This window comes from Zingiber officinale, chromosome 3A, assembly GCF_018446385.1.
Source record: "Zingiber officinale cultivar Zhangliang chromosome 3A, Zo_v1.1, whole genome shotgun sequence".
Lineage (NCBI taxonomy): Eukaryota > Viridiplantae > Streptophyta > Magnoliopsida > Zingiberales > Zingiberaceae > Zingiber > Zingiber officinale.
Window position 1 is genome coordinate 162,304,920 of NC_055990.1, and position 70,453 is coordinate 162,375,372.

The following is a 70,453-nucleotide window of genomic DNA, read 5'->3' on the forward strand; positions in this document are numbered from 1 at the left end:
CCGGGCACTTTCATGTTCCAAGCTCGGCCCGGCTTAGTCTTCTTCAATAAACTACCATCTTCCAATAAACATTGGAAGGAATATTTTTTCTATATCCGTATGCCCGATCGGGCCAACTTCCCGACCCAGTGGCAGGTCAGCCTACCCCCCACTCCCGAGCTGAAGAAATTTAAGACCCGACCGGACTACCTCCATGCTGCAAATATGTTAGCCGGTCTGCGCCTTGACATCAATAAGCTTCTTCACGAAGGAGTGATGTATATCTTTGGCCTGAGTCTCATACTGGCTCCTCTTCCGACCGGCTTCGGTAAGAATTTTGCTTGGGCATTTGCTTTAATTGCTAACTGATTTCTTTTCTTTCCCTTGCAGCGGACATCATCATGGATTCGGTGATGGCCGGCGTTTTGAAGAGAAAGGCGGCAGCGCTAGAAGCCGCGGCGGCCAGAGAAATGGAAGCGTTGGGTATCCAGCCGGTCGGATCCCACGAAGGAGAGAGCGGGACTCAGGCTGAGTCGGCTGCTCAAGCTTCTCAACAAAACGTGGCCAGCGGAGCCACCCCCCCCCCCAGAGAACCATCTGCCCCCGAGGAAGGTTCCGCTCGGGAGGAGGAGTAGCCTCTACAAAAGAGGCGTCGAGTGGAGACTCCCCTGCGGTCGGCTACCTCCGCGGTCCAACCATCCGAGCTGGTCACTACGACTGCTCGGGGCAAGGCGCCAGAGGCCGAAACCATTTCGTCCGATCGGACGCCTTCTGAATAGGACGAGCCAACTGCTCCAATTGAGGCTACTCCGATCAGCACCCTTCCGCCCGCTCGTCACTCAGTCCAGCGCTCGACCATTCATTCCTAGTTTTCTGCGCCGGCTTCTGATCCCCTTCCGATCGCCGGTCGGACGACCCCCGGTCATGGCCGCACGATTCGGGTCACTCTTCATCTCCCGACTGAAGAGCTGCTGCCATAGGCCGACCGACCAACCGCGCCCGAGCACACCATTACCTTGAAGGGCCCCCTAGCTGAGATGTGGGCCGATGCTCGGGCGCGCACCGCCCTGATCCCCCTCCGAAACTTGGCCAATAGCCACATGCGGGAGGCCACGGGGGTAAGTTCGCTCTCTCCGAAGTTTTGTATGCATTCTTTCCGATCGGCCGCTAACAACTCTAATTTTCTTTTGCCAGAGATGGGTGGAGGAGATTGCAGTCTCCAACCGCCTAGCCATGGTGGATGAGGAGTTAAGGCAGCTGAAGACGGCGTGCGGTCCGTCCGGCTCTCAAGGCCCGTCGTACTCCGAGCTGCAGAAAGAGCTTAAGAAGGCTCAAGATATGCTGGCAGCCGAACAGAAGAAAACAGCTGACCAGGCTCATCATCTGGGCGAGCTCGAGCGGCAAGTCAAGTCGCTCGACCAAAAAGTTACCCTGGCCACCACTCGGAAGAGTCATTTCTGACTTGGAGAAAAAGAACGTGGAGGCCCGGGGTCTGGAGCTCAAGGTCAAGGAGTTGAGGGAGCAACTTGACCAAGAGAGAGCGAGCCGCTCGGCCGACGCAACCAAGCATAAGGACGAGCTGACCACTTTGCAAGAATCCCTCGCTGCAGCTCAATTGGCCTTCAAAGAGTACCAAGAGGCTGAGCCGAGTCGAGTTGCAGCTTTAAGACAGGGCTACATCCGCTCGCCCGAATTCTCGGAGAAAATCTGCGAGCGGATGTACACAGCCTTTGATTTGGCTATGACCGCCACCATGACATATCTGAAGTCTAAGGGCCTTCTTCCGGAGTCCACTAATATTCCGGCCGGTGATCAGGTGGCGCTTCTGGATAACATCCCCAAGACCCTCTACGATTATATCGAGTAACTTTTGTAATTCGGCCAATCGACTAGATATGATCCCTTTTGTACTTAGACCGCCCGACCTAAAGTTTTAATTTTAATGCAGTGTTTTCTTTTCGCATACTTTGTCCTTTTGGCGCCAATGAGTTAATTGATTGGTCTCAATTTTAAAAGTTTAAATTCAATTAAATCTAATATACTAATTGACTGCTATGGTATTATTAGCCAATTAATATAACTAATAAATACATAATGATAGACTACTATCCTTAAATCAGAGTTTAAAATTCTGAATATATGACTCATGCTCATCGCTTATGATCGACTGCTCAACCAACCATCCGTTAATGGATTTGTGTCTATTTGAAATTTTGATTATTTCAATTTTAATTTGACCGAATTTATGAATTTTGTATCAGTTCAGATTAGTTGGAGTTTGCGTCTTTTCTTTCTTATTGTTGGATATTCATTTGTATACATCTTTTCTTTATTTCTCGAGCCTATAGTGAATATGAACCGAAGCCTTTCTAATTAAAGAATTTCTTTCTAATTGTTTTGAAATAATTAGGAGATTTTTTTTTTTAGGAAATGTGAGTTTCTGTTTATGGTGTCAATATGCTATTAGTTCTTGACATATGTCTACGTTGACCGAAATGTTTAGAGATGATTCCGTACTACAATTTGGAGGAGGAATTTTAGAACATCATTGGGGAAATGCACCTAGTGCGGTAGCTAATAGGGTGATTTTAAAAGTGTGTATACAAGCTCGTAATGAGGGACATGATGTTACTCATGAAGATAATGAAATTATCTGTGAAACTTTCAAATGTAACCCTCAACTAGCTGATGTTTGTGAAATATAGAAAGAGATCAAATTCGAATCAGCTAGATAAAGAATTTAAAGTTAAGTGTGCATAATTCAGTAATTTCTATTTGTTCTCCTAATTAATTACAATTAAAGTCGGGCCAATCTTTTCAAGTCAATTTAGGTTGTAAAAAAAATATTTATTTAATTTCAGTTTAATTGATTTTGTTGCTTTAGTTATTAATCAATTGGTCAATTCTACCTTTAAAATTATAAATTTGTAAATACAGACTCGGAAACATATTGTTAGGATAAGTCTCCATTTGCATTTCTCTTATTTATCCTATTAGTGGATAAAAAATTTCTATAAATCTAAGTTGATCACCCAAGAATAATCAGCTCAAAGGTTTAATTAGATTATATATATAATAGTATTTTCTGTAATACAAAGTTAACTTCATAATCAAGACATTAAGAAATTTATCTCCTCAAGCGCACCTTGTTTTCTTTACTCGGGATTAGGTCGCAGTTAGACTTGAATGACCTAAGAATTAATTGGTCATTGTGAATGATACAGCGACCCTCCCTAATTACGCCCCTCCTCTCCAGTGTGAATGCTGACACAACCGTATGAGTCGCTCTGTTCTACTACGACCATCGACAGTAGCTGTAAGGTTTATCGTTGACGGACAATTGTATTAATGAGTTATGTCATTTGTCTATAAGATTAATTTTGGAAATTATTCTGTATTCATAGATGCTTTGAAGAAATCAACAATAAGGCCGTGTTATAATAATATTTACCAAAATCAACATTAAATGATGATGATTTAACTAAAGCAACTCTAAAATGAGGAAGCTTTAATCAAAATAGTATTACAATAATTTTTAATTTATATATATATAGTTATATTTTATTTAATTAGCTATTAAAAAATTCCTTTTTTATTGTTTAAGACTGAAACTCTAGTTAATTTTGGAATTAACTTGTATTTGGTAAAAATAAAACTATGATCAATCTTTTGAATGAAAATTGCTATATTTAATTGTTCTCTCGTGCTAAAGCTGCTAATAAATCCTATCTCTCTGGGTTTTATTACCACCGTTAAGGTACTGTATTGATGAGATCCGTTAATTCTTGGGAACCTAAGAATGTGTCTGTCTATACACCATTGTCCATAGGTCACTATAAAAAAAACAATTTTATCCATAGAAATATCCGTTCGTATATGTACATATCGACATACTTTTGACGAAATTTTTTCCGTCGATAAAATATCCGACGGCCCAAGATTTTTGATTAAAAACATAATTCCGTCGATAATATATACCGGCGGAATTAAAATTCCGTCGGTATTGTTGGGAAATAATAATTTACGGAATGCAGAAATTTCCCGACGAAATCTGCTGTTCTATCAGGAAATTGTGAATATACCTACGGAATCTACTATTCCGTTGGTGTTTTCCGACGGAACTATCGGTTCCGTGAATAGTTGATTCCGTCGGTGATTACTCACGGAACTAACTAGTTCCGTCGGTAACCTATCGAAAACTGTGATTTCGATAGGTTACCGACAGAACTCGTTCCGTCGGTATTCTGATAGGAAATAAAAAAAAAATCATAGATTCATTTCGTTTACACGTTGTTCCCATATACATTTTCCAAATATATAAACAAACCATCACAATCAATGGTATCATACAATCCACACAACAAATACAATCCACAACAAATATAATTTACATCAAATATAATCCACACATATATATATATATATATATATATATATATATATATATATATATATATATATATATATATATATATATATATATATATATATCATATGACAATCACACTAATAAAATCCACCAAACAAAACATTTTCCTTACAATTCATAGCTAACCAAATCTACAAAATATATATATCACACATATCCATATCTAAAGTCAAGTTTACATAATACATACCGAACTAAAATGTAATCCAAATAATACAAGAACGCGGAATCATAAAGAAAATCCTGTAGAAAGACAAATACAAAATGGTGTATAAATAAACAGTTTGCATATATATATAACGAATTTTATATGAAATGATAATACCTGAACAAAAAATGAGCAAATGTTGTAGTGAAGAGCCAATATGTAAATATGACTAAACATGACTCCTGAAACATATAGTAAGAAAAACCTTTAAAAATAAACATGTTATAATATTAAAACAGACTCACGTTCTATATAATAAATAAAAAACTAAAGTATAGTTGAACAAACCTCAAAAAAGCTAATAATCACCGTCTGATGGATCTTGAGTCTCCTGTGACTCAGAACCCTATGATGCATGGGTGAAAGAAGCCACGATCGCCCGCATTTGGGCCATGAGATTTTCATTACTCTTGTCATGTTCAACTCTCTTATTCTCCTCATCAGCTCTCCACTGATCCATATCAGTCATCCTCTGATCCATTGATTTCAGTTGAGAACGCAGTTTTTAATTTTCACGTCTTAAAGACTACATCTCACCAGAAGAAGAGGAACTAGCACGACCTACTGGATTCCTCAAACGATCAAATTCTACCTTGGTCTGAGAGTCAAGGCTGTAGAGGGTGGAGTTTTTTGTCTTTCCACCGACAACATCATAATAAATCTCATTTAGATCGTCGGTGGATAAAGAATGTGACTCTCCACCCTCTGCTGATGGTTGAGATGCCTGAGCCACCCTTTCTGTCATTTGTTGCTGGATAAAAAATAATATAATATCCAATTTGATCTGCATTACTAATTACTAATTAAGATAGAAATGAACAGATGTACTAAAGTTAATAATCTTACATGTAGAGTTTGAGATCGAGAATCAACAAATGACCCATCCTTTTTCTTATGGGTCTTGAGAAAAATCTCCATACATGTAGGTTGTCGGGCAAGCTAATGTTCCTACATTCAAAATTTTCGGAAAAAACTTAGTATGCTCAACAATACAAGGTTGGTAATAAAGGAGACATTTGTTACAAAGTATAATTTTAAATTATACTCACCAGATCCATGGTATGCTCAACAATCTAGATCTTGACGTATGCCGAGCGGTTCCGGTGCTCGGGCCACCTGGCTGTGTATTCCTATTTGCTTTTGCCTTTTCGGCATTAGCTTGCCACCTTTCTGCAGCCCAAGTTGCCATCCATGCACTCCATATCACCTCCGAAACATACGCAGGCCTAGTGCCCTTCTTTCTCATGTAATACATATGATCTCTATAGAGTTTGACACAGTAAGTATTCCATGTAGCTCTAAATTGGTCTCCTTGCCCGTCCACCCATGTATATCTTTTCTGTAATTATAAGTTAAACATTTAGTTTAAATGATAACTATATTATAAAATGTGAAATATATTAAATTTATTTACCACAAATTCATTATAATAAAATAACTCCATCTCTTGGTCTACATGTCTCCATGTAGTACCTGACGCACTAACTTGTTCCTTGAATTGTGCAGTAATATATGTAGTAACTCTGTGCCCATCTTGAGTGAACCTGTAGAAAATAATATAAAGTTATGAAAAATATATTATAACTAAAATTATATATAAACTTGAATTAATAGTACAAAATACTTACGAGTCCCCGACAACAGTAAGAACCTTGTAGCCATGGGGTGCCACAGGCTGTTGCTCTACCATAATGATATCTACAAAATAACATTGCAACACATCATAATAAGGTCTAAAAACCTGATAATATAAATACAAAACAATATGAAAATATTACTTACCGACGAAAATAATAATGTTAATATTTAATCATCATTAACATCTGACTAATCAACATTAACAGTTTCTATGTTCTCATTGCTAGATGAGCTTAGTTCAATTTCATCCTCTCTGTTGGACATCTTCCCATCATCTATCTCTTCGTAAATGTCATTAGCATCTACAAGTAATTGAGAAGTAGATTGGTGTTGTAAATCAACTGAATGTCTCTCCACATCATCATTTTGAAATGCATCATGGTTTTGAGCAGTGATTGTATTCGGCATCTCTATGGTTGAGCGAGGCTTGATTCGACAAACAGACAACCATTCACTAGATCTTCTTCTCTTCGTAGTGTATTCAAGATAGAAAACTTGACCCCGCTTATATTCCGAAAATAAAAGGCTTAAACTTGTTGAATCTCTTATTTGCATTAACCTCAACTAAATTATAATTTGGATGAATTCTAGTACCTATTCTTGGGGTCGGATCATACCATGAATATTTGAATAACACACACACACACCTCTTTATTGGTAATGCAAGATATTCAATCTCTATAATTTCGTCAAGTCTACCATAGTAATCAAACTCAGTGTTATTGTTATCCATAGATCCTTTGACGCAAACACCAGAATTATAAGTTAATCTCCGTGAATCTCGTGTGCCACGTGGAATTTAAGGCCATTAACATAGTAACCAGAATACACCTTTATTTTACGAAGAGGTCCTGATGTAATATTGATTATCCTATCATCTTGCACATTTGATATTCTACGATCTTTCACCTATAAAAATAAGTAACATATATCTTAGTACACTTCTTAATAAACATGAACTCAAAAATTTCATAAATTTTTTAACTTACATATATTTGAAACCACAATGCAAATTCAGTCTCTAACTTTGTAACTACCTCACTTGCACCAATTGATGAGTTTTGTAGATATAATTGTTGTTCGTACAAACTGAGAAAAAAACTAATTATATTAAAATTGGGATACCAAGCAAAATAATTAAACGGAGGATAAATGTTTGATTTAAGAAGTTTACATACTTTATGTATGGTTTGACCTCTTCACAATTTAAGAGTATATATGTTCTTGCAGCATGATATTCTTCCTCGGTTAACGATCTAGAAAACGATGCACCCATTAACTTACCAGGAAACTTAAAAATAGAAAGCATCGATGGATCTATCGACTGACAAACATCATCAAAATTTCTAGGACACTTGCGATGTCTTGTTTGCACAATATCAACAAAATAATAGGAGCAGAAAAAAGATGCTTCTTCAACTAGATAAGCATTGCATATTGACCCTTCAACTCTTGCTTTGTTATGAACATTAGTTTTTAATTTCCTCAAAAACCGTTCAAATAGATACATCCATATGTACTACACAGAACCTGTTATTTGTGCCTCGTATGGTAAATATACTGGTAGATGTTCCATAGAATCAAAAAAGTTTGGTGGAAATATGCGCTCCAGTTTACATAATATGAGAGGAATGTCTGTTTCTAGTCGAAGCATATCATCCATTGTAATACATTTTGCTGTCAAATCTCTAAAAAATAGACTCAATTCAGTAAGTGATTGCCAAACATTTTGAGTAAGTAAGTCATGGAAAACTACTGGAATAAGTCTTTGCATAAATACATGACAGCCATGACTTTTCATTCCAAACATCTTTAATTTATTATTATCCACACATCAAGCCATATTTGAGGCATAACCATCTGGAAATTTGATTTCTTTCAACCAATTACATAAAGCTTGTTTGTCATCTTTGTCCAATGTATAACAAGCATTTAGAAATCTATTAGTTATTTCATCTTGATGCAACTCTAGTCTATTGACTGGTTCTTTTAATTCCTCGCGTGATTTTGCAGTGTCTTTAGTTTTTCCAGGCACATTCATCACAATGTTAAAGATATTATCGAAGAAATTTTTCTCAATATGTATAACATCTAAATTATGTCAAATAAGCAGATATTTCCAATACGGTAATCCCAAAAAAATGCTTCTTTTCTTCTAACCACACTTGCACATCCTAACAATATATTTATTTATCTCATCAGAACCAGATTGAGATACTGGTAGAAATTCATAACATCAATTTACTCAATGATTTGTTCACCTGAAGCATGGAGTGGAGGGGTTTTCTGACTACAACATTTTTTTGGAAATTTTTCTTATTTCGCCTAAGAGAGTGATCAAGTGGTAAAAATTTACGATGATTATCAAACCAAGATACCTTCCCACTGTAAAATAATGAAAATGCATCAGAATCAGTCATGCAGTGTGGACATGCTAATTTGCCAGTCGTGCTCCAATCCGACAACATTAAGTATGCTGGAAAATCACTGATCGTCCATAATAATACATCATGCAATCTAAAATTAGTTTTACTTGCAACATCATAAATCCCTAATCCTATATTCCATAACTCATTTAACTCGGCAATCAGAGGTTGTAAAAAAACATCTATCTTCTCTTTGGGATTGGTTGGACCAGGAATAAGTACTGTAAGGAACATAAATTCATCTTTCATACACATCCAAGACGGTAAATTGTACGGTGTCAATATAACCGGCCAAAATGAATATTGTTACGCTGATTGTCCAAATGGCTGAAATTCATCTGCAGAAAGTCTCAATCTCACATTACGTGGTTTCATTGCAAAAGTATGAAATATAGCATCTAGATGTTTCCATGGAGGTGAATCAGAAGGATGACACATTATACCTCCATCGTGCTCATCCTCATGATGTCACGTCATATGGCAAGCTGTAGCAGCAGATGCATATAAATGTTGAAGTATAGCAGTTAACCGAAAATAATACATCACTTTCCAAGTAATTTTTTTCTTCTTCTGCCCTGGTATGCGAGTACCATGCTTATAACGAGGGTGTGTACAGATTTTGCATTCACACAAATCATTGTCTTCATTCCAAAATATCATGCAGTTATTTATACAACAATCAATTTTCTCCACAGGCAAACCTAAACCTCTGATCAATTTTTTTTGTACTATAAAAACTATCCGTCATTATGTTATCAGCAGGAAGCAATTCTGACATCAACTGACAAATGTTATCGTAATATCTTTTTAAAAAATGATGTTCTGCTTTCATATTTAATAACCTTGCAGTAGCTAATAATTGAGAATGACCAGAGGGAATGTCTTTCCACACTTCTCTTTCACTAGCCTTTAACATTTCATATAGTTGCTGATATTCAGGTGTTGGTGTTTCATCTACATTGGAATAATCAACTGCAGCATTCATCGCATCATGAATCATTAATTGCATTACAATATCAATATTAGTTGATATTTCAGGAGCGGTAACAGTTGTCCTAGATGACGAATCATCAGAAGATCCAATTGATTCATATAAATAAGGCTCTCCGTGACAGTACCAATTGTAGTAATTTGACACAAAATCATTTCTACATATATGCATTTTTACAGTATCCTCATCACGGAAAGCTCTATTTTGACATTTTTTATGATTGCATGGGCACTGTAACTCAGCACCATTCATACATTCAGGGTGACTTTTAGCAAAGTTCACAAACTGTTGAACTTCAGCAATAAAATCATCTCTGATAAATCCTTTTTCTAATCGATTGTACATCCAAGCTTTGTTCATAGACATTTTCACCTAAAACTAATATATTGAGAACTAGAAATTAATATACATTAACATACTAACACAAAACAAACAAACGGACTATATTATGTTATAAATTAACATACTAACATAACATATTTCTAAAGTTAACCATGTTAAATGACATACAGTATAATTTAGTAAATTTTATCTGAAGATGTGTAGGTCAATCGGAGAAGAGCAGCAAATGCTACCTGTTTGCAAAATATAAATAATTTAGCTAAAAAATTATGTCAAAAATAAATGACAACTTGCTCGCGGCAACAAGCACAACATGCCGGCGGGCACAGCCACCTGCAGCCAACTACCGGCCAGCATAGCCGCCGACAACCGGCGCAGCCGTTGGCGGCCGTAGGTAGGCACATGCAGACGACCACTGGCAGGCGCAGGTGGCCGAAGCTGGTTGCTGACAAGCCACCATCGATAATTGTAAATGTTATCGTTGACGATACTAACAATTACATTAACTAGCTCAGTCGTTGGTCTACATGGATGATTTAAAAATATATTGATTTCAATTTTAAAATTTAAGTTCAAATAAATTGATTAATTCAAATATATCAGTCGAATCGGAATTTAAATCGATTATGAATTTTACTATTTAAAATTTTGATTATTTTGATTTTCAATCAAATTAATTAATTTTTTTTTTATCGATTTGGTTGGTTCGATTTTCATTAAAAAGTTTGATTGATTAGATTTGTTAAAAAAATATAATTTAATTTATTCGGTATTGAATCTCAGTTGGGCCTAGCTGGCCCAATAATTAATTAGCATATTATACCGATTAATTCATAAAGCAGGAACAAAAAAACCTAAACTCCTCTCCTCTCCTCTCCCTTACGAATACTCTTCCCCGCCGCACTCCTTCTCCGCCGCACTCCTTCTCCGCCGCAGCTTTACGAGCCAGTACTACGACCGCAAATTCAACCAGCGAGCTCCGTCGCCTGTCTACATGGATGAATCTGCAACCCGTCTTTTCCGTATCCGACATACGGTTATGCAGATGTTGAACGATCGTGGGTATCTTGTAGCTGAAGCGGAGATTAACATGGCCAAGAAAGCTTTCCTTCACAAGTTTGGTGAGGGCGTGAAGCGCGAGGATCTCTTCATTAGCAAGTCCAAAAGGAACGACCCCGGCGAGCAGGTCTTAACCTAATCCTTGAATCTATCCCTTTTTTGATTTTTAATTAGCGTCTGACTTTTTTATTTCTTCATAGTTTGAATAAATTTCTGGATTTTTTTTATGGCTTTGTTGTATTCATAGATGTTGGTGTCTTTCACAAATCCAATGGCGTTAAAACGTGTATTTGTAGTTATTCATGTACTAAAAAGGTTATGTGTTATTAACCTCCATAAAAAAGTTCTATTTGTATGTCATCACAGCTTATTTTCAAGGGGAGAACCCTATAAGGACAGATATTTCTTGATCAATTTTCCAATATTATCATTTATAAGTGTGTTCTTGGACCATCTAGCTTAACTGTGCTTTGCTTTCTCTCGAACTACATGCAATAAAAGGAATTGAATATAAATGTAACTTAAATTATAACTTAATGAATAAAAGTCTATTGATAGCTATCATTTATTGAAAACTAAAGAATATATCTCCAATTTATTTATCATTTCACATTGTGAACTCTAGGAAATTTCATAGAAATAAGAATTTTCTTTAATGCCGGCTTATCTTTTGAACCAGATATATGTTTTCTTTCCCAACGATGAAAAGGTCGGCATGAAGCACATTAAGAAGTATGTTGAAGTGATGAAATCAGAGAATGTACCTAGAGCGATGCTAGTTCTTCAGCAAAATCTGACTCCATTTGCAAAATCGTATCTTCTGGAACTGTCATCAAAATTTCATTTGGAGGTTTTTCAGGTCAGCAACAAAACAATAGCTGGGATTTTTTGTTTTGTTTACTCTTTTTGCTGTCTTGATTAGTATTGCAAAGGCATTTTATCTTGTTTTCATGTGCCTTTTACTCCTCTAAATTAAATAGTAAAAAAAATAACTTTATGCACACTTATAAACCCTAGGAGGCTGAGTTGCTGGTGAATATAAAGGAACATGTACTAGTTCCAGAGCATCAAGTTCTTACTACTGAAGAGAAGAAGACTTTGTTAGAGCGGTACACTCTGAAGGAAACTCAGGTACAGCTTTACGAGTCATGGTCATTAATTAGCAATATTTTCAGTTTCAGCTTGCATGTAGAGTATAAAAAGTAGGTTGTCATGGAAAAACAGAACCACTAGAATATTTTGCAATTATCAGCTTCAATTGTTTACCTTTGGTGAATAGTATAGTACTTATTTCGCCAAAAATCTGTCTATTTTACCATCTCATATACCTCACACTAGAATATTGGTTGGGAGTGATACTTTCTTTGCTTTCAACTTTCCTCAAATGTTATCGTTTTTATGCGTTCTAGGAATTTTGCAGTCAACCTAGTCATTGTTACATCCCTTTTCAGCTTTTCTACAATTAGTGTATTGTGTTTGCTAGCTACATATTGGTTCTTAACTAAAAGTAGGAGATGTACATTCATCATTTTTATTGCTGATTGAATTCTTTTTAAGAATTCCATATACATCATAAAAGCCTCAAATTCAAGCTATTTGTTTGGGTTTATTTGTTATGTGCATACAGTTTATCGAGTGTCCTCGTATAGAAAATCAATTAGATGGAGGTTTGTTTTGATACCATGGATAGACTGGCTTATTCTTAGGTATGAATTTTGTTTCAGAAATCAATCCAATGTTACCACTCAAGTTCTTACCTTTTAACGTTTTCAACTTTCAGATCATGATGGCTAGTTTATGCTATTATAGTTGTGTACAAAATCAACTTGCTTGCTGTTTGATTTCACATTAGTTCAAGTAGCTTTTTCTACAAATAGTTTTCCCCACATCTGTGGATGATGTTCCTTGCTCGACTTTCTTCATCCCAGCTTCCTCGAATTCAAATAACTGATCCAATTGCAAGATACTACGGTCTCAAGCGAGGACAAGTGGTTAAAATCATTCGGTCCAGTGAGACGGCCGGGCGATATGTGACCTACAGGTATGTTGTCTAGCTACGAGGAGTTGCTCCAGTTGATTCGCTGTGCCTCTTGGAGACTGCAGGGAGCTGAACATATGATCTTTGTATGGAGACGATATAATTGTTTCATAGTCGTTAACTTATTCAGCTGTGTATTAGTACGATATTTTGCTTGGTCCAGTGCTGAGTTAATCCTATAAAATGAGTAGACTTTAGTTTGCTTGTGGGTTATTATTGCGTATTTCTCAGTAAAGAAATTGTTCGATTGAGCATCAAGCAATTCAAACTCAATGAATGGCATCTCGTTCGATCTCAATGTTTTTTCTTCTACACCAATCAACAACTTTTTTAATATTAAAATAGTACATGTTTATGTGAATGATTATGTGGAATTACTGCTGCTTTAATCCCTAAGCTGTTGTTTGTTGATCAGCTAAATTTTTGTTAATGGAATTAAAATGCACATGTTAATTTGTGTATCAACTTGTTTGTAAACTTATCGAGTGATGCTTCAATATTTGATTTTTAACTGTTTGTGATTAAGGCTGTGGAAGAAAGTTTAACATCATCAGCTATCTTAAAAACATAGTGATAAAAAGTGAGCACCATGCTTTAGTGTAAGAAATGCTTGTTTAAGTTGTATCTGTTTTTCCTTTTTAAGTTCGAGTTTGATTAGTTTAGATGGTATTGATTTCGAAATATAATTTTTTTTAATTATTTAAAATATTTATATTTTAAATATGTTTAGTTGGTTATTTATGGATGAACATGAATAATATTATTTATAAATATTAGCAAGTTAAATGTATACATATATATTTTGTTTAATTTAATTAATTATTGAAGCTTATTTACTGAACGAATATAAATGAGTTCAAATTAAAAATTGAATTTATTCATGAACCATTCGATTCATTTACCGCCAAACTTTTGTCATCTCACATTCACTCAAATAAATGTTTTCGAAATTTTATATCCTACCCCTGAAATTTTTTAAAAAATAAAATTTATAAAATGATTAATTTGTCTAGAAAAGTAAATTTAGCAGTTGCTTTTAAACGCCCACCTGGGGGAGATCTCTTGGTCTCGGAGAAGATCAGATCAGGGATGAATCATATATCATTATGATCGGATTATGATAGCGATCCGGTTATAAATAATTACAATTTCTCTTTGAGTTTATCGTCCCTTCATGTTATAGTTTGAGTCAGGATAGATAGTCGGAGGTCGTCTGAAGACCACCTCCAGTTGGGGACCAGTAACCTGGTTACTTGCCCACCACCAGCGGTCTTCGGGTGACCTCCAGTCATCCGTCCCAATTCAAACTATAACTTAGGGGGACGGTGAATCCGAAAATCAATTCGTGTACGTAGCAGAAATAAGAAAAATAAGGACAATGCTAACACAATCAATTTTATTTGGTTCGGAATTTTCGTCGACTCCTACTTTAAAGTCCGCACTCGTTGAGTGCTTTCGTTGGACAATCACTAATAATTCACAAAAATGATTACAATAATTAGAAAAAAAATACCGATAACAGAAATAGAAGATTAAATTATAAGTTGTTGGAGAAGACTCGTGGCATCGCAGGAGCAGTGCGCAACAAGACAGTCATAGTAGAAGTTGTTGTGTTTTGCTCCGGGTGGTGGCCTCCTTATATAGGAATGCTCTGGGTGCCCGGATTCCTTCCGGGCTCCTGGACTTTGATGTAGGCCCAGTCAACCAGCGCGCTCCACGTTTGCGTCGAGATAGAATTTTGCATTTCAGGCGCTCGGATCCCTTTCGGGCGCCCGAACCACCATTTTCCAACAAATCTTTTTCCTACAAGAAAATGTTAGTTCAAGACAAATACAAATTATACTACCCTACAAAACAAAGTATTAGCACAATTATAGTCAATTAGAGTAATAATTATAATTTGTCTTCTCGAGACTAGAATCTAGTCAAGATCTCAACTTAGATTTTTGAAATGGATCTAAGTTGGATCGACGCCTACTGTTCCTTTGAACAGGGAACGTGTCCTCACAAAGTCACTCCCCTCCAGTGACTTACCTTAACTTACCTGCCAGACATCCGGTCAGCCCGTCGACCTGTCTGAATTTCGTACCAGCTATCCGGTCAGCTCGTCGACCTAGCTGGACTTCGTGCCAGCTATCGGTCGGCCTGTCGACCTAGTTGAGCTTTGTGTCATATATCCGGCCAGTCCGTCGACCTATCTGAACTTCGTACCAGCTATCTGGTCGGTCCGTTGACCTAGCTGAATTTCTCCTGCACACTCAGTTAAAGTGTTAAATCACAACAAATCTAATTTAACCTACTTTGTTATTCATCAAAACCTAAGTTAGATCGTTAGTTCTAACTACACCAACAACATTTACCTCAGCATTATCGAGATTCGAACCTCATACCTCATGGTGGCAACACCTTATGTGCTAGCCACTAGATCGTCCCAAGGGGACTACCCATTAATCTTATATGGTGGTACAAGACGAATACGCTCGAGCCCAGTGCCCCCGTCAACCCTTCCTAGGGCTAACACAGAGGATGTAACCCATTAACCTTGCATGGTGGTAAAGATGAATACGCTCGCCCCTAACGCCCCCGCCAACCCATCCCAGGGTCAATATAGAGGAGGTAAATCACGGACGACTACTAGCCTTTGGAATAGTGACTAGCACATAAGAGAGACATTTATCTCAGCTTTACCGAGATTTGAACTCCAGACCTTATGATGGCAACATCTCATGTGTTAGTCACTAGACCGTCCCAAGGGGACCACCCATTAACCTTACATGATGGCAAAAGGCGAATAAGTTCGCCCCCAGCGCCCCCGCCAACCCGTCCTAAGGCCAACACGGAGGAGGTAAATCACGGGTAGTTATTAGCCTTTAGAATAGTAACTAGCACATAAGGAAGACATTTATCTCGACTTTACCAAGATTCAAATCTAAGATCTCATGATAACAATATTAATGTCTCCCGACTTTACCAAGATTCAAATCTAAGATCTCATGATAATAATATTTCATGTGCTAATCACTAGATCGTCATGAGGGGACGACCCATTAACCTTAAATGCAGACATCACTGTATTTTATAATTAGATCACACAAATTTATAAGATCCATTACCTAATCCAATAAATGTTTGGTTATTATATTTTTTGTTTTAGATACTTAAATCAAATTTTATTATTTATTTAATTTTAAGTAATTTTATTTTGATAATAGTAGGTTTTATTGTTCATTTAATTTTAAGTAATTTAATTTTGATATATTTTATTATTATTTGAATATACATATGTTGGGTAAAAAATATAATTTTGATATACAAAACGTATAAAGAAAATAGAAGAATTTGTTTCATATCAAAAAAGATTTATTTATAATATTCAAAATCAAAACTTGGACATAATACAATTGAAAATTTAAATAAAAAAACTAATTAAATTTTCACAAGATAATATTTTATGGAAAAAATTGTCAAGAACTTTTTAATGATGATAAATCTAATTTATCAAATATTAATATTAAAAAATAGTAATAGTAATTTATCTAGAGTCTCGTGGAACCTTGAGATGACCTTACCCGTTCTAGAGTACGTTAGACCATTTTAAGGTGATAATTTTAAGGGCGGTAAACGAATCGAACCGAGCTAATCTTTAGGGTGTTTAAATTTGTTGATAAGGTAACCGAGTCAAGTCGCGTCGAGCGTAAAATGAACCAAGCTTTTGAAATGATTGTTTAAGCTTGACTTATTTTATTTTTTATGACATGAGTTTATTTGAAGCTTGGCTTGAGCTTGGTTCATTTAGATGTTATCGAACTCTCAATTCAAACTTACTTGAGCTTGATTCAAACTTGGTTCGTTTAGATATTATCAAAACTCTCAATTCAAATTTATTTGATTGTTTGAAATTTTTAGTTATTTGATTGGTTATTGAACTTGATAATTCAATTTTATTTATTTATTTAACATATTGAAAAGAATTTTATTTTATTATTTATTTAACATATTGAAAAAAGTTTTATTAATGAATATAGTTCATGAATATTGTTCACGAACATTATTTACGAACATTGTTCACGAATATTGTTCATAAATATTATTCAAGAATATTAATTCACGAACGTTAACTAGTTGAATACATATGTCTTTAATCTTATTTGTTTAATTTAATAAGTTGTTTAAGTTTATTTGTTCAATTAATCTTTTGTATATTGAATGTACATAAATAAGTTCTTATTAAGTCGAATACCAAATTTGTTCATGAACGCTTGATTTATTTACAGCTTTCTAATGTCTTTACACTACGAATAGATATATATACAATGGAGAAGTGAAAAGGATACCTTAGTAAAAAAATGCTATTAAAAATAAAAATTACAGATTATGCAAGTACCAAGTTTTATATTCTTAGAACCTATTTTTCATACAAAATTACTTAACAAAAATAAATGAAAATCTTTAATTATTAAACCTATCTATTTTAAGTTCATTTCTAATATTCAATTATTATTATAAAAATGTATATTTTATTAAACGATATTGCGTTATTTTCGCAGCAGGATTCGTTGTTTCGTGTGAGTAACGAGAAATCAACGCTACTCCACTCACGGCCATACAACTTCGTTTATGTACTCACCATACTTTCAAATTCTCTAGATCTCCGTTAATTTCAAACACGAAAAAAATCTTGACCGTTCGAAACAACGTCGAAAGATGAGGAAACAAAATGGGAACACTCCGCAAAGATCAACGGTGGATGTGCTCATTCTAAATTGACTTTACAACACGAATAGTTCTGATTTCTTTCTTTCCTGGACCGCATAGGAAAGTACCAACGCATTCTTTACTTTGGAGACGTTCGTCCCCCACTTCGAAGGACATCGGACGGTCGAGAAAGACGGGATCGTATGGTTTCCTATGCTGTGGGGGACTGGGACCTGCGAATTTTCCATTTTAGACCTCCATTTCATTATTTAAAGCAAACAAGTCCTCCGCTTTAGTAATCCAACGTTGCTTGTTTTCTGAGAAAGCGCAGAGAGTGCTCGCCGATGGCTTCCTCCGTTACCGCCGCCCTAACCCTCATTCGATCGCCGGCCATGACGACGAACTTCCCTTCCATTCTCCCGATCTCCTCCTCCGTATCCTTATCCACCTCCCGTCCCCCTTCTCCCTTCCTCGGTCTCCGAGTCGCCGGCGCCCGCGAGGCTACGATATCCGACCTCGGACGGAAGAGCCATGGTCAGGGGTTACTGGTCGTCGCTTCGGCCTCTTCCCGTCCCTTTGTTCTTGTGGCCGAGAAGCTCGGAGAGGCGGGGCTCTCCCTGCTCCGCGATTTCGCCGAAGTGGACTGCTCGTACAATCTCTCTCCCGAAGAGCTCCGCGCCAAGGTGGCGCAGAGTGACGCGCTGATCGTGCGGAGCGGGACGAAGGTGACGCGCGAGGTGTTCCAGGCCTCGAAGGGGCGGCTCAAGGTGGTCGGTCGGGCGGGCGTCGGGATCGACAATGTCGACCTCCAGGCCGCCACGGAGAACGGGTGTCTAGTCGTCAATGCGCCCACCGCGAACACCATCGCCGCCGCGGAGCACGGGATCGCGCTGCTTTCTGGCATGGCGAGGAACATTGCGCAGGCTGACGCCTCCATGAAAGCTGGTAAATCCCCTTCTGTGACTTATTATTAGTCTCACCTGGAAAAAGGAAGGAAGAATTGAGCTTTTATTCTTTAGACCGATAGTGAATGAGGGAGCAACCTAAATACGTCGTTTAGCTGCATAGGAAAAGTTTGAATTGAAAATCCAGTTTGATTATATTCGAGATAAATTTACCAACTTCAGTTGCATTTGTGTAGTAAACTACTCACATGTAATGTAGAAGCGGTTGGATGTCCTTTTATACAGCAGTATATGCCAACTCTTGGATCAATCACAGCCGTTTCCTTTGGTGAATTCTTTACCCAACTTGTTCAGGTATAGGTATTAATCGTTGAATGGAGACATTCATTAAGGATATGATGAACATCTTGGATACTAAGATTTTTTGTATTGCACAGAAATATATATAAAATGCCGTGCTTACAGAAAAGGCAATGTAGCAACTCACTTGAAATAATCCGTTCATCACTTTACTGAAAAATAACGAAGTTTTTTTGGTCCATGTTGAGCCAATTGAAATTGTTAATCTTTTGTTTGGATGTCGGACAATTTGCATTATTTATTTGCTAGGCATGCCTATTCTTGTTTATGTGTATGCATTTTGGAACTTACTGGCTGTGAATATGTATGCTGCTGGCAGTAATTGCTATATTTACTATTGCTCATGGTAGAATTATTTCTGGTAACTTAAATTGAAGAGATGATAAATAACAAAAGATATATTTATAAATTTACTTTTCGTGATCTACTTTATGATTGGGCATTCTTCAATGAACCTTGGTATCATTATGATTCTAGGATATACCAAGCTAAAACTCAGCAGCAGTTGCTCGAATGATGGTTCCCAAGTTGAGGGGTGATTCATTTCTGATGCTGGTGAAAACTTTCAGGCGTTCATTTGTTGCATGTTTATAGAATTTGCAAATTCTTGTTACCTAGTGCTTCTACATTTGTATCATATCATTTTTTTTTTCATTCTAAAGCCTCCATGTGAATCATATGTATTAACTCTAGAAACTATTAAGTTAGTTGGCATATTTTTACGTTCAGGTAAATGGCTGCGCAACAAGTATGTTGGTACTTCTCTTGTTGGAAAGACACTTGCAGTTCTTGGTTTTGGGAAAGTTGGATCTGAAGTTGCTAGACGTGCCAAAGGATTAGGAATGCATGTGATTGCTCATGATCCATATACTCCTGCTGAAAAAGCTCATGCCCTCGGGGTAGAGCTTGTGCCATTTGATAAAGCCATATCTGTTGCCGACTTCATATCACTCCACATGCCACTGACTCCTACCACTGCCAAGGTTTTGAATGATGAAACATTTGCAAAGATGAAAAAAGGCGTGAGAATCATTAATGTTGCCAGGGGTGGAGTCATTGATGAAGACGCTTTGGTTAGGGCTCTTGATAACGGGACTGTTGCTCAGGTAAGGTTTTTCTTTCAAAATTTGCTGGATGCAGACTATGCCTTGGTAACAAAATCTCTATTTTTCTATTCTCTGGAACTGTGTTAGTCTTGTGACATTCCCGGAGTGACAAGAATACATCTCATACTGGTGCTAGCTGCATCTCATAATATTTTCATCAAATGAATCGAAAAATTGGACATTTGATTCATTCTTGATGTATCACTGTTTTTTTTTTTTTTTTCAAAACTTTCTTGGGCCTGTTATAGAAGTATTAGATTAACATTACATGGATGCTCACACAGCTACTTGCTTTTTCTAACTCCACTACAAATTGGAACAGGCAGCACTTGATGTATTTACTGCAGAGCCTCCACCAAAAGACAGCAAATTGGTGTTGCATGAGAATGTTACTGTGACACCTCACTTAGGAGCTAGCACAGTAGAAGCTCAGGTAGGTATCATGTTATTTAAGTAGAATTTCTTCAAAAATTAAACTTCTACTATCCTCCTATTCTCTCATCCAGCATTTTAGTTACAAGGCAGTATTACGATACGACTACAAAACCATAACCATTTCCCTTTGATACATGATATGATGTTAAAACAAATTGCGTCAGTTTATCTTTCCTTAACTGTCATTAGTAACACTCTATTCAGGAAGGTGTAGCTGTAGAAGTAGCTGAGGCTGTTATAGGAGCATTGAAAGGTGAACTCGCTGCTACTGCAGTGAATGCTCCTATGGTTCCCTCCGAGGTGATATTACAATACATCCTCCATTATTTCTCTGATCACAAAGCATTTATCATACTAATACCAATACCAATACCCTATCAGGTTATTTCTGAACTCGCACCATATGTGATTCTGGCAGAGAGGTTGGGCAGGCTAATCGTCCAACTAGTGGCAGGTCAAAGTGGGATTAAGGGGGTCAAGGTTGTATACAGATCTGCTCGAAATCCCGATGACTTGGACACCCGCATCCTTCGTGCAATGATCACAAAAGGGATTATTGAACCCATATCCAGCTTGTTTGTCAACATTGTGAATGCAGATTATACCGCCAAGCAAAGAGGTCTCCGCATCAGCGAGGAGAGAGTTTTCGTCGACAGCTGCACCGAGACCCCTTTGGACTCGATCCAAATTCACCTGACCAATGTGGGTTCCAAATTTGCCAGTGCACTATCGGACTCCGGTGATATAACATTGGCAGGAAGGGTGAAAGATGGCGTGCCACATCTCACCCTTGTGGGAAGTTTCAGCATCGATGTAAGCCTGGAAGGAAATGTGATCCTCTGCAGAAATGTGGATCAACCTGGTAATATCGGAAAAGTTGGCAAAATTCTCGGGGAGGAGAATGTGAACATCAACTTCATGAGCGTTGGCCGGACTGCACCGAAAGAGCTAGCTATAATGGCAATAGGAGTGGATGAGGAGCCCGGTAAGGGAACCCTCAAGAAAATAGGAGAGATCCAGGCTATCGAAGAGTTTGTGTTCCTAAAGATATAAAAGGGTACTTCTATATTTTGAGTAATGTTCCAGCTATCAATGAGTTTTGATTGATCAGGTATCAATAAGTTCCTGGCTAAGGTTTCTGTCAAGTGCCATGAATTTGAGGTCTTTGCTTCGCCTCGAAGTTTTTAGGTCCATACAAAGAAAACAATACTCTCTCAGTTGGTTAGTGCCTTTGTAGATTAAGATTAATGCATTAATTTGTTTTCCAAGTTATGTACTGATAACTGATTAATGGATCATTCTTTTGATTGACTGGTTCAATCATCAAGATCTGTTTTATTTGGTGTTTTGAAGAGGAATAAAAATCTGTTTTTTTTTCTCGTCCTTTTACTCATCCATTTTCATTGGATTGTGCTCTGCCCAATAAAATATTGTGACAAAAGATGAATACGTTCACCTCCAGTGTTTCCGTCAACTTGTTCCAAAGTCAACATGGAAAAGTTAAATCATGGACGACTACTAACCTTTAGAATATGACTTGCACATAAGGGAAGTATTTACCTTGACTTTGTCGAGAATCGAACTCCAGATTTTATTGTGATAATACTTCATACGTTAACTACTAGACCCATCCGAAGGGATGCTCTGTTCAATGAAACATGGTCCTTCAGATCGAGTTTTACCCGGTCAATTTACAGCTGGTCCACTAGATCAAACTCCGCTTAGGTTCACAATTAACAAATGAAAAATATACAAGTTGACTTGTTTATCCAGATAATTTATTTCAACAATATTAATAATTTTTATAGTATATAATTTGTTTTTTCAGATAGTTTAATTAACCTTGCATACTATAGAATTTAATTTTAAAACGTATAATTAATTTATATCGTCTACTTAAGTAATATCAAGATCTTTTTAAAAACATGATTAAAACGAATATGACACAAACTGTTAATTAAACCAAAATAGAGTAACAAAGGAGTAACAGATAAGGGCGTGGGAACAGAAAGTCAGCTAGTTTCCTGTACACATAAGGATCCTGTGTCTTCTTCAACTTGAATCCACCACAAGTGTCAAGAATGATGGCTGCTAGATACTGGAAATAGTCAGACCTACGAGTTAACAGCCACACATGAGATGAGTACAGTCAACATGGCATCACTTTGACTTGGTACCAAGTCTCTTCCTCTCTGCTGTAAACTATAAAACTATTAATTTAGAGTTAAATTATGGATGAAAAAAATATATATAAAAAATTATTTCATATTTTTATTATCATATTACTTTAATTTTTTTAAAATATATATATATATATATATCAAAATTTTTCTTCTCTCCCCCTTTCCGCGAAACATCCACCATCTCCATCAGTACCCCACAAATACCTCATATTTCTCGATTTCTATTGGGTGGCGTTTACTATATAAATCACAGACCTCTTCTCTCACCTCAAATTCGGAGTCTTCTCGCAACAATGACCTTGCGACCCGTATTCGGATCCGGGTCTGGATCGGAATCGGCCCATTCGACTCAACCGAGTCACACTCAGGCCCGCCCCCGCCGCCGCCAGCAGAACCTCACCCTCCCCTTTCCGCAGCGGGAGCCCTCCCCCTCCGCCCTCGCCGTCCCCCTTCCTCTTCCCCTTCCCCTTCCCCCTCCCTCCTCCGCCTCCTCCCCCGTCCCGGCCCTCGATGACCTCGACCGCGTCAGCCGTGCCGGCAGCGGCGCCGGCGGCACCGTCTGGAAGACACGCCACCGCCCCACGAACCGCCTCTACGCCCTCAAGGTCATCCACGGCCACCACGACGAGGACATCCGCCGCCAGATCTGCCGCGAGATCGATATCCTCCGCGCCGTCGACAGCCGCTTCGTCGTGCGGTGCCACGGCTTCTACGACCGCGGGGGCGAGATTCAGATCCTGCTCGAGTACATGGACGGCGGGTCCCTCGAGGGACGCCGCTTCGCGGACGAGTCCAAGCTCGCCGGCGTCGCGCGGCAGGTCCTTTCGGGGCTCGCCTACCTCCACCGCCGCCGGATCGTGCACCGCGACATCAAGCCCTCGAACCTCCTCGTCAACGGCCGAGGGGAGGTCAAGATCGCCGACTTCGGGGTGGGGAGGATCCTGGCGGGGACGATCGAGCCCTGTAACTCCTCCGTAGGGACGATCGCCTACATGAGCCCTGAGCGGATCAACACCGATCTCAACGAGGGCTTCTACGACGGCCGCGCCGGAGATATTTGGAGCTTCGGGGCGAGCATACTCGAGTTCTACTTGGGTCGATTCCCCTTCGGGGAGGAGCAGACAGGGAGGCAGGGCGACTGGGCCAGCCTCATGGTGGCGATATGCTACGCGCCGCTGCCGGCACCGCCGTCCACCGCCTCGCCGGAGCTACGTAGCTTCATCGCTTCCTGCCTGCAGAGGGAGCCCGGTCGGAGGCTCACGGCTGAGCAGCTCCTCCGCCACCCCTTCGTTACCCAGGCGGCGACCGTGCCGCCTGACCTATCGTCTCTCAGACTCGATTAGACAGGATGGGTCGTTGCTGTTTCTTCTACAAAACCCCTCGTAGAATAAAAAATTCAAAGGCAGTTACGACCACAACACACTACACTCTTTGACAATTATTCTTTTTCATTTTTACTAGATGAAAATAATTAAGCACAGCAAATAATGGAATGAAAAATAATTTCAATTTTCATTTCGAGTAGACCCATCCCATTGCAAACAGCAATTAATTGTATTTTAATTTTTTTTTAAAACCAAACATTATAACCTAATTGGAAAGCCTAAACCTCAGAGGTAAAATCTAAAAAAAAAAATAACTTTAATACTATAACCAAAGCCTGAACCCTAGAAATAAACTCTTAAAAAAATATTTTATTTTTTATTTTTTTCAATTATTTTTTAATTCATAAACAAATAATTAAAAAAAACAAAAACAATTAAAAAAACTCATATACAGTTGTTGAATCCTGCGCGCACGCACAGTCACGCACTGTGCGGCGCGCAGGATATCAACACTATATATATATATATATCAACACTATATATATATATATATCTGAGCAATCATATGCTCAAGGAAAAAAACTCAAGGAAAATTTCAAGGATAGACACATAAAGTCATGATCCATCATTTCATTTTTTGTGGGTCCCATCATTTCATGTGTCTATCCTTGAGGTTTTCCTTGAGTTTTTTTCTTTGTGCATATCATTTTTCTATATATATATATATATATATATATATATATATATATAATTATTCGGATCCACTAATTCAAAAAATGACCAATCCAATCTTATAAAAAAATTTTATCGGTCATAGAATAAATTAAAAAATTCTCATACATATCTATCCAAATGATTAACATTCTTAAGTTTATCATCGGGTCATAGGATAAATTGAGAAGTTATCATATAGATCTATCTAAACAACTAATATTTTTAGATTTATCATTTTACGGAGAAAATTTTAACAATATGTCAGAGCTAAATTAAGATTCAAATCTTAAATACTTAACTAACCCTTAGAGGACTTAATTGTAGTCCTAGGAGCTAACGGACAATCATAATGCCAATCAACTGATGGGGGATTGATCTTCATGTACATTGGGTAGACAAAATGATTTATTAGTAACGACTGAAATAATTGTCTAAAAATTTATCTATTCAATTTCTTATTTTATTCATATCGGTATATCATAATTTTAAAATATGAATTTTCTATCATTTTTATGATCTCTATCTATTTATTTAATGTCTTCATAAAAAAAAATAATTTTTTTTATCATATTATTATTTCCATTACTTTGCCGATGATTCTTAAATTTCATATTCTAAATTTTAAACAATTAAATTTTCAATGATATTTATTTTTTATCCAATATATGTATTTAATAAATTAATTAATTGAATATTTATCTGTAAGCCCGCCTAAGTTAGGGTTTGAGATTGTTATTGACGAGTTTGAAAGAAACAGGTAAGAAGAGGGAAAAAAATTGATAAAAACATGCTTGTCATATCTCCATCGCATCTTCAATCCCAGTAAATGTAACATTTCAGAGGCAACATATCGTCAACACCAAACAACACGAAGGCACATCATTGATGCCAAGTAATCAGCCATGCTACAGAAGTCCCTGATGATGCCAAAACTAGTACTGCAAACCTGGGTAAATATGTATCCTGCTAATCTAGCAAATGAACATATTACTTGACTTTGTAGTAACTAAACGACAATAGATTGAATAGAGGCCTATATACACACACTGTGACATCAAACTTGTATCATGGATTATAGGTTCAAAATCCAAAACTTGATACATCTGGTCTGAAGACAGAAAGAAAGTGTGTGGATTGAGATACCATAAGGAACTTCTTTTGAGGCACTAAATTGGATACACCAACTGAGACTACCAAAACCGGGGGGGGGGGGGGTTGAGATTAATAATGAAGAGACTACACAATCAAGCAATGGATTCATCACAAAACTTTCTAAGTGCGGCACACTTAGTCATAGCTAAAGGTAATAAGGTGCTAGAAACTATAAGTTTATTGTCGCTATGATTCTATGAAGGATGTTGTCTTATACGTTCTTCAATTTATAAATCAAAGTATACACACTAATAAGGACTTTGAATGTCCTAAATGTTTGAAAAGGTAACAGCGTATTGATGCACATTAAACAAAGTATTGCTTAAGGTGTATGGCATAACACTGAGGGAAAAAAAAGGTGCGCGGTTACATAGGAATGTCATTCCTATGTGAAGAACGATACTATAGTTACTAGCATTAGATCAATTGAAAGTAATGAATGACATTCCCATAATTGTAAACAAGATTTTTAGGATAGATAATCTAACTAGGAACTGAAAGAGGTTTGGATTCATCGAGATCCTACATGGAATCAATAAGTGAGCATAGGATTGCATTGTAGGTTCTGAAGATCCTAGCCTAATTCAGATCTTACTTACAAAAGGATTTGGGCCATTTAGGTCTGCTTGAATCAGAAAATCCTAAGGGTCGAATCACAATTATGACTTTCGTGACTAAAACTTAAATCAAGGATCACCGATCATATGTAAGATAAATCTTTCTCGGTGTATGTTATTTGCAAATAACATAGTACTAATTGATACTAGTTTAATTAATTAAATTTGAAAGCAGTATAACCATGAAAAAGTCTAGAAACTAAACATTTACATTAAGTAGGAACAAAACCAAATATACAAAATGGAGTTTCAAATAATAAATAAAACTATCACGAGAGGAGCTATGATGTACAATTCATATATGAGTTTTATATTTGGATTTATTATTCAAGAAGAAGAGGTTATTGATAAAAAAAATATATTAACAATAATAGAAATGGATAGTTGAAATGGACAAAAGTTTCAATGTCGTGTGTGATCCTCATGTGCCTTTTAGGCTAGAAGAAAAATTCTATAAGACTACTTGTCGAATTCGTCATACTTTATAGATCAGTGTTGTACTAGAAACAATGCACAAAGAAATAAAGTGAATGTTAAGATGAATATGTGAGATTGCTAAAACTAGTGACATACATAAACAATTTGGTGTAGCTCAAGTAGATATAAAATGAAAAAAGAGAGAGAGAGGCTAAAATAGTACAAATATGTTGTATGACAACAAATAGATTCTACAACTAAATTATTAAATGAATTAGAGAAGCAAATGTAGAGGGCATGGGAAACAAGACAAAACAAAACTCTATGATTGAGATCTAATTAAGAGAGATAATTGTGCAATCTGTAAAGAAATTACTATTTCTTATAACTTTCTTGATATTGATTCTCATATCAAATAAAGGTAGAAATGATACATGGCACATTCCTCTCAACCAAGAACATTTTTCACAATAACAAGCTTACCAACATCCTTAGCGGCATTCAAATGGACCACTCAATCTTCATTTTCCATCAAAAGCTTGAGCAATATACCATAAGGAAGATTTTAGTTCTCTCTTTTCATTTCTTTGGAGCTTGCTAGTGATTATTACTGGCTTTTCCCATCTTTCTACAACACATATGAAGTTTTAACCCTCATTGCAGTAATACAAAGGGTGTTCAGCATATAGCATTGATTAATGCATGAAGCTATTGCAGTTTTGTCAATTTCTTATTCATTAAACGTAATATATTTTTGTACATAGACGAAAACTGAAAAGAAGGTAGATCCAAGAAATATCTTAGACCTGATCTTGATATCATCAAATTCTGGAAAGCCAAACAATTTGTAACTCATAGCTAACAAATTGAACAGGAAATAGATAGGAAGAACAGAAAGATCAAACGATCAAACACATGCAGATATTGGTTCGGAAAGAGGGAGAAGACCTTTTTTTTTTTTTTTAATGAAGATCGCCTTCTCTTTTTTTAGAGTTAGAACAGGTACTCAGAGACGGATCATGTTCGCGCGGAAGGATGTTGAGATCGAGGAGCGCTGGCTGTCCCTGCGCCGAAGTTGTGTCACCGTCCATGTCGTCAACGACCGAGGACGACGAACCGCAGTCGCTGTGGCAATCCTCCTCGCCGTCGAGAACACGCGGGGGCAGCGGGTTGGTCGGCCTCCGGAGATGCGACTCGCGGAGTAAGGCCGGCGAGGTAAGCCGTGGCCCGCCGAAGGACTCGACGGTGCTGCTGAGGCTGCTGGACGCCGCCCGCTGCGGCGGAGACTGGTGGCGATGCCCGCCGAAGGTGAATCGCGTGGCGGAGGAGGGGAAGGGAGGGAGGGTAGGCGGAGGAGGGACCGCAGGGACGGGGAAGTTAGTCTTGGCGTCAGCACCTCGGAAGGCCCGGGCGGCGTCATCATAGGCCCGGGCGGCGTCCTCGGCTGAGTCGAAGGTGCCGAGCCACACCCGGGCCTTCTTCACTGGGTCTCGGATCTCGGCCCCAAAGCGTCCCCAAGGCCGTTTCCGGACGCCTCGATACCGCACCTCAACGGGATCCTGCGAGGCTGCCGCCGGAGCACGCCCTGCAACCGGAGTTCGCGCTGCCACCGGAGCTCGCCCTTTCCGCATCTCTCCCTTGATCGATCGATCGATCCAGTGAGGAGACGAATCAAACTTCAAATCGTGATCACAAAAATTCGAATTGCTGCTACAAACTAGGAAGCGACATCGCAGGCTTCTTAATTCCTTCCGTCGATCGCATCAAACTTCCGCCCTTCGACTTGCTTCCGTGACCGTCGCCGCCCATGTCCGATCCACAATCTCTTCCTACAGCTTTATGAAAGGGGTAATTTTCAACATGCCCATCCAATGTTTGACATATTTTTTAAAATGATCTCTGAAATTTAACAATTATTAAAATAGCTAATCGACCTTTAATAACCCACTATTAATTAATTTGATGAATCTTAAAATTAAGTTATATCTTTTTATTCACATAAAAAAATAATTTTAAAAATTATTATTAATATTAATTTTTTATCCTTTTCAAATCATAATCTAATTTTAACTATCTACTTAAGTATTGCAAGATATCGTGCATTGAAATCTATGGCTATGGACTCCAATTTATTAGTATGAAAATTTTCTTTTTCAAGTGAAATCCATTAGTATATGGAATAAAAAAAGTGTTTTTATTATTGTTGTATAAGAAGCCTTACTATCTTAATACATACATGTATTTAATTTATTCTGAACTATCTGGTATCCATTTTTAAGGAATATGAGTCAAACTAATAATAAAAATATTTCTAATGAAACTTTTCTCTTCCTTTTCTCTTCCATTTTTGTTAATTTTTTTCTTTTTATCTTTTTTATATCACAATACTTTAATTCCTTTTTTTCCTTTTTTATATATCGATACAGTTGTATCAATTCATTTATATCTCATCAATTATTAAAAAAAATTCATAATTATTTTATCTATCTCTATATTTCATCGATTATTTTATCAAATCTTCACGTGATATTAGACATTTTCATTACATGACTGAGATAAAATTAAAGACTTAAATTCTACTTTATTTTTAAATTAAAATTTTTATAAAAATAAATCATATTAGGATTGAATAATATTATTTAATTATTTTATGGGTATTCATGAATTATACTACCCATGTAACACGTATATGTGATGACTAGTGCTCATTAATTTTCTATCTTATTTTTATTTTTTAATCATTAAAATTCATCTTAAGGGCTAAAATAGGTCTTCCAATGGTATACATGTTTTTTTTTAAAAAATTTATCTTATTATTCCCTAAACACTCTATGAGATTTTATATGTTTTACTAGTTAATTACTATATATTTTTATTATTTATAGTGAGAATTTATCAAATATTTTTTCTTATCATCACGTGGCTATCCTCGCAATACACTATCATATTTTCATTTTATTGTATTATTATTCTCTTTTTTTTCGTTGTATGTAATACAATCTTGCTATGATATCTGGAATTAATTACATATCAATGCTAATTAAATGATAATATGATATATAAATGATAGATTTGTTTTTAAACTTGATTTTGGCTAATCAAACTTTAACTCAAAACAATTTTTACATGTGAATCCAGTAGTGACTCGTGGATCTTTTCCATCGCCTGTGTTGCCTGTCTCCGCCGGCACAGGTGATCAAGCGCTGTGCCCGGATCTCGAATAGGGACAGCTAATTCCCCGGATCGCTACCCGATTACCATGTGCATGGTCAAGCGACCATCTCGTTACGCCATTTCCAGAGCTTCTCCTCAGTTTCGTACCCGTCGAGCTGACGCAGGGAGGGGAGTGGGCCGTCCGTTTGCGTCACTCGATCCTCCAAAGAATGCGGAGGTAACGGAGCGGGTACGTGCCCGGTCATATCGGTGATACTGAGCTCATCAGTCCTTTCGTTCGCCTTTATATTTTGTTCCCCTTCCAGTCACGGCTCCCCATCCCATCAAATCGCAGACCTCTTCCGCCTGATTGCTCATCCATTGGTACTTTGTGATTGCAATTCGTTTCACGTTCATCGTCAATGATCTCCACAGTAAGAAACTCGAATCTCCAATCTTGGATATCTTCTTCTTGTTGTTATTGCAGCAATCCAGTGATCTCTGGGCGCAGCGGTTTATCGATCTCTTCCTGACCTTGTTGGTCTCGTTCGTGGTGGATTTGATCGGTTTTTGTCTTGCCTCTTTAGGGTTACAAAGCGGGAATCGATCGATAAACCTCTGCATCCGGATTGTATCCATCCTTTTCCCCCACTACCTTTTCTTTTCCTTTTTCATTAAAAAAATTATCTGATTTGAATTGTTCGGAGCTGAGTAAGTTAACTTGCAGACGTTTTAGACGGTATTTAATGGTGTTAAATGCATCGAGATCGTTTAGAAAGTGGACTCAGAAAGGCATGATCCATGATCCATGATTCTAAGCTGAAGGCTAGTTTGCTTTGAGCAAGAGCTATATCTCGATCTTCCTTAAATTCGTTTTACTCTCGGAATGAGTGAAATGATAGAACTACGCTCTATTATGTCGATTGGTATTCCCAGTTCAGTACTTCTATGCACAGCATGCTTCTACCTGTTTATAGCATAGGCAAGATTTGATTGATTTCACTTGATGGTTGAGGTTTATATTGTGTCTTGGGAAGAAAATGCCAATGGGGGTTCAGGTATGCAATAACTACAGAAAATTGGAAATGTGAATCACAGCTTTCCTGCATTTGTTTCATTTCCTTGCCTAACCGTTTTTTCTTTCTATTTACAATTTGCAACACTCGATCTCCGTGACGATCTTATCAGATCGATTGCCGAAACTGGGTTCCTAGGTGACTCTGCTCTGTTTGGATATTCTTTTACTCAGAGGGGAATAGAAAGATCTTCCTTTTGAGTACTACATTATCCTCCTCCAGGCTCCAGTCCTCCTTCTTTGTCCAGAAGTAAGTGTATTCATCAAGAAAGCTCATCATCCAATGTTCTCTGTGAGTCGCCCCATCAGTACCGGCAAAGCCGCGCCGGTTCGTCCACCAAATCTGTACGCCGCTGCAGCGTCCAACGCCTCCGGTGAGCAGGTGCGACGATTTGCTCTGAGTTTTTTTTTCAGCGCCTGCTGGCGGCGACTCTGGTGGGGTTGCGCGGCATATGGACACGACTTCGCCGTCACAACTTATCTGCTACTAGACATGCTGTCGGAAACTACTCATTCACGCCAGACTTGGTATTTGATCGCCATCTTCCTCGTTTGATTTTCTATGGACGTCAATATCGACATGTTCATCTTTTCCTTTGATGCTACTCTTTGTTAACTGAATTACAACCTTGTGCATATCAACCAACACTGGAATTCGACTGCAACGGATTGATGTGTCTTCATGGTATGCGAGGCACGATCTCTGTTGGAAACGTCGACGGCCGCTGCTGCGATCAGTTCGTCCTGATCAGTACCATCGCGTGTGAGCCCACTAACCGCTGGCTGCGAGTCCGCCGGTCGCTGCCCGCAAGCTATAGACCAGGCTTGCGATCTTATGACTACCGAATGGACTGGGTTTTGAGTGGGCCGTGAGCTGAGCAGATTAGTCCGGTTTGGGTGGGTCGGGCGTGTCCAGCCTGAGCCTGCGCCACTACCACATGACAGTTGACACCCTACTGCACCTGTCGATCGTTTCAAGAGGCTATGGATCTCAGGCGGCATCCTGGTCTCCGGCGGCGGAGCAGACGTCGGAGGAGCTGAGAAGAGCACCATCTCGCAGCGCCTTCGAATGGTTGGTACCCTCTTCCTTTTTATCCTTCGATCTGCATAAAGCCAGACAATGAAGAGGGCACTGCAATGTCAATATATTTTGAAGCTTTTGATTCTCTAGAACGATTTGATACGGCATTTTTGAATTAGGGAAATCTCCTTATAACGTAATCTGATACCGCTTCCAAAATATCAGATTGTTGATGATTTCGCGACTTTGAACGAATAGAGAAGAAACAAGCTTGTGAACCGCGATCAAAATTGCCCATAGCTCAGCTATCTTGCGAACATAAACCTTTTAGGGTTTTGCTTACTGCATTTTTCTCTTCGTTTGTGTGGAAAACAAGTACTTGGAGTTGGAATTAGTTGGCATCATTTGTGCCTGAGGATTCAAATACTTCTGTTTTCATTCAGTAGACTGATGACCGATTATTTCTAAAGTTAATCATAGTTTGAATCATGTTCTCCCACAAAGTTCCGTTTGTTTTCTTTATCCTGTGCAAATTATTTAAATATCTTTTTTTCTTCCTAAGTTGAATTTTCTAGTATGTGCTGCGGCATTAGTTTCTTCAAAAACAAGAAATCTATTGCAATCCTTTAAATCTCGTAGTTTGAAATGATTCATCTTTTCTATTAACCTTCTGACTATTAATTTCTTACTCTGTGTACATCAATGTTAGAATATGAAGAAGATGTAATCTTTTTAGTTGTTACTTTGATCAATATTCCGTTTCCTTCATCAAATGCATCATTACAAAGGAAGACAGTGGTAAAAGGAAATTCCTCTGTAGATCCTAGTACAGAGACATCGACAAAGAAAAAAAAAGTTCCTTCATAGATTCCTATGTCGTACCTACCATCAACTCAATGTTTGGCTGCTAATTGCAACACTTGTCACATAAACTATATCAGCCATGGTGTTATGGAGAAAGCAGGGTGAACCTTGCAACTTAAGATATTGGCATAGGGCACATGCAAAATTCTTTTAAGAGACAATGACCTTTATTCCTCTAACCTTTTCCCGTCAGTGAGAGGATCAAATCTGGCTGAAGGTTCTCAATAATTCATTTGTCCTCTCAGTCTTTGCCAATAATTCCTTCATAATGTGAGACCCACAATTGAGGTTCATATGTTTTTTTATGTGAAATATTCATACATTGGTTGTAAAATATACACCTTGAAGCAGCACTGAAAGGTAGTTCTTTTGTGTTAGGAACCACTTGATATATATATTCAATGAAATTTTCATTCACCAGGTGGGTCAAAAGAATTGCTGTAAAATTTACATCTTAAAGCAGCATTTCAGAGGTAGTTCTTTTGAGTTTAGCCAAAAATCAAAAGCATCACTAATGAACTTGTAGTGGCTCCATGTTTATCTAATCCTCTGAATGAATTATTACCTCTGATTTATTTTGTAGTCTTCTCTTTGAATTCTCTGAGGTTTACTGCACTTGGTTCAAATTGACATGGAATAGAATAATTCTTCTTGAATGAAATAAAGTAGGAATCAAGTAGAAACCTCAATCCTTAGTAACAAGTAAAATAATATCATCTTGATACTGGTTTAATCTTCAGATGATTGGACAGCATTTGAGCTTTCTGTCTAACTGAGGAAACTGATCATTCGCCACTAATGCTTAAATTCTCCTCTGTTGTTGATTCAACCGCACAGGTGTCGCTGGATTTCAACTAAAACTTGTGTCTGACAGATGCCCCAGTGAATCCACATCTTTTGGGACTCACTGTTGTGTATGAGAATTGTAAAAACATCACAGGCTGGCAGTAGAATGAGATCTAGTTGGTCAACCTGGAAAGCAGAGGACTGCAAGTAATGTGGATTTGTCATGGTATCTCCACCACCCTTTAGCCTCACGTCACCGTCAAGCCACCCCCACCATTGGCTCAAAAGCTTTGCCCTGCTATAAATGAGCCACACTGGCCTCTTACAGACCTTGAGCAGCAAATCTTATTCAACACAGAGTCAAGGAGTACCGAGAAGAGAGTGAGTCAAATGGGAGGAAGCCAATCCACTTCCAGTGTTTCTTCTTGGTTCTGCTTCAGGGGCACAGATGAAGAAGAAGAGAGGGAGCCAAAGTACACTCCGAGGAAGGTAAGGCCCAGCGACGACGATTGTTGCTACTGGGTTGGTGCGCCAGATGTGGACACGAAAGCCTCTGCTTTCATTGCCAAGTTTCATGAAGCTCGCTTCCTGGACCTTGAGACTCAAACCTCTGAGATTTGAGCTTAAATCTAAAGCAAGAAGATTATGTTTGCTCTGTACAGACTAGCTGGTAGCTGTAGATACTTGTTTGATCTAACTTAGTATGATAACTATGCTATCTTTTCTTTTAAATCTTTTGACTTTTGCTTGCTTATGTATATATATATATATATATATATATATGCCTTGTACTTGGTACTATGATCTATTTATTCTATGGAAGGAATAACATTATAGTTTGTCAAGTGAGACTTTATTCTTCCACTTAATGTTTGTTTCGCAATCCATGAACAGTTAAGCTTGTTTAAGTGAGAATAGTATTGTATTGATCTTTTGCCTATCCTCTAAAGGAAAATAAGGCTGAATTTGCTAGTGTTTTCACTTTATAAGCTTATGTTTTTTTGAATTTTTTGGGATAAAAGGTATCAAATTATTATACCCTGCAGATCTGATGACAAATATATTTATATTTTTTATTTCCTATGGAAAAAATATAAAACATTTTACTAACCGAACAATTATAAAAACCAACACTTAATTTGCTGTTTTTTAATGAGTACTTTCATGGATGCAATTTCTTTGAATAAACTTTTGAGAAACCATTCGTCCTGGGAATTTATCGAGGGTACGGATCAAGAGGGCGTATGTTTTTTTATCAGAATAGTGCTCCATCTGATTTAAAATGACATAATTATTCATACTGTTTTCATTATTATCTCACCTAAACTCTGAAAGAGGGATATATTCTAGTTATAACTATAACAATGGTAACAGTGTAGTTTTATAGGATGAAAATAACCTTAATAAAACTAAAATTTTTTTTGGAGCCTTCGAAAAGATTTTATACTAAAAGTTTTTGAAGCCTTGGAAAAGATTTTATACGATGTGTTTTTGATAAAAAATTAGGTTGTTATGAGTTACACTGTTGTATATAGTAAAAAATATAGATTTCTGTACTATTTTTAATTTGATGTATTATAAATCCATGGTTCAATCTTCATAAAAATTTTAATTTTTCAAAACTTATTTAACATTCATATGGTAACAATTACGATTTCTCAATTCCTATAATTATATGACAACTCAGTTATAATAGTTACGAAACTATTGCTATTATAATTGTGTAGCAGTTACGAAATCTTAGGGGGCGTTTGGTTTATGGGAATAAGAGTGGGGAATGAGAATGAGAATCATTGATTGTCATTGTTAATATTTGGATTATAAAAATAACATTACAAATAAAGGAATGAATCCTTGAAATTGAATAATAACTCATTCCTATGTACCTCCCCTTCAATGAGTCATTACCCTATTTTCATCAATCAAAATATTTCCTTATTCCAAAAATACTCTTGACCTAAAATTAAAATTTTCTCCCTTAATACCAAATATCAAATATATATATTTATTTATTCTTTTATATCACTTCTCTCTCCTTGTTCTCTCTCATCATTTTATCACACACTTTCTCTCTCCTTAATCTCTCCTATCACACTCTCTTTCCTTGTTTTTTCTCATTACACTTTCTCTCTCATCATACTTTCTCTCTCCTCAATCTCTTCCATCGCACTCTCTTCCTTCTTTTTCTCTCATCATACTTTCTCTCTCCTCAATCTTTCCCATCACACTAACTTTTCTCTTTTTTTTCTTATCACACTTTCGCTCTCATCACACTTTCTCTCTCCTCAATCTCTCTTGTCACACTCCTTTTTTTTCCTCAACACATTTTCTCTCTCATCATACTTTCTCTCTCCTCAATCTCTCCCATCACACTCACCGCTTTCTTTTTTCCTCATCACAATTTCTCTCATCACACTCTCTCCCCTCATTTTTCTCATTACATTTTATCTCTCTTCATCCTCTCCATCATACTTTCTCTCATATCATATTTTCTCTCTCATCTTCTCTCATCATGACTTTCTCCTTCATCATTCTCTTTCATCATATTTTTTTCTCACATTCATCTTTCTCTCATATCTAATTTTTTCTCTTATTTTCCTTTAAAGGTAATAAGGGAAATTTTGATTTATTCCGATAGAAAATATGTAACTAACCAAACATTACTTTTAAGAGTGATATTCATGCTCATACCCATTCTCATTCCATAATACAATGATTCCCATTCCGATTTCTATTTATAGAAAAGAACCAAACGCCCCTAATTGATAAAACATGCCTCTGATTCAAGATTTACTCGAGAAATATAGACAAAAGATAATAATGAAAATAGTATCATGAAAAGTAGTTGAATAATTATAGATAAAGATGAGATATTCATTTAATAAAAAAAATACCTTAGACATTCCTTACAGCCAGTTCTCATATTACATGAAGACTAACTATTTTAATTATCCATTTATCAGGTCTAATATTATAGGTATTTTGTGCAATTATTTATTAATACTAACTATTTTAATTATTACGGGAAAGTCGGCGCCTGCCTGCTCCTGTTCCGTGAGGCTCCAGATCGTCCATTTATTTAACGCCACGTTGATGGGCCGCCCAGCTCAACCAATCATCTCCCATCTTAAATTGCACCCTGGCTCCTAACGCGCACCGATGCTCATCCCCACTGGTGTTTGTTTACTCAAAGACACTCGCCTTTTGATTGATCCAGGTTGTAATCCCAAGTGGGTTCGTCTGTAGCTCCAATAATAAGAGAGGTAGTTTTTCGGGTTCTATTAAATACTTTACTTATTCTCTTCCTTTTCTTTTTGAATACTTCCCTCTAGTTTTAATATTCACATCACCCTAAAAAGTACATTACCGATCTCTCTCTCTCTCACAACGAGTTCAGCAGCGCAGCAATGGCGTCGATCCGAACGGGCGGAGGGGCTCGAGCGCCGGGGAAGCGACCCCCAAAGCACGCGAGCTCCTCTTCGACCTTGTCGCCTCCTCGGCCCTCCTGCGATAATGCCAATGGCGAAGAAGGCGGCGCGAATGTCGACCGGGTCCTCTTTAAGAACCTCGTCGACATGGTCCCCCTGGTCGAGTCGCTCATGGTCGCCGCCCTTTCCACTTATTTCGTTTTTCCATAGCCCGATTTACTTTTCTTCTTTGTTTTTCCCTTTTCTATTCCAAGTTATTGGGCTTCTCTGGATTTGTGGTAGGATCGGAAGCCGAATCCTTCGTTTAGACGGCGGGCGTCAGTGGTGTACACGCCCACTCCTCAGCCGAGAAAGGTGACGCCTTTTTGCATCGTTTCCCTTTTCGAAATTTGCTCGTTTTTGTTCTTGTGTTTCATAGATCAATATTCTGTAACATTCCCGATTGCTTAGCATTTTAGTCTAATGGTAACTTCCGATGAAAGGAAAAACTGATTTTGCTGCAACGTCCTTGACCTTCGTTTTCTTTTTCATTCATTTTTATCTGCCTGAAATTGTTCCTAACCAATCTTCTCCTGTGGTATTTTTTTCTCAATTATTCCTTTTTTCGGTTGGTTTCTGATGCTTTATTGCAATATTAATCATGAACTCTAAAACTAAATGTCGGCCGGTGGGACTAATTTCCTCCCCAACGGACATTTATGATATGGGAAAAGGATGTCATATGCAAAAGTCCAGTTACTATTGCTAACTACCTAAGTGTTAACATGATCAAATGGATAAATAACAAGTAGATTAAGGATGTAATCGAGATGGTGTAGCTTCATTTGCAGTTGTAACTGTTGTTTCAGCATTCAATTTTCTAACAGGACAGATTGTCTTGAGAATTACACCGCTTTACTAGATTTTTTTTTATATTTGCCAGCTTCTCAGTTCTTGCCAAACAATACCCTTTTTCTTATAATTCAAAAGATGTTCTTTCTTTGATCTTCTGAGTTTCCATAGTAAAGATATCAGTGATATTAGAATTATTTGACCAGGGTAATTCTCATTGTCAAAATGCAGGTTGTTGATCAAAACGGAAAGGTAAATGCTCAGCCACATTCAACTAAAAAACAAATTGATCGTGGAGATGATGTTGCAAATAAGGAACCGGATAAACTAGATGCTATTTCTGGTTTATCAAGTTTTTCATCAACCTCATTGTTGTCTGAAGAACTCGTTAAGAATGGCGAAGAGTTAAAAATGTTGAGGGAACAATTTGAAGAACTTCAGAAAAAATTTCTGGAAAAAGATGAAGCTTTAAGAGCTTTAAAGGACACAATAGCCGAAATGAATGGAGTTAATGAAACACTTAGGGAATTGAAGCAGCAAAGTATGGAGAAAGATTCTTTGATGACAAATACAAATCTGCAGCTAACTAATACGGAGGTACTTAACTTTGTATACACATGGTCCCATTCTTTCTACGTTTAAATTTTATTTGTTGAAGAGTATAAGGTAGTTGTTATGGATCTAATTCCTTTTAAGATAGGCATGTATTTAAAAAATTGATTAAAAAAAAATTCTAGTATGCTGCTCTCCACAGGTCTTGTTTTGTGACTATAAAATTCAATTTACATCAAGTTGTCACAGGTCTCAAAGCCAACGTCGCCATTCGTTCGGTTGAGTACTTAAGTCTCTATCACTGTCACACCTAATATGAAGCACAGCAATCCTGTTTTGCTGTATTGTTCAATGCTGCCCTTTGAAATAAGCTCTCAATTTTTATTGTTCAATACTTAAGTCTCTACTTTCCCTTCATCTGTACTAGTTTAATAGTTGATCTTAAATTTAAGGTATATTGTGAATTCATCCACGACTCTTAAGTTTGTCTCTATATATCCATATGATGGCTGTCATAATGTCCTTTCAAATTTCTTTTCTTTGACTCAAGCACTATCTTTTTAATATACAGATTAAGCTTGAAGAAAGGCAAGCTGCTCTGGAGAAATTAGAGTTGGAAGTGACAGAATCAAACAGTAAAATAGAGGAACTTCAGGGAGTTCTGGATTCCACTAATTTTGAGATCACTGCATTTCTTAAATTCTTTAATGAACTATCAAAGATATGTCTCGATGCTGCTTCTGATGCAAGTGCAACCTTTGGAAGTGTGGATCATCTTCCACATATAGTATGACCCTTTCTCTGTTACTTTTACTTAAAATTCATTTCTTGATGAAACATGCTGAATTTGGGGACTAGCTACAAAAATGCTCATTGCATTTTGTAGACGTTTGCATCTCATGTGAAGTATGATATTGCCCTTTATACTATAAATTATAAAGATCACAAATGATAAATATAGACAATTAATATATACGAAGATAATCTTATGTGAATATTTTAGCAAATTAAAGATGACATGAAATTAGGAAGCATAAAAATCTGAGATATCTTTAAGAAAGTAATATTAGATGATCTAAAAAATTGAGTTTAGAAACAGGTATTAGACAATTAAATGTGTTTTGTTAACTAGGTGTAGAGATGTATTCAGTGTAGTGTAATTATCAAAATTTTCTTTGTTTTTCTATGAAGATTTGACCAATAAAGAATAGATTATGAAAGATATATTTATTTATATAGTAACAAAGTGCTTGTCATACATCACATGAATTTCTTTAGAAAGTTAATCTTTTATTTCATTGGAGCAAAAGGTGAAACTGTCACCTTAGCAGCCCTCCAAGATGGCCCCACACTCTCTGGAAAGGGTAAATCGTGGAGAGCATTTGTTCTAGCGCAGTGACTTTTTGCATGGGGGAGGTCAGGTTAATCTTTTATTTAATGGAGCTTGGTCTGGTAACCTATCTCTACTTTCATTACTGACATTTCATCATAATAGCAATTAGTATAAATGAATCAATTATCTCACATAAAGTATCTAAATATCCTAGTTTACGATGCACTTATGCTCATAATCATTTAAGCAAGTAACAACTGTATTTCCAGGCAAACAAATGACCTGAAAATGTTGAAACAGATGTAAACTATATTCTTTTTAGTCATTATCAATTACCATTGATTGACTCAGAAATTCCTTCTGTGGTAAAATAAACTTGCTTTACTTTGAGCAGGATGACATTGATGAACTTGATATCCACGAGATGGAAGAGGCAAGACTCACCTACATTGCAGCTGTTGCTACTGCAAAAGAAAACCCCAGTGAAGAGTCTTTAGCAGCGGCCGCTGAGGCAAGGTTCCAACTTCAATCTCTTGTTATGAACTGCCACTAAGAACTGCAATGGCATTCATCTCCTTTGTTCAAATCAATAGCTTTTCATCTGTTTTTGAAGGGATTCTGATGGAATTCTGTGTTTGAGTGTTATTAAAAAGTCTTGTATGAAGCATGAATATCATCAAGGACCTCTCTTATGTGCTAGTCACTATTCCAAAGGATAGTAGTCGCCCGTGATTTACCTCCTTTGTGTTGGTCCTGGGACGAGTTGGTCGGGGCGCTCGAGGCAAACGTATTCACCTTTTACCTCCATGAATATGATCAAGGAGTTTAAATAATGACTTTGATAGTTAAAAAAATTCAAATATTTGAAAAGAGTCATATTTTCAAAAGTGTTTTTTTCGTTTGGCAGAAAATGGCATTTTCATTGTCAAAATTAAATCATTTTCTATTTATAAAATGTTTTTGAACTTAAAAAAAAACACAAAACTGTGGTTATCAAATTCTTTTTAAATGCTTATGATTCTACCCAACTAATTAGATAATGATCCTTAGTGGTATTTTGAAATAGGGAAACTAAGAGGGCCTAGAATGAAAAAAATGCAAGTCGCATTGTCGGCTACGTGGCCCACGACAATAGCTACATTGGCCACGGCGGCAGCTATCTCGCGGATGGGGGCGGGAGCTGCACACGTCGCAGTGACAACTGTGTAGGTCGTGGCGGCGATTGCGAAGCTCGCGGCGGCGAGGCTATGGGGATCCATGGTTGGGTTCGTGAATTGTAGGGTTAAGGAAGGAGGTTTAAATAGGAGAAAATTATAATTTTGGTCCTGTAAGTTGTGCTTTTTTTAATTTTAGTCCAGCTAAAAATTAATTTACTTTTTTAGCCATATAATTTGTAATATATTTTAATTTTAATTTTTTTTTAAATTAAAATTTTTGACCGATAAAGACGCCCCTTATCGTCACCTTAGAGGCCTCCTAGTCCATCTCCGTTGACTCCACACCTGTTTGTGCACACACAAAGCTTTTCATAGTGTTTGTGTCCATTTGCGAAACTATGGAACAGAGGAAGGAGACAGAGAGAGAAATCTTGCATCTTTAAGATCTTTTTCGCGATCTTTTGAGTGCAGGCCGGGTTGTGCATTTGAAGCTTAAATGAAGCTACAACAATCTTTGGCGGTAGAAAAGTAGCAAAAAGTTTAGAGAAAAGGAGAAGGAGAGATAGAAGAGAAAAAAGAGATGAGTGGATTGAAGATTTTACTTAGGAACCTCTTCTTTCTTGTCTTCTTCTTCTTCCTTCCTCCTCCTCTCCTCCTCCTTCTTCTTTAGTTGATATTTTGCTTTAGGTTTCTTCTTCCTTCCTCACTGCCATTTCACCATTGTTGGAGGCGTTCCTCCGATCCAGTGTTTTTGCCTCACATCAGCGATCATCAGAGGAGTTCTAACAGCATTTTTGATCATCCACAACATTTCATTTCATCCCTTCAGCTTAGATTTTCATATTCCAATTTCAGCACTTTAATTTCGATTTGATTCTAACATTCATCATGGAAGAGGTCTCTGTGGTGAAGATTGCAAGCTTCGGATTGATTCCAGAGTTCAGAAGTTACTTGTTCATATTTTTCAACCACCGGAGTTGAGGGTTTCATCTCTGGCCTCTTGTGTGATGACAAGAGTGTGATGCTTATGTAGTTTAGTTGCAAGTTTGGATTGGTTCATTTTATCTACTTTTTTTTAAGCTTAAAACAAATTTCGTTTGATGTTTGTTGAATTAAATTTCATAGTTAGATTTCTTATATGTCTTGCTCTTTCTTTTCTTAGCTTTAGATCAAATTTCAATTGTCTCTTGTTATTTCATTCATTTGTTTAATTGTGTTGATGACGAAACTCATAGGGTAGAATGACAATACGTTGTGAATTAATTGTTGGAACTTAGTTATATTTCGTTCCAACATTTAGATTACTTTACCACTTGTTTTGCTTTTCATTTGTTAGATTTAGAATCACAAAAACCAACAACCCCCATTTTCAAATTAAAAACCCAAAAAATATAAATAACAAGCAATCCTAAATTACAATTCTATCATTGCATTCGTTGGGAGACGACCTGAGTCATTTCTATACTATATTAGTGTAGTTAGAAGGGTTCGGTACTTTAATTCATTTGATCTCGTATCACGACAAATACGAGTTTATCAAGGCCCATCCTGACAATGCTACCCATTAGGGAGAAAATCTTCCGTAATACACCGTAATTGAATTTGGAACTTCATATGCCTAGTCTATTACTGGAGGGTCTAGCCATGGCACCCTGCCCTCAGGGTAACTTATTTTTATTCAAAAATGATTAATCAAGTAACATCAAACCTGGAGCAACTGATCTGGTCCTACGGAAGTTTTCCACCCATTGTTAGAATAAATCGGGAAGTGCTCACGGCGAGTGACCCAGAAGTCTAGCATCCTTTGGTTGCACATCCTATTTGGAGGAAAAATCCCTACAAATATACATAGCTAGAAATTAAACCAGGGATGTCTAGATGACAACTGGCCGTCCTTCCATTACACCATAGCCCTAGGAGCATGGACAGTTTATATATTTATTTTTTTACATTTTAATTCTAAAACTTTCAAATAAAATATATTTAAATACAAACCTTTATTACTAAAATAAAACAGTATAAAATTATCATTGTTAATCATCAACCTCAATTGCAACAGTTGAACGTGTTCTCAATGGTTTCTATTAAATCTGCTCATTGTTCAATTATTCTATTTTTTTTCTAAGGGCGGCTGATATGATCTCTAAATTATAATACATGGAAATATCATCTGATGATTCTAATAGAGTCGATAAATGAGTTAAAGTATAATCCCAGCATATAGAATTTCAATTTGGTCTCGAGTCATAAACATTACTTGTGTACAACCATAATCAAAGATTTATACACTCGATAATGATAACCACTTGGAAAATTCATGTGAAAAATATTCGATTAACTTATCGTATGTTCACTCATCTATATGTTTTAACATCTCTATGTTTTTACCAATGAAATGTGGTGGTATACTACGTTGATCCTGTTCGAACGGCTGACTCAACGGACGTTGGGCACGTGGCGCTCTCCGGTTGCTGATGTGGGTTTTCGACTGGTCGTACGAAGCTCCGGCGACCCTGCACAGAAGTCGGGCCGGGAAGGGGTTCCTGGCGGCGACCCTCCGACGCTCAAGTCAGGCAAGCAAGCGGTAAAGAAAAGGGCTCCAAAGCTTGTAGAATGCGTACCTCTGGCGAAATCTGCGACTCTTTATATAGAGCGGTGAAAGAGCCTCTATACGCCTACCGAGGCACGTACGTGTCCGCAGCCCATGCCTCGGTATGTATTTGTCAGAAAGCTTACCTGACACCATACTGCTACAGTCCGATCACGTCTTCGATGGGACAACAGAACACCTTGTTGTCAGACTTAGAGTATGACCTAGCCATAGGACTTGACGGCTGTCAGAGAATGTTCCTATCCTTCATCCACTGCCCGGCCGGGACGTCCGTCCGGACGGCCGACGCGAAGAGCGTCGTCCGAACGGCTTTAATTCCCTGCACCGGCTGCGCCGGCCGGCCGGAGCGCCCATTATGTCCTGCCTTCTCTTAGGCCTTCCGCTCGGTCATTATTTACTGTTTCATTGAGCGTCGGAACCCCGACCCCTGTCAGGGCATCTTTTACTATCAGACGTTTACGGGCAGACCGATCGGCCTGCCCTCTTCTCATGCGTCCGGTCAGCTCATCCTTCTTCGACGGACCACCTAGCCCTTTGACCTCCACGTGGCGTTGACCCCTCGTTAGGGGGTCCCGGACTCTTACCACCGGATCATTAAATTAAAATATTTTTTGTATAGGGAAACCCGTTATAGTAGTTTATTGTTGGGATTCCATGCATTATTGCACTATTGCATGAGTCTTGGTTCTGAACGTAAGGATGACACTAGAAAATCTAAATAATTCAAATTTTTAAAGACCTAATAATTTATATATTATTATATTACACATGCAATGCGTGTGCACGAATACACTAATGTTAATAATAAAATATATATTAACATGATAATTTATCTTTTTCAAAAGGGCAGCAACATACTTTTGATTTTTTGTTATTTTCTTCGATATAAAATGGAATACAAATAGAATACGAAGAATTAATTTCCTAAAATACACTTTTCTTTTTATATAAAAAAAGTTTTTTTTTAACTTGTTTCAAGTTTAAACTTTTTGATTTTTTTTACATTAATATTGAGGATATATTTATAAAATTGATCGAACTTATTGATTGATTAACATTAACCCTAGATTTTTTTTCCCTTGATAAATAAATCAATCAATCTTTTCTATGTGCTTCTTGGGTTGAGACTTTTGAAGAATCTTTTTCATTCTTTGATTACATATGAAAAAATCAAAATAAAATGACGAGGGGAAGGGGGATGAGATGCAAGAAAAATTATGAACTTGATTCTTAGTCCAAGTGTCATATTTGATTATTTATCCAAATCTCCTTTTACATAGGAGCGCCCAAAGTAAGAATAATTCCAAGATATAAAACCAATGTCTAATAGTTTCCCAACGACAAGAAAAAAAAAACAACGGCCCTTTATGCAAACAAGAAAAGTTACAAAATTTTACTAATTTTTTATTCAACAATACTCAAAAACAATGATTTTATATCAAATCCGTTGTTTTTTTTACATTTTATCTTTTGAACATTTTTTTAATCAAAGATAATGATTTATGAAAAAAATATTATTTTTAGCTATTTTTTAGGACTATGACAACGATCTATGTGTGCTATTTTTGGATTATGATAATCGTTTTTGAAAATCATGATCTATGTGTGTTTTTTTAGGAACTACGACAACGATTTTTAAAAACCGTTGTCTTTATTTTTTATTTTTTGTTTTTTTGAAGTCTTTCCCCCTTCCTTCGTCGTGTTTTTCTTTCCCTCTCCTTAAGCATCTTCGTTCATCTCCTCTCCATCCCTCTTCTCAAACCTTCACCACATCCATTCCTAATCACCTCTTCGTAACTTTTGCCTTCGGAGTTATTGTGCAGTGGTAGAATATTCAAATTATCACCCAGATATCTGCGATTCGATCCTAGCTATAGTACATTTGCAAAAAAAAATTCTTTAAATGGGACACGCAACAAAGGGATGTTGGGCTTCTACGCCGATCACTGCAAACGCTTCACAATTTACCCTGATGACTAGTGAAAAACTTCGTGGGGCTAGGCGAGTCACCCAGGACTAGTTGGGTTTATCATTTTTTTCAAAAGAGGAGATACGACCACTTCGTCATCTAGCAACCTTTAGTTGTTGCTGACCGTCCCCTCTCCTCTTTGGATTAGGAAGAAAAGAGTTTCGTTCATTTCCTTCAATTTTGGAGATGATGATGACGATGATGATGATGACGACGACAATAACAACAACAATAACAGAAGCAGTTCTCAGCATATCGGGAACTACTCCAAATTGTAGCGAAAGCAAAATCTTAAACTGCAAGAACCTTCATCTCATGATTGATTGAAAGTCTAGAACACACTCCTTTAGTTGATTTTACCAACTTATGTCTCACTTTTTTTCTCCACATTTCACTAGGCAGACTCATGTTTATACATTGTTAAATCCAGCTTTTATTAAACAACCTATTAAGGTCAGTAGACGTTTTTTCAAAAAAATCTCCTTAACAGCTCAAATAAAATCAGGTTATTTTAAATTTAAAATAATACTAGAGGCTTCCTAGAATTCTCAGCCGTATTTCTCAAGTGCTTTGAATTAAAACAATTGAAAATTGCATATAAAAAAAACCAAGCAGCAGCTAACATGATGTCAGTTTTGTTATAAACTAGATGAACTAGCAACAACCACAAAACCAAATGCTGCCCCACTACAGCAACTAGCAGACCAATTGCAAGGACTTGCTTTTCTAAACATAGAAATGAAAACAAATTTGAACTTGTCCAGATTGTACTATTGAAAAGAGTTAGATGTGGTTACATAATAAAAAATAAACATGAATATTTTAGACCAATGTAAATATTTGAGCTAAAAACCCTCACCTTCGATTAGTGTAGTATGCTCTTGCACCATTCAAGACAAAACCAATAAGTTTCAAAAGGGCAAGAAGATTTCGTACTATTTTCTTTACAGTTTCATCCATTTTGCAAGTTGCAAGTAAACCCCTGCATAACAAGATATATATATCTTGATGTTAGTATTTTCACATGATTTTCCTGGATGTAATACTTGCATGGCTGTGGAAAATTCTAGGAGAGTCGTAAATGAAGTATTGACTACGATAACTGGGGGTGAGTAATAGTTCGATTAAATCGAATAAATCGATCGAATTTAAAAATTCGGTTCGATTTATTTGAAAATTCAGTTTTTTATTTCTAAAAAATTGGTTAATTAAATTAATTCGGATTGTGTTCGATTTTGAATTTTTTTTATTCGGTTAAATCGAATAGATCGAATTTTTGAATCAAATTAGTTTTTTTAAATCATAAATTTTAGACCGAACCAAATTTATATTAAGTCAAATTAAATTTTTAGAAAAAATCGATTTATTCGGTTTATTCGGTTCGGTTTGTTCGATTTTATTGAAAATTTGGTTCAGTTTGATTCAATTTTTATTAAAAATCGGTTCAGTTCAATTTGTTTGAAAAAAAAATCAGTTCGGTTCAATTTTAACCGAATACTCACCCCTAATAATAACAATATATTTTTGTGTTATGCTTTGATAAACAAAAAACACCTATCATTATTTTACTCTATTGAATTGGAGGGATAATACCAAGCGCAAACATTTATATAACTATAATTATAGGACAGTACCCTATCATAATTTTGCCCATTTAATCTAGGCATAAGTAGTTGTGGCCATGGTAGGGTACTTGCCCTATCATATTTTTTTTTGAAGCACCCTTGTAAATGGAGAACTACTAATATTTTAAAAAACAAATTCTTTAAAACTCAAAACTAAGGTGGTCCATGAATTAATCTACCATTTAACAACCATAAAAAAAGGAGCAACAACTGTCTTGCAATTAAAGAAATTTTTAAAACAAAAGAGTAATTGTAACTACTAGAAATCAATCCATAGGGGTTTGTTGACTTGATTGGAGGATTAACTGCGGCGCCGTTTTCGAAAGGTCGAGGGGGAGAGGGGGGTTTGTTGACTCGATTGGGGGATCAGCAGAGGCGATGTTTTCAAAGGGATCGGCGGGGGAGAGGGTTGTTGGCGGGGATCAGTTGGCGGAGGAGTGGTATCTGCAGCGGGGGTCATCGGCTGCGTGGGCCGCGGCGGCAGTTGCATTGACCACAGCGATAGCTATCTCGCGGATGGGGGCGGGAGCTGCAAAGGCCGCAGCGGCAACTGCGTAGGTCGCGACGACGAGGCAATGGGGATCCACGGTTGTATTCATGAACTATAGGATTAAGGAAGGGGGTTTAAATAGTAGAAAATTATGATTTTGATCCTGTAAGTTGTGTTTTTTTTTAAATTTTAGTCCGGCTAAGAATTAATTTACTTTTTTAGCCCTATAATTTGTAATATATTTTAATTTATTTTTTTTAAATTAAAATTTTTGATCGACAAAGACGCCCCTTACCGTCACCTTAGAGGCCCTCCTAGTCCGTCTTTGCTGACTCCATACCTGTTTGTGCACACACAGAGCTTTTCATAGTGTTTGTGTCCGTTTGCAAAACTATGGAACAGAGGAATAAGACAGAGAGGGAAATCTTGCATCTTTAAGATCTTCTTTGCGATCTTCCGAGCATAGGCTGGGTTGTGCATTTGAAGCTTGAATGAAGCTACAACATTCTTTGGCGGCAGAAAAGTAGCAAAAAATTTAGAGAAAAGGAGAAGAAGAGATAGAAGAGAAAAAAGAGATGAGTGGATTGAGGATTTTGCTTAGGAACCTCTTCTTTCTTGTCTTCTTCTTCCTTCCTCCTCCTCCTTCTTTAGTTGATCTTTTGCTTTAGGTTTCTTCTTCCTTCCTCACTGCCATTTCATCACTGTTGGAGGTGTTCCTCTGATCCAGTGTTTCTGCCTCACATCAACGATCATTGGAGGAGTTCTAACAACATTCTTGATCATCCACAACATTAAATTCCATCCCTTTAGCTTAGATTTTCATATTCCAGTTTCAGCACTTCAATTTCGATTTGATTCTAACATTCATCATTGAAGAGGTCTTTGTGGTGAAGATTGCAAGCTTCGGATTGATTCCAGAGTTCAGAAGTTACTTGTTCATATTTTTCAACCATCGGAGTTGAGGGTTTCATCTCTGGCCTCTTGTGTGATGGCAAGAGTGTGATGCTTGTCCTCCGTAGTGGTTCCTCCCTGAGCGAGATGACCATCTTGATTTGGCCAATCGGCAAGACTTCATTGTCGATGAACCCATAAAGAGGGGTTGCCATTGGCAGCAGCTCGCCTCGGTCGATTTGAAGCTGGTCGAATGCCTTCTTGAAAATGATCTTGACCGAGCTGTCTGTGTCAACGAATATACGGTGAATAGTGTAATTGACAATTACTGCGCGAATAATAAGTGCGTCGTCGTGTGACACTTCAACTCCTTTGAGATCCCGAGGGCCGATGCTGATCTCGGTTCCACTGGCCTGCTCTCAACTGTAGCCCACTGCATAGATTTCTAACCACCGAGCGTGTGACTTCCGAGCTTGGTTGGAATCCCCGTCGGTCGGTCCGCCAACTATAATGTTGATCTCGCCTTGTGCGGTCCTCTCGCGCGGACGACCTGCTCCTGTCGTGGGCGGCCCTAGTCGGATCGGCGCTTCTTCGGTGAGGCTTCGGTGGAGATCTCCTTGTGTCTTCTCGCCGATCGGAGCGATGATGCTCGTGTCACCGGTCAGGGGAGGGGGACCGGCGGCGATAACCCTTAGGTGTCGGTTGAGCGACCGGGTTGAATCCGTGACAGTCGCGGGTGTTGTGAGTTGCGAACTGATGGAATGAGAAGAACAAAGGGCTCCATACCTTCCCCTTGAGCCTCGACCGTTCAGCGGCAACATTCTGGACGACGTGTGACCTTGCTTCCTGGTGCGGGCGTACTCCTTCGGCTTGGGGTCCTCTCAGAGGTTGATGGCTAATCGGCGGTCTTTGATCGGTCGCAGAGGGTGGTTCGGACGGTGCCTCCTTCCTTCTTGCTACCTGAGCTGTTGGGTGCTGCTTAAAATACTATTTTATTTCCCCTGTAAAAAAGTCTTGACGAGGCAATAGGCGAGGCAATAGGCCATATTACAGAATAGAGGCCATATTACAGTTAAATCCTTGTGTTCTTCAGAAGTTAAACCATATTACAGAAGTTGATTAAATATTTATTTCAAGGATTGACTTCTATGTCATTGGCGAGGCAATATGCCTTCTTGGTTATGGGATTATCCACCACTTCCTAGACAAAGTCTTTCAAAGAAATTGAATATTTAAACTTCTCACAGTAACCTTAGTATAACTACAGAGACCTCAATCAAAGCACAAGATCGAAATACAAAATCGAAGCACAAAAACGAAAACACGAAATCACTAGCCTCTTGTGTTGGTATTTCAGGATCCATACAAAGAAAACAAAACTACTTGTGCTGCGGAATAAATAACTAGTTGTATCTTTCTTTGTACACAAAGACCTTTTGATCTTCTGCTGTATTCCTCTACTCTTCTTGGACGTCATGTGTACGACGATCTACCAAGATAAGAACACCTGAACCTTTTTTGTTCCAAGCCGCCTACCACCAAAGGATGCAAAGAAAGGAACACCTCCTCCTTCTTCTCCTCCAAACCGTCGGCCACCAAGGTGTTAGGATTTTCGTGCCGTAAAAATCACTTTTTCGCGTTGCGGAAACCCTGATTCCCATGCCACCGGATCCGTGCGAAGTAAAATAAAACAAAAAAATTTACGAGTACGAGTTTCTTACATCTAGATCTACACTAGAACTACATGGTTAAGAGATTTACCCTCGATGTGATGTCCTTCGCAATCTCGCTCGTCCAACGGTTCGCCGGATCTCGAGATCGTCAAGTGTACGATCCTCTAGAAGTATCCACACGAACAAACTAGGTGGAGAAGACCAAACAAAGGTGTGCTAGCACCTTAGATGGTTCGGCCAAGGAGAGGAGAGGGAGAGCAAGAAGAGAAGAAGGAGGAATGAATGCCTTGAATGAAAATCAAAATTTTCATCCACACCATAAGTGGTCGGCCACTTAATGGAGTTGTAACCTCTATTCTCATTTAATGTGGTCATTAAAGAGGAGATTTGAAACCTCCATGAGGTGACACACACATGTGCTAAACATGATGATGTGTAACACCATTATTGGTCACTTAATGCCAACTCACAAATGAGGTGACATATAGTCAAGTCAAACTTGACTTTTCCTCTTCCTCTCAAGTCAAGTCAAACTTGACATTATAACTCCCATGGTTGATCAAATCCAACCATTTGATTCAAGCCAATTTAATATAATGGATCTAATTCATTTAATTAAATTGATTCAATGAGTCATAATCTAAATTATACTCATTGAACACATGAATCAAATTGAGTCCAACTCAATTAGTTCAATTAGGATTACTCTTAATCCAATTTGATTCATCACATGAATCTAATCCTCATGGTTCATCATATGAACCTAATCTTCATCTAATTGTCCTTTGTGTGTGACCCTATAGGTTCTTGTAACGTTGACAATGCTTCTAAACCCATTTAGAAGCATAAGTAATGAGCGGTATCTAGTAACACATCATTACTACCCAAGTTACAAGAATGTTGAGATACAACATCACCTTGTGACTACTAATTGTGACTCCTCACAAAATATGACAAGTGTCCTTCTATCATTGACATCTAGATTGATCAATGTGAGGCATAGACCGTGTCATCCTCTAATCAATCTAAATCTTGAACTCCAAGTAGACTCACTTAATCAAATGAGCTCAACATCTCATATTGGCTCATTTGGGCATGACCATGCACTTAGTGGTCTCACTCTATCAAGAATATCGATGTCACTCCCGTCATATAGGAGGGATAGATCTCATCTACATCACTCACATCCCTCTGCATAATTTGTTACATACCCAGTAATCGCCTTTATAGTCCACCCAGTTACGGGTGACGTTTGACAAAACCAAAGTACATAACTCCTTATGTAGGGAACCATGGTGACTTCAGGTCCAAGGACTAGTAGTCATACTAATAGCCACATGAGAAAGTATATGACACTCATATAACGATCCATGATACTTTCTCATGGCGGGTCATTCAGTATATATTCTCCAATGCATACCCATGTGTCAACTTGATATCTCTATATCCATGACTTGTGAGATCAAGTCATCGAGTTGACATACATGCTAGTCTCGTCGCATTAACATTGTCCCTAAATGTTAATACTCGACTATGAATGATTAAGAGTAGTATTCCCTATATCATCTCACTATCAGTTCAACTAACCGATTGATATAGGTAAGAACCCTCTACTCAAGGACGCTATTATACTTAGTTATTTGACACCAATACAAGTAAGTATAATAACCAAAACAATGCCTTTATTAATATGCAAGAATATGATACAATGAGTCCATACAACAATCATCAAATGATTGGCTCTAGGGCTCTAACTAACACAAGGTGCTTCGTCTCTTCATTTCTTTTCCTCCAAGCTCCGACCACCAAGAGAAGATGGGGCACCGGCCCTAGAGGGAAGAAAAGAAGTGGGGCGCCGACCCTAGAGGAAAGAAAAGAAAGAATGGGGCGCCGCCCTTAAGGGAAAGGAGAGAGTTTTTGGTTGTGGAGAAAAACTTATCAATTCTTAATTGAATTGATTTTGTGGCATAATCTCCTCTCCTTTTATAAACCTTTGCCTCGGATAAAAAAGGAGAAAAAGTAATAGATTATTGTTTAGAAAAAATCTCTAGAAAAGAATTAATATAATTCTTTTTAGAAAAATTTCTTAAGAAAGAATTAGTATAATTCTTTTTTGAAAATTTCTAAGAAAAAATCAACATAATTCTTTTTAGAAAAATCTTTAGGAAAGAATTAATATATTTCTTTTTAAACAATTTCTACGAAAGAATCAACGTAATTATTTTAGAAAAATCTCTAATTCTGTTGAGAAAAAATCTCCTTTTTTTTTCTTTTCTTTTGGTTTGGTTGGCCCCTTGCTTGGGCACCAAGCAAGGCTTGGTCGACCCCTTTCTTGGGTAGGAAGCAAAACCAAAACGGGTGAAAGCGAGACTTTATAGAGGCTACAACAGTGACCGAGAGGAGGAATTGGTTTTGGCCTCCTGATGGACTTGAGCTTCCTGTGTTCGACCCGAACACCCAACTCAAGTTCATCAATAATAACTCATACAACTAAAGAGTTATTATTGAACTACCGCACCAATTCCTTATTACAATATGGACTCCTTTTATCATGAGTGCATTAGTCTCCCTGTGTTTAAAATATCATATGTCCATTAATTAAATGAGTTACTGACAACTCACTTAATTAACATCTAGCTCCAAGAGTAGTACCACTCAACCTTATTATTGTTGGTGCGGTTGCACTAACGGTCTAACTCAGATTTTGATGAATGACAAATTAGGTTAAGTTAGTTTTGGTGTTGTCTAACACTTTGATTGAGTGTACAGAAGAAGTCCAGACAGGTCGACAGGCTGACCGGATGTCTGGTACGAAGCCCAGCTAGGTCAATGGGTCGATCGGATAGCTGGCACGAAGTCCAAACGGGTCGACGGGTCGACGGGCCGACCGGACGTTTGGTACGAAGTCCAGCTAAGTCGACGGACTGACTGGATAGCTGGCGCGAAGTCCAGACGGGCCGAAGGGCTGACCGGACGTCTGGCAGGTGAGTAAAGGTAAGTCACTAGAGGGAAGTGACTGTGAGGACGCATTCCTGGGAAGGGAACTTAGGCGCCGATTCGACTTAGAGCCATTTCGGAACTCTAAGTCGAGATATTGACTAGATTCCAGTCTCGGTGAGACGAAATCTAATTACTATTCTTTTTTTTATGTTCTAACTCCGTTTTTACAGGAGATTAACATTTTTATGCAGGGTTAGAACTGACCGAGATCGGTCGACCGAACCCCCAAGCAGCGGCATGTCAAAGCTCCAGCGGATGGACCGGGTTCGACCAGGGGATCGGTCAACCGAACCTTGGTATCGGTTGACCGAACCAAGGATGATCATCGACTGGAGTGGACCAAGATGATCAGTCAGAGAAGACTGATTGGTCGACCGAACCTGTTTATCGGTTGACGGAACCTTGGATAGGATTTGACCAGAGCGGAGCAGAGCGAGCAGATCAGATGAGGTGGAGATCATCTGATCGGTCGACCGAACGGGGGATCGGTCGACCGATCCGCTTCGGGTCAAAGATGATCACGAGGATCGAGGATCTGGATCAGTCTCACAGTTGCTATAAAAGGGAGCCTCGGGGTGCAACCTCTTGAATCAATTCGAACAGAACACCCGTGCTCTTATACGCTGCTCTGAACGCATCATTTACGCCCAGCTGCTCCGACAACTGATAACCTGTTCTCTTCATCCTTTTTGTATTGTCAGTATTTTATTTCACTATTCAACACTTGTACTTTAGAATTGTAATAGATTTTCGGATTGATAGTGATTGCCCACCGAAAGTGGTCAACGACCACGGGCCTTAGAGTAGGAGTCGACCTAGGCTCCGAACCAAGTAAAAATCTTGGTGTCTTTGTCCTTTTTGATTTTCGAAGTTTTTAATTTTCGCTGTGTACTCTAGGAAAATTTGTAAAATCGCTATTCACCCCCCCTCTAGCGAACACATCGATCCAACAATTATCATGTCGGACTTGTTGGTTGTTACTCGGAAAGCCTAATGGTTCCTCTGTTCAAAAATTTTGTACAAAGGTCTGAACCTTTTCCTAGCTACCATGTGTTCTTTTAAATTAAACTTGGATCGCCTGTGGAATTTAACACGTTTGATCCTAAGTTTAACTTATTTGTTCTTTTAGGTTTAGACATGGATCTTCTGCAGAACTTAACACGTTCGATCCAAATCACCTAGGTCACGAAGACAATTAAAATATCTATTTTCAAAATCGGCTTCCAGTACTGCATGGCGAGACACTTGGCCTTCTTGGATATGGGAGCAACCACCACCGATTAGACAAAGCCTTTTAAGGAAATTAAATATTTAACCTTCCCATAGTAATCCTAGGTTAACCACTAAGAACAATCAAATCACAAGGAAAAGAAAACCAAAAGAACACAACTTCGAAAACTAATTCGAAAAACTAGAATCACATGCCTCTTGTATTTGGTATTTTTACAAAGAAACAAAACTAACATGATGCGGAAAACAATTATTAGTTATACCTTTCTTTGAAGATAATGACCTCTTGATCTTCTACCGTATTCCTCTTCTAGTCTCGAACGTTGTGTGGGCAACGATCTTCTGAGACGAGAACCACCTAGCACCTTCTTCTTCTTCCTTCAAGTTTCGGCCAAGCACAAAACCTCCTAAGGATGAAGAACCTTTTTCACCAACCATGCTCCAAGGGATGTAAGCTTCCTCTTCTTCTTCTCCAAGCTAGGATCCGGCCACCACTTGATCTCCAAGAGGAAGAAGAGGTTCGGCCACAAAGATGGAGAGAAGAGAAAAGGAAGAGGCCGGCCACACCAAGGAAGAAAAGAGGGAGAAAATAGAATAGAGGTTGTTTCCATGAAGGCACCCAAACCCCCTCTTTTATAATCCTTAGCCTTGGCAAATAAGGAAATTTTAATAAAACCTTCCTTAATTCTTTTGCCATTGAAAAGGAAAATTTTAATTAATTAAAATTAAAATCCTTTTCTTAATGCATATGGCCGGCCACATTAAAACAAGCAAACAAGGAAATTTTTCACTAGAAAAATTAAAGCTTCCTAATTTGCTTCCGGAAAAATTTTAAAGTAAAATTTCTCTTTAATAATCCCTTCATGGTTGATGCTATAAAAGGAAATTTCTATAATTTTAAAATTTATCTTTTCAACATGTGGATGATTTATAAATATGGAAAGTTTTTACCAAAATTAAAAATAACATTTTAATCTACAAATAAGGAAAGAGATTTAACTCTTCTCTTAATCTTTTGTAGAATCTTATAAAAGGAAATATTTTAATTTTTAAACTCTCTTTTAAATCATGTATTCCATATAAGAAAAAATTTAAAATTAAAATTTCTTTTCTATTTTAATGGTCGGCCACACATAGATTGAACCCATGCTTGGGCCGGCCACAACCAAACCCATGGTTTGGCCGGCCCCTTGCTTGGGCTCCAAGCAAGGCTTCGCCAGCTCCCTTTAGATGGGTGCGAATGTGGGTATAGGTGGGTATAGTACTCTATAATTAAGAGGCTACGATAGAGACCGAGAGGAGGAATTGGTTTTGGTCTCCCGATAAAATTAAGCATCCCATGTTCGCCCCGAACACACAACTTAATTTTATCAATAATAATTCATTCCACTAGAGAACTATTATTGAACTACCGCACCAATCCCAAATTATATTTTTGGGCTTCTTCTTATTATGAGTGTGTTAGTCTCCCTGTGTTTAAGATAATGAATGTCCACTAATTAAATGAATTACTGACAATTCACTTAATTAATATTTTAGTCCAAGAGTAGTACCACTCACCCTTATCATCATGTCGGACTAAGTCCACCTGCAGGGTTTAACATGACAATCCTTATGAGCTCCTCTTGGGGACATTCTCAACCTAGATTTCTAGGACACAGTTTATCTTTTATAATCAACAACACACACTATACTTGATATCATTTCCCAACTTATCGGGCTTATTGATTTATCAAACTAAATCTCACCCATTGATAATTTAAAGAAATAAATATCAAATATATGTGCTTGTTATTATATTAGGATTAAGAGCACACACCTCCATAATAACTGAGGTCTTTGTTCCTTTATAAAGTCAGTATAAAAGAAACGACTTCTAATGGTCCTACTCAATACACTCTAAGTGTACTAGTGTAATTATATAGTTAAGATAAACTAATACCTAATTACACTACGACCTTCCAATGGTTTGTTCCTTTCCATCTTGGTCGTGAGCTACTGTTTATAATTTATAAGGTACTGATAACATGATCCTCTGTATGTGACACCACACACCATGTTATCTACAATATAAATTAATTGAACAACTACATTTATCATAAATGTAGACATTTGACCAATGTGATTCTTATTTCTAGATAAATGTTTATACCAAAAGCTAGACTTTTAGTGTACATCCTAACAGGACTAAGTCCACCTGCAGAGTTTACATAATAATCCTCATGAGCTCCTCAAGGGGACATCATCAACCTAAATTACTAGGACACAGTTTCCTTTTATAATCAACAATCCACCATATAAATAATATTATTTCCCAACTTATCGGGTCTATTGATTTAACTGAATAAATCTCACCCTTTGATAAATTAAAGAAATAAATACTAAGTATATGTGTTTGTTATTATATCAGGATTAAGAGTACGCACATCTATAATAACAGAGATTTTGTTCTTTTATGCAGTTAGTATAAAAAGAATAACCTCAAATGGTCCTACTCAATACACATAGTGTACTAGTGTAATTTTATAGTCAAAATAAACTAATAACAAATTACATTACAACCATTCCAATGGTTTGTCCCTATCCATCTCGGTCGTGAGCTACTATTTATAATTTATAAGGAACTGATAACATGATCTTCTGTATGGCACCACACACCATGTTATCTATAATATAAATTAAATGGACAACTGCATTAATATAAAATGCAACATTTGACTAAAGTGATTCTCATTTCAAAATATAAATGTTTATACTAAAAGCTAGGCTTTTAGTATACATCCTAACATGAGCTTCCTCTACATTGATATACTCATTGACTTTCTTCAACATGTGGTTGTAATCACGAGGAGGCTTCTTGACGAGTGACCGGAAGAAGTCCCCGTCCACGAACCCTTGCGTGAAGGCGTTCATCATGGTCTCAGACGAGACTGATGGAATATTCATCGTCACTTAATTGAAGCGCTGGATGTAGCCTCGGAGAGTCTCCGTCGGCCCTTGCTTCATAGAGAACAAGCTAATGCTTGTCTTCTGGTAGCGTCTGCTGCTCGCGAAGTGGTGTAGAAATGTCGTTCGGAAGTCTTTGAAACTTCTAATCGATCCGTTCGGTAACCTCCAAAACCATCATTGCGCCGAGCCGGAGAGAGTGGTGAGGAAAACTTGACATTTGACTCCATCTGTATATTGATGAAGGGTAGCGGCGTTATTGAACTTACCGAGATGGTCGTCCGGGTCGGTTGGCCTGTTATATTCTCTGATAGGGTTGTAATCGAGTCGAGCCGAGCTCGAGCTCATGCCAGCTTGAGCTCGAGCTCGAGAAAACTACATAGGCTCGAGCTCGGCTCGAGCTTGTGAGTTTGAGCTCGAGCTCAAGTCGAGCTCGAGCTTGACTTGGAAAAATAAATTAAAAACCTGTCCCAGTGGAGATTTGAACCGGACACCTCAAATACACCAAATGACATGCTCTAGCCACAAACTCCTCCTTAACTTATTCTTTATTTTAAAAGTAATAATAATTTTAATTATTAAAAAATTAAATTAATCTGGCTCGATAAGGCTCGACGAGCCCTCGAGCCCGTGTTAAATGAGTTCGAGCTCGGCTCAAATGTTAAACGAGCCAGCTTGAGCTCGGCTCGAGCTCGGTCAAATTTGAGCTCGAGTCGATCTTTGACTGAGCCACTCATGAGCGGCTCGGCTCATTTGCACCCCTATTCTCCGATCGCCAAGGGAGCGTAGTGCCTCGGCAACGGATCCTGCAAAATAGCCTCAAAGAATTGCCGGTTGATCCACTCGGGCGACGAATCAGCTCGAGGCACTTTGCCCTTTCTGGCGTCCTGAACATGAGCCTCGTCTGAAGAAGAGCCCCTTTCCTGGTTGGCCTGCGCAATCTCTGAGGGTGTTTGAAATAACGCCGGTGAAACGGAATGGGCGCTGGTGGAACCTCTCCTGGAGTGTCGGTTGGCATCTTGTTTTGTCCTCATATGGAGAGTTGCTCCGGCCGATCTTCGTGCGCCGCTCGGCCCCCCGAGGCCGACGTCGCTTGTTGCGCCAGCCGATCGGCTAGCGCCTTTTGTTGCTGTTGCTCGACTATCTTTGCCGCCCGTACCTGTATGAGCATCGAGTTCTTCTTGAGTGAGCGTCACCGCCTGGAGACGTCTAGCTTCTTCCATCTTCTCGGCTCGGATTCAGGTATGTTCCCACAGACGGCGCCAAATTTGATCTTGTCCGAAAGTGAGTCGACGGACGCTAGGGAGATGATGCTCACGTTGACTGGGATGTCAACTGGGAATGACGTGGACCTCCAATGAGCTGAACTGCAACCATAAGTCGTCAGTGCCGGGCCAGGGAGGGATTCCCCGACAATGACCTTCCGACGCTCAAGTTAGTTACCCGCAGCAAGCAAGCGAAGAGTGAAGTAGAGAAGAAAGGAGCAACGGTGTAACTGTAGCTACAGTAGTGAGCATACTTCCGTCGAAATCTGGGGGTTCTTATATAGGGCTCCTGAGAGGCGCGTGCACGCTTCCCAAGGCATGCATGCTTCTTAGAGCATGTTCAGAAAGGATGTGTCAGAAAAGCATGTATGATGTCATACCTTAACAGCCCGAACATATCACTGACGTGACAGTGGAAGCTTCCACCGTACGATTCTCTGTCTAAACACGCCGCCAGTCATGCCGTTTGTCGGCGACACGGGTCCCTAGGAAGATATTCTTGGTGCCGAGTGGAAGAGCCACTTGGCCAACTGCCGATGTTCTGGCGCTGCCATATCTGGGGCCGAGCGGGCGTGCTGCTCGACCTCCGTTCGACCATCTTGCCCTTGTTGCCGGGCGAGGGAACGCCTCACTGTACTGGTGAGTCTGGGACCTGGCCGGCGTCTGAGCAGGAGTACCACTCGGCGTGTGCATAATGAGACTTTTTGAGCGTTGGAAGTTCGGTACCGTGTCGAGCTGTAGCGATGCCGAGCCTGTACCTATCATGCCGCTCGGGCAAGTGGTTCGCCCGAGCGGTCGGGAGTCGTTGATGTTGACTTTGACCTTCCACGTGACAATGATCTCTTCCCGAATGAGTCCCTTTTCTTATCATCGGATCATGTATCCATATGATGGCCGTCATAATGTCCTTTCAAATTTCTTTTCTTTTGACTCAAGCACTATCTTTTTAATATACAGATTCAGAAGAAATTAGAGTTGGAAGTGACAGAATCAAACAGTAAAATAGAGGAACTTCAGGGAGTTCTGGATTCCACTAATTTTGAGATCACTGCATTTCTTAAATTCTTTAATGAACTATCAAAGATGCGTCTCGATGCTGCTTCTGATGCAAGTGCAACCTTTGGCAGTGTGGATCATCTTCCACATATAGTATGACCCTTTCTCTGTTACTTTTACTTAAAATTCATTTCTTAATGAAACATGCTGAATTTGGAGACTAGCTACCAAAAATGCTCATTGCATTTTGTAGACCTTTGCATCTCATTTGAAGTATGATATTGCCCTTTATAATATAAATTATAAAGATCACAAATGATAAATATAGACAATTAATATATACGAAGATAATCTTATGTCAATATTTTAGCAAATTAAAGATGACATGAAATTAGGAAGCATAAAAATCTGGGATATCTTTAAGAAAGTAATATTAGATGATCTAAAAGATTGAGTTTAGAAACAGCTATTAGATAATTAAATGTGTTATTTTAACTAGGTGTAGAGATGTATTCAGTATAGTGTAATTATCAAATTTTTCCTTGTTTTTCTATGAAGATTTAAAATGACCAATAAAGCTATTAGATTATGAAAGATATATTTATTCATATAGTAACAAAGTGTTTGTCATAGATCACATGAATTTCTTTAGAAAATTAATTTTTTATTCATCCGAGTAAAAGGTGAAGTCATCACCTTAACATCCCTCTAGGACGGTCTCATATTCTATGAAAGAGATAAATCATAAGGAACATTTGTGCTAATGCAGTGACCCTTTGCATGAGGGAGGTCAGGTTAATTATTTATTTCATGATGACAAAAGACGAATACGTTCGTCCCCAGTGTCCCCATCAATCCGTTTCAGAATCAACACGGAAGAGGTAAAAAATTGTATAGGTAAACTTTTTATAGTGACCGACACCACCGCCGAAACGACCCCTTATCAGAAATACTCGAAGAGATTTTTGGGTGAACGGTACCACTTAATTGATAAGAGCCTGCACAGGGGGTGCTGGAACCTGACACCTCAGTCAAAGGGTACAACGTCATAACCAGAGCACTCCTGATTCGATTGTAGGTTAATCTTTTATTTCATGTGGCAAAAGACGATTCGTTCGCCCCAACGTCCCCGTCAATCCGTCCCTAGGCTGATAATCTTTTATTTCATTTCATTTCATGTAGCTTGGTCTGGTAACCTATCTCTACTTTCATTACTGAAATTTCATCATAATATCAATTAGTATAAATGAATCAAATATCTCACATGAAATATCTAAATATCCTATTTTACGATGCACTTATGCTCATAATCATTTAAGCAACTCCAGTTGCAAGTAACAACTGGATTTCCAGGCAAACAAATGGCCTGCAAATGTTGAAACAGATGCAAACTATATTCTTTCTAGTCATTATCAATTACCATTGATTGACTCAGAAATTCCTTCTGTGGTAAAATAAACTTGCTTTGCTTTGAGCAGGATGACACTGATGAACTTGATATCCACAAGATGGAAGAGGCAAGACTCACCTACATTGCAGCTGTTGCTACTGCAAAAGAAAACCCCAGTGAAGAGTCTTTAGCGGCGGCCACTGAGGCAAGGTTCCAACTTCAATCTCTTGTTATCAACTGCCACTAAGAACTGCAATGGCATTCATCTCCTTTGTTCAAATCAATAGCTTTTCATCTGTTTTTGAAGGATTCTGATGGAATTCTGTGTTTGAGTGTTAAAGTCTTGTATGAAGCATGAATATCATCAAGGAGTTTAAATAATGACTTTGATAGTTAAGTATTTGAAAAGAGTCGTATTTTCAAAAGTGTTTTTTCGTTGGGCAGAAAATGACATTTTCATTGTCAAAATTAAATCATTTTCTATTTATAAATTGTTTTTGAACTTAAAAAAAAAACATAAACTGTGGCTATCAAATTCTTTTTAAATGCTTATGATCCTTAGCAGTATTTTGAATAATAGGGAAACTAAGAGGGGCTAGAATGAAAAAATTCCATTTTTATCTAATTCAATTCATCACGGACATGAAACTGTAAATTACCGGACATGTAGCGGCGCCGCCGCCAAATGTAACGGCATCTCCGTTCCGCACTTTTCTTTCTCCTCATCGCTCGCGCGCTCTCTTCCCTCCAGGAACAAATCAACGGCAATTCAACAAGCGTAAGACTCGTCGTCGTCGTCGGAGGCAACAGCTGTGGAAGAAGCGATGTGCCAGAACCCTAACCCTAACTCCGCACCCAACACAGATCCGAGTACCAGTAGCCCGATCTGCAGCCCCGCCCCCGCCGCCGAGGAGCAGCGCCGCCTGGGGGACTTCGGCAAGCAGGCCCTGGTGCAGGACCTTGCCCGGAGGCTCTCGGACGCCGATCTGTCGGCGCGGGTTCAGGCCGCGCGGGAGGTGCGCAAGTTCGCTAGGGCGTCGGCTAAGTCCCGCTCCACCTTCGCCGTGGAGGCCGTGGTGCAGCCCCTCATAGCCATGCTGCCTTCCCCGGACCGTGACGCCCGTGAGGCTGCCCTGCTCGCGCTTCTCAACCTCGCCGTTCGCAACGAGGGGTGAGTTCCCCGGTCTGTCGTTGTTCTCACTAAACCGATTGGCGTCGGATCTAGCTTATTGAATGAAGTGATGACTGCTTGAGTTTAGATGCTTTGATGATTGTTTGCGATTTTGTTTGTCAACTACCTGCTACCACAATTTTCTTTTGCTTTATAGTGATTGGATTATCTACTTACGCATATTGATCTGTTGTATGGAGGTAATCAAAAGCTGACAGTATGACTAGCTAACTAGTCTGAAATTAGAGTAAGGGCGGTGCGACTCAATCCATTTTGATTCTTCACATTTTGATCTATCTCTGCTAGCAAGTTCTGTAGATATCATAACTTTGTTTAAGTTGTAATTCTGAAAAAGATGATCTTTGTTACATATAGCATGCAAAAGATGATCTTATAACAGCTTCAGTGTTACATCCTTGTTTCTATAAGAGTTTGTCACAATCTATTTGGTCGTATCATATTGTCATAAACATTCCCAATGATGTGACTTTGTTGACGAGTATATTACAGATCAAGAAGTCTATGATCTGATTTCATAACATTGTATTGGCAGATTTGACCTTCTAGGTGTGACATTCGCAGGAATCATTTTAGCCCTTTGAACTGTGTTGTTTGAATTCAGTTTTCTTATTAATTGATATTTTATTTGCTATATAATTGTACTCTAATTGCCATTCTATCATTTGTGTGAGACTGAGAAGGCTTAGTGAATAATTGCCATTCTAATATTTTGATACGTCTTATCTATGAGCTTCAAATAACATAATAGAATATCATCTCACATAATATATTGGAGAAACAATGGGCTTGCTGACATAATTATAAAAACTAAATGAAATTTGAACATTTCAAACTCTGGGTCATTGTTTCAGTGGTTGCACCAATTGTCATTTGGTCGAATAACATGTGATCCAAATTTTGACTCAGCCAAGTCCATTTGGTAGATCGACCTCAATCAATCGGTTGCACTGCAAACTTACTCATTTATCATGAACCATAAATTTAGGTAATGCAAAAGATTAAAATAAATAAATAAATTTCATGTGAGGAAATCACACATTTATTTTATTATATTATAATTTAGTGTATAGCAATAAGAATAATCAGAAATCAAATCATACAAGTTCCACATTTATACAAAATTAATAGTAAGTTATCTGAGATAAAATAATGTAAAAAAATTAATTGACTATTGTATATGGAACAGTTATTGAGATAAAAAATCAAAACAATCAACTTATAATTATATTTTTGAAAATAGGATTTTAATTTTTTTTGGGTGTATTATCATTAGGGTAGGTTAAAATATTAGAATTATATCCAAAATTTTTAAGTATTTGAAATTAAAAATGGGGTATTTTGTTTTACATTGAGTCTTAAGATACATTGACCTGGTTTTCTGAAAAGTGGTATATGACCAGCCAGTTTTCACAAGACTGGCCAATCCGTTTTTTTTTTTGTTGATGCTGCACAGATGATTCATAAGCTAATCTAACTCAGGAAACTATTCGATTTCACTTTTCCCAGTCGAACCGGCAGTCTAGTCTAGTTTTAATAACTATGCTTGCTGATGTGTATATTTGGATTGTTAAATTCTGTTATGTACCGGAGCAGTTTAGCTTGGTCAGTGTAGTATAATCGTTTTTCAAATTCTAATTGTTTTGTATGGTAGTATGTCTTGCGGATCCCATTCATCACGCTTCTAAGACTTTATTTTGGATCCTCTTCTGGTGTTTATTATGGCTACCTCTTCTGAACGTGCACCATATTCGAAAGACAATGGTTTAAATCTCTTTTGGTTCAAGGATGCATGTATAACATCAACTTTTAATTGCAAAAAGTCCCCTCAGGCCTCAGGAACTATATAAAATGGCTAATTCATTTCTAATGTTCAATTTATGCATAGCTAGAGTCTCATGCCCTGTGGACATTGATACCATCACTGCATGAAGAGTTTATGTTGACGTTATATAAACATTTTAAACTTCTTATTCAAGACATAACAGGGAGGCGAGCTCTGTTATTCAATCTTGAAGCTGTAAATGGTGTTTCTACTGGCGATACTTTTAATTCACCTGATTACTATAGATTCTGTTAAAAAGGAATTAACATCATTTTGATGTCTTTGTTAAGAGGTTCAATTCACTTTCAGATAAGATTGAAGATTCTCTGGGCAATAATGTAGGGTTTAGATTCGAAGATATACTGAAAGTCTTGGAAATTCAAGCATATTGGTTGAACAATTATCATACAAATATTCAGAATTTTTTACATGAAATTATTTGCACAGGCTTCCATGCTGTCTTTATGGGCCAGGCTTAGGCTTAACTTCTATCAGTCAATTTTTGGAGATCAGGTTATGCCAAGTTTGCTTGTGAATTGCATCAACATTCTATTACTTCATCTTCAAGCCATGTTTGCCCCAACTATTTGGCATTGGCACATTCCTTTCACATTACCTTAGTGGCTAAATTCTCCATGGAGTGCAGTAATGCCCCATCTTCCATTGGTTTTTTACTGAATTAACTCCTTTTTGTTTGTCAAAAACACAAGGGATCTGACTTCCTTTACCTGTCTCTGTAGTAAACGTAGGAACTGCTATCATCATAGCAAGACATGAATGCCTGTGTATATTCTGCTACTATACTTGTAGGAATTTTTTATTTCAACCTTGTTGTAGACTGATTTGGCATTTGGATGAGCTACACACAAGAATTTTCTATTATTGATCGGATTTGGTGTTTTGATATCTGTAAATTATATTTGTTTGTGTTTTCAGGCTTTGTTTGTCAATTTACTAGCCAAGTTGTAACACAATTACAGATGTAAAATTTCAATATGTTTAAAATGAAAGTTTGCCTCCTTAATGATTTCTTTCTTTGGCAGAGTTTCTTTGTATTCTCCTCTTCTATCTCTTTCTGTGCTGTGGCATAGTTATCAATAGCAAGCACTGCTGGCTGATTAAAATGTTGTGAGATACTTACATATTTATCCTTATCTAGTAATGTCCATGGTCCATGGTTAAGTTCAATTATGGATTTGTTTGTTCGATTATTGATCTTTACTAAGAGTATTCTTTCTCCCCAGAAACAAGGATAAGATTGTGAAGAGCGGTGCTGTGCCACATCTGGTGGAGCTCCTCCGAATTGGGAAGAACAACTTAAGAGAGTTGGCTACGGCAGCAGTTTTGACGCTCTCAGCTTCTACCCCTAATAAACCAACCATTGCCACCTCTGGAGCAGTTCCTCTTCTTGTTCAAATTCTCGCTGCAGGAAGTATCCAAGGAAGGGTCGACGCTGTCACTACCCTGTACAATCTTTCTTCTTGCGAAGATAGCACCAACTTTACCCTACCCTCAGAAGCAGTTAATCCGCTCCTCACCCTCTTAAAGGACTGCAAGAAATACTCCAAGCTTGCTGAAAAAACCACTCGTCTCCTGGAAATTTTATCCCGGACCGAAGAAGGAAGGAACTTGATATCCGAATTTGGCGGAAGCATTTTGACACTGGTAGAGACCATCGAAGAGGGTTCATTGCTCAGTGCAGAGTATGCTGTTGGAGTGTTGTTTTCTCTGTGCAGCAATTGCCGGGAGAAATGCAGGGTGCTCATCCTCAAAGAAGGTCCCATTCCAGGGCTGATGTTGTTAACAGCCGAGGGCACGAAGAAAGCCCGTGAGAGGGCTCATGATCTCCTAAATCTGCTCCGGGATGATTCCAAGAAAAAGAGAGTTGTATCAAAGGAGCTAGAGATTTTAGTTTACGACATCGCGACTCGGGTCGATGGACCAATGAAGGCTGCTGCGACGGCAAAGCGAATAATGGAGGATATGGCTAGACGAGATAAGGAACTCAGTGCCACCAAACTTCACTCCAAAGGATGCCACTAACTTCAAATGACTTCTTCCCGTACCCAGTCAACAAATATTAGGTTTAGAAGTGTAGGCTTTCTCAGAATTTGTGTAAGATAATGGTTGTGTTTCATGTTTTTTGTTTGTTCTTTTCATTTCCCACTTTTCTGTGTACATGTTAACGCGGACTTTTAGCCAACTTGCTAAAAGTGGAGTGTTTGACTTTGAAGGTTTGAATGTTCAAAAAAAAAAACTTACTGGATTCGTATTCGGGTTGCTCTAATCCACTCTGTTTATCTATTTCTGTTCAGATATGCTAATAAATTCTGAGACGGCGTGGAAAAGATGACGTGGCACATTGGCAAAGGTAAATAACCTTCACCCATTGCCCATGACATTAAAATGTAAATTATAGGGTTATTCGGCCAGCCAAGCGACTTCCTAGGTGAAGGCTTAGCATGGGGTAAATTTTGTGATTGGAACTCAAGATCTATTATGATAATGGATAAATTTTGTGATGGGAATTCAAGATCTATTATGATAAGGCTGAAATGACACATTCAATTGATGCATGATAGTGAAATCATTACTTCAGACTTCTGAAATTGTTATTACATTCTGAAAGGAGCTAAATTATTAGGGACATTTGTCATTTTCATATCCGCTAAGAATTGACCTCACTATTTATTATATCAAATAATTATGCAAGTCTCAAATATAGTAACATATTCATTATAATAAAAGGTTATTATACTTATCTTATAGGAATTAGAGAAGTTTTATTTCTGATGATATACTCGTCGAGAATTAATCTCAATTTTATTATAATAAATTTATCATCCTGACATTCAGATAATGTGACATATTCAGATGATTCGTTCAATCCTATGATCTTAGGAAATAGGTGACCAAGATGCAGGAAAAGATATATTTGATGTCCTGAATTTCAATCCCATGATCTTGCAATACCCCATCTTTTCACCCCCGTACATTCACTGTGACAAAAGACGAATACGTTCACCCCCAACGTCCCCGTCAACTCGTCCCAAGGTCATCACAAGGAATCCTGTACATTCACGGTCTATCATTATTTAATTAAATGAATTTACGATATTAATTATTTAATTTGTTTTCTATAGAAAACAAAATAAAATTTTCCGTGTTTTTCTCGGATTTTAGATTTTAAATGGGCAGGACTGACCATACCCAAACTTTCTGTGTCAATTACCTGTGGCTGGGAATGCTTTGATGAAACTGGCCCACGGTCAAGGGAAGCCTGTAAACTGGTTTCGTGGGTTAACATTCGAGTACATCTTCTCTTTTCTCTTTTTTAATCGTTTATTATGCTCGCATTCCATTTGCTTAGCCATCCCAACTCCGCTCTCTCTCTCTCTCTCTGCTGCTTCCCAGAGAAACCCTAATCGCCAAATCTCTCCTGATCGATTCGAGGTAACCTTTTTCTATGATTGGCCTTGTAGTAGCCTGGTTTTGTCTCTTTCTATTTATGATTTCCGACAGAAGAACTCCCTCTCCCTTTAATCTCGATTTTCTGTCACTTAGATCCTATGTTCTTCCGATTTACGAGTTTCTTTTGGTTTTTTGATGGTTTAGTGCTTGAATCTTGATTTTTTTTTTCAGTTTTCCCTGACTAATTGTAGTTATTTTTGTATGATTTACTCCCCTTTTGGTCTAATTGTTCTTATTCCGCTTCATGGAGCAGCTTTTCGTGGACGCAAGCATTGTGGATTGGTATCTAAACGATCTCTCCTTGTTTGTTTTTTCAGAAGAAAACCGTTGTTTATTTCTTCCGGGGTGTGCAATCGAGTTTGGGAGTGGTTGTGTGATTTCTATGGATTGGTTTTCTGTTCTTATTGAATTTTTATAAAGGATGCATATTTGGGAATCGCTTGTAGACCAAGTGAGGGAAAGGTAAATAGAAAAGGCAGGAAAATGTATAGAGGTGGTCTTGATAGGTTTAAGAAGTCCCAGTCATTGGAACCTTTCTCCGTCAGTGCAAGTTCAGCAGCAAAAAATGGTTCGGCTTCTAAAGCGGCCAATTCTCTGGTTCAGTCATTCCAGACGCAAAATTCAAGCCTAAATCATATCCAGCATCAACATCAAGTTGCTCCTATGTCTGTAGGATCTGAAGCAGCAACTCCAGTTCCACATACCACTCAGATTGGCGGGGGGCAATCTACCTGGCAGCCTCCTGACTGGGCAATAGAGCCACGTCCCAGAGTTTTTTTTCTTGATGTCATTAAAGATGGTGAGGTCATTGATCAGATCAATTTAGAGAAAAAGAAGCATATTTTTGGCCGGCAGATACAGACATGCGATTTTGTGCTAGATCACCAATCTGTGTCTCGTCAGCATGCTGCAGTTGTACCTCACAGAAATGGAAGGTTTGTTCCATATTATTCCTGAAATGTTTGTTTTGTCTCCAGAACATAGTTGAACAATGGCTTAAAATCACACTTACTAATGCATTGTGCAATTAGTGTAGCAAAAGGTGATTATGCTCACCCCAAATGCCCCTTACAACCCGTCCCAGTTTATGTGAAGAGAGATAAATCACGGGGTCAGCTTATAGCCAATCACCAAGTGACTAGAGGGTGGGAGGAGTTTTTTCCCGAGGGCATGCGTCTATTGGGAATTGACCCCTTGTCCCATTGTAGCAAAGTTGACACCCTCTAGCCAATTTGGCACCCCCATGGTGACATTGCATTGTGCAATTATTGAACTGTACGTTATAAAAAATTGTCATTGGAAAAAGCAATATGTTTTTTGGCATCTATAGTTAATGACATATATGCTTTGTTACTTGGAATAGAGGAGTTGGGAGAGAAGCAAAGTAGTTTAGCTTCAGGCGAGAAAAGACAAGGAATTGAATTAGAAATATCAGCAAGTGTTTACTTGTGGATAGAATCTGTTGGAAGGAAATAAGAGATATTTAAATACATATATAATCTGATCATTTAATGCCATACTCTAATGGGCAGTTGCTAAAACATGATGGATTAGTGAGATTATCTCATTCCCCTAAAACAGACAGATATAACAGAAGAAATTTGGAGAGTGGATAATAATTATTTCTTTTCCTTTGTACATTTTTTATTTCATTTTCCCCTCAATTTCTTCCAAGTTACAAGGCATCTATAATTTATTCAATGCTCCAAGCTGAACTGATCTAGCACTATCTACTAGTTCTTAATTTTACTTTTCTTTATTGTTCTTTGCTGGACTAACAAGATTATTCCTTTGATCATTCAGCATATACGTCATTGATTTAGGGTCAGTACATGGTACATTTGTCGCAAACGAGAGACTAACTAAGGACAACCCTGTGGAACTTGAGGTTGGTCAATCTCTTCGATTCGCTGCATCAACAAGAAGTTATATACTGAGAAAGAACACAGCTGCTCTCTTTCCTACTCCTGCACTCCCAACAGGAGTTGATCTACCATCCCCTCCAGATCCTTCTGATGAGGATGCTGTTGTGGCATACAATACAATATTAAACCGTTATGGTATTAGTAAGTCAGATCTGTCCAACTTAAAGAGACATTCAGAGGGTGTTTCAAGTGGTAGTTCTTCCAAAAGAAGAAAGAAAATTAGAGTGTCATTTAAAGATCAGGTTGGAGGAAAACTAGTTGAGGTAGTTGGGATATCTGATGGTGCAGATGTAGAAACTGAACCAGGCCCTATTGGGGTAAAAGAGGGTAGTCTTGTTGGCAAATATGAATCCCTTGTACAAGTTACGGTTATACCGAAAGGTAAGGAGCAAGTAACACAGAAGGAAGAAGGGACCTCTCCAAGAGGCGTCACTGATAAGCTGCAGCAGGTATTCAACAAAGTCAAAAGCACTCTGAAAACTGGAATTTATGATGATCTCTACGGCAATGACTTTCCTGGTAAGGGGGGTTCTTCATGGGCGTTCAGTTCAGATGGACAGGTAGGATCAACAAAAGATCTAGGGGAAAAGCCTCCTAATTCTGCTGATGAAAAAGAAAACAGTAGTTCAGCAGCAGATGATAGTGATGACCTCTTTGGGTGATGTAGATGTACTCAATGAAAGAACTTTTGTCCACGGTACCATGATGTTCAGCTATTGAATGCTATTCCTCTTGAAC

General features: G+C 38.1%; 8 protein-coding genes and 1 long non-coding RNA gene across 13 annotated transcripts in view; 8 read left to right on the plus strand and 1 right to left on the minus strand.

The window, feature by feature from the left end:
* The first annotated feature begins 10,852 nt into the window (after window positions 1-10,852).
* Window positions 10,853-13,323, plus strand: LOC122053200 (DNA-directed RNA polymerases II and IV subunit 5A). Its single transcript, XM_042615141.1, has 4 exons — window positions 10,853-11,199; window positions 11,752-11,931; window positions 12,090-12,203; window positions 13,001-13,323. The coding sequence occupies exons 1-4, from the start codon at window positions 11,008-11,010 to the stop codon at window positions 13,124-13,126; spliced, it is 612 nt and encodes a 203-aa protein (XP_042471075.1). The 5' UTR covers window positions 10,853-11,007; the 3' UTR covers window positions 13,127-13,323.
* A 4,785-nt stretch (window positions 13,324-18,108) lies between these two features.
* On the plus strand, window positions 18,109-21,963 carry LOC122053201 (D-3-phosphoglycerate dehydrogenase 1, chloroplastic-like). The gene is made up of 5 exons (XM_042615142.1): window positions 18,109-18,750; window positions 19,800-20,176; window positions 20,499-20,609; window positions 20,816-20,911; window positions 20,993-21,963. The coding sequence occupies exons 1-5, from the start codon at window positions 18,150-18,152 to the stop codon at window positions 21,662-21,664; spliced, it is 1,857 nt and encodes a 618-aa protein (XP_042471076.1). The 5' UTR covers window positions 18,109-18,149; the 3' UTR covers window positions 21,665-21,963.
* A 1,086-nt stretch (window positions 21,964-23,049) lies between these two features.
* LOC122053203 (mitogen-activated protein kinase kinase 5-like) lies at window positions 23,050-24,309 on the plus strand. The gene has a single exon (XM_042615143.1). It carries the CDS (start codon window positions 23,088-23,090, stop codon window positions 24,135-24,137), a length of 1,050 nt encoding a protein of 349 aa, XP_042471077.1. The 5' UTR covers window positions 23,050-23,087; the 3' UTR covers window positions 24,138-24,309.
* Window positions 24,310-27,736: 3,427 nt separating this feature from the next.
* LOC122053204 (ethylene-responsive transcription factor 3-like) lies at window positions 27,737-28,870 on the minus strand. The gene has a single exon (XM_042615144.1). It carries the CDS (start codon window positions 28,648-28,650, stop codon window positions 27,982-27,984), a length of 669 nt encoding a protein of 222 aa, XP_042471078.1. The 5' UTR covers window positions 28,651-28,870; the 3' UTR covers window positions 27,737-27,981.
* Window positions 28,871-30,489: 1,619 nt separating this feature from the next.
* LOC122053205 lies at window positions 30,490-34,650 on the plus strand. Of its 4 annotated transcripts, none has more exons than XR_006132169.1 (4): window positions 30,494-30,606; window positions 30,900-31,230; window positions 31,361-32,319; window positions 33,970-34,650. It is a non-coding gene; the product is annotated as an uncharacterized LOC122053205 (long non-coding RNA). The 4 variants fall into 4 exon arrangements; XR_006132172.1 differs by having other exon boundaries at window positions 30,511-30,606; window positions 30,760-31,230; XR_006132170.1 differs by lacking the exon at window positions 30,900-31,230 and having other exon boundaries at window positions 30,490-30,606.
* Window positions 34,651-37,267: 2,617 nt separating this feature from the next.
* Window positions 37,268-40,949, plus strand: LOC122053207 (protein MICROTUBULE BINDING PROTEIN 2C-like). Its single transcript, XM_042615145.1, has 5 exons — window positions 37,268-37,520; window positions 37,629-37,700; window positions 38,409-38,774; window positions 39,301-39,516; window positions 40,457-40,949. The coding sequence occupies exons 1-5, from the start codon at window positions 37,326-37,328 to the stop codon at window positions 40,613-40,615; spliced, it is 1,008 nt and encodes a 335-aa protein (XP_042471079.1). The 5' UTR covers window positions 37,268-37,325; the 3' UTR covers window positions 40,616-40,949.
* Window positions 40,950-59,613: 18,664 nt separating this feature from the next.
* Window positions 59,614-61,663, plus strand: LOC122050861 (protein MICROTUBULE BINDING PROTEIN 2C-like). The gene is made up of 4 exons (XM_042611731.1): window positions 59,614-59,700; window positions 59,877-60,068; window positions 61,394-61,510; window positions 61,613-61,663. The coding sequence occupies exons 1-4, from the start codon at window positions 59,614-59,616 to the stop codon at window positions 61,661-61,663; spliced, it is 447 nt and encodes a 148-aa protein (XP_042467665.1).
* A 281-nt stretch (window positions 61,664-61,944) lies between these two features.
* On the plus strand, window positions 61,945-66,593 carry LOC122053208 (U-box domain-containing protein 4-like). Its single transcript, XM_042615146.1, has 2 exons — window positions 61,945-62,476; window positions 65,564-66,593. Exons 1-2 carry the CDS (start codon window positions 62,130-62,132, stop codon window positions 66,360-66,362), a joined length of 1,146 nt encoding a protein of 381 aa, XP_042471080.1. The 5' UTR covers window positions 61,945-62,129; the 3' UTR covers window positions 66,363-66,593.
* Window positions 66,594-67,618: 1,025 nt separating this feature from the next.
* LOC122053209 (protein phosphatase 1 regulatory inhibitor subunit PPP1R8 homolog) overlaps window positions 67,619-70,453 on the plus strand; it is a 3,337-nt gene continuing 502 nt past the window's right edge. Inside the window, exons 1-3 of one of the 2 annotated variants that reach the window (XM_042615147.1) lie at window positions 67,619-67,772; window positions 68,044-68,725; window positions 69,594-70,453. The exon at window positions 69,594-70,453 is cut by the window's right edge and continues 502 nt beyond it. In XM_042615147.1, the coding sequence (XP_042471081.1) occupies window positions 68,274-68,725; window positions 69,594-70,377 (1,236 nt within the window). In that variant the 5' untranslated portion in view covers window positions 67,619-67,772; window positions 68,044-68,273 and the 3' untranslated portion in view covers window positions 70,378-70,453. The remainder of the gene's footprint in view (window positions 67,773-68,043; window positions 68,726-69,593) is intronic. The other variant, XM_042615149.1, reaches the window with a different exon arrangement.

Bases quoted from the DNA above. Each gene is read 5' to 3' on its own strand.
- LOC122050861 (XM_042611731.1), top strand. From the start codon at position 59,614: ATGAGACTTTTTGAGCGTTGGAAGTTCGGTACCGTGTCGAGCTGTAGC. The intron at 60,069-61,393 runs GTATGACCCTTT...TGCTTTGAGCAG, and splicing joins TGGATCATCTTCCACATATA to GATGACACTGATGAACTTGA. The intron at 61,511-61,612 runs GCAAGGTTCCAA...CTGTTTTTGAAG, and splicing joins CTTTAGCGGCGGCCACTGAG to GATTCTGATGGAATTCTGTG.
- LOC122053201 (XM_042615142.1), top strand. From the start codon at position 18,150: ATGGCTTCCTCCGTTACCGCCGCCCTAACCCTCATTCGATCGCCGGCC. The intron at 20,177-20,498 runs GTAAGGTTTTTC...AAATTGGAACAG, and splicing joins ATAACGGGACTGTTGCTCAG to GCAGCACTTGATGTATTTAC. The intron at 20,610-20,815 runs GTAGGTATCATG...CACTCTATTCAG, and splicing joins CTAGCACAGTAGAAGCTCAG to GAAGGTGTAGCTGTAGAAGT.
- LOC122053200 (XM_042615141.1), top strand. From the start codon at position 11,008: ATGGATGAATCTGCAACCCGTCTTTTCCGTATCCGACATACGGTTATG. The intron at 11,200-11,751 runs GTCTTAACCTAA...CTTTTGAACCAG, and splicing joins GGAACGACCCCGGCGAGCAG to ATATATGTTTTCTTTCCCAA. The intron at 12,204-13,000 runs GTACAGCTTTAC...TCTTCATCCCAG, and splicing joins ACACTCTGAAGGAAACTCAG to CTTCCTCGAATTCAAATAAC.
- LOC122053203 (XM_042615143.1), top strand. From the start codon at position 23,088: ATGACCTTGCGACCCGTATTCGGATCCGGGTCTGGATCGGAATCGGCC.
- LOC122053207 (XM_042615145.1), top strand. From the start codon at position 37,326: ATGGCGTCGATCCGAACGGGCGGAGGGGCTCGAGCGCCGGGGAAGCGA. The intron at 37,701-38,408 runs GTGACGCCTTTT...GTCAAAATGCAG, and splicing joins CCACTCCTCAGCCGAGAAAG to GTTGTTGATCAAAACGGAAA. The intron at 38,775-39,300 runs GTACTTAACTTT...TTTAATATACAG, and splicing joins TGCAGCTAACTAATACGGAG to ATTAAGCTTGAAGAAAGGCA.
- LOC122053208 (XM_042615146.1), top strand. From the start codon at position 62,130: ATGTGCCAGAACCCTAACCCTAACTCCGCACCCAACACAGATCCGAGT. The intron at 62,477-65,563 runs GTGAGTTCCCCG...CTTTCTCCCCAG, and splicing joins CTCGCCGTTCGCAACGAGGG to AAACAAGGATAAGATTGTGA.
- LOC122053204 (XM_042615144.1), bottom strand. From the start codon at position 28,650: ATGCGGAAAGGGCGAGCTCCGGTGGCAGCGCGAACTCCGGTTGCAGGG.